Source organism: Setaria italica, chromosome IV, assembly GCF_000263155.2.
Source record: "Setaria italica strain Yugu1 chromosome IV, Setaria_italica_v2.0, whole genome shotgun sequence".
Lineage (NCBI taxonomy): Eukaryota > Viridiplantae > Streptophyta > Magnoliopsida > Poales > Poaceae > Setaria > Setaria italica.
Window position 1 is genome coordinate 21652345 of NC_028453.1, and position 72089 is coordinate 21724433.

The 72089-nt window shown below is 51.1% G+C and overlaps 1 long non-coding RNA gene and 1 pseudogene across 1 annotated transcript; both read left to right on the top strand.

Moving 5' to 3' along the window:
• The first annotated feature begins 15199 nt into the window (after window positions 1-15199).
• Window positions 15200-16399, top strand: LOC111256992 (annotated as a pseudogene).
• Window positions 16400-45666: 29267 nt separating this feature from the next.
• Window positions 45667-46476, top strand: LOC111256932. Its single transcript, XR_002677188.1, has 3 exons — window positions 45667-46108; window positions 46172-46284; window positions 46354-46476. It is a non-coding gene; the product is annotated as an uncharacterized LOC111256932 (long non-coding RNA).
• Window positions 46477-72089: the final 25613 nt, after the last annotated feature.

Genomic DNA, 72089 nt, shown 5'->3' on the forward strand with positions numbered 1-72089 from the left:
GTCGGAACCGGGCGGATAGCTGAGCACTTAGGCGCGGTAAAACAAGACAGATGACTAAGGTCAAGGGCTCTGATTAAGATTGACTCGGGAGATTAGGGGTCGTTCGTCACAGCCTACCCCTCTAAAAAAGAATCTCATCCCGAGATTCGGACATCAAAAAGCGAGGTGACGTTTTTACCTCCTTGACGGGATAGAAAACCTGGAAAGCGCTTGTTCAGATATTCGTCCGTTTCCCATGTTGCTTCATCTTCGGTGTGGTTTCTCCAGAGTATCTTGTACATCTTTACCACTTGGCGTCAGGTGTGCCTTTCCTTCTGGTCAAGAACTCGATCTGGGTACTCGGCGTAGGTCAGGTCAGGCTCTACTTGAAGCTGTTCTTGCTCTAAGATTTCTGCTGGAACTCGGACATATTTCTTCAGTTGAGACACATGGAAAACATCGTGTATGGCCGATAGCTATTCTGGGAGTTGGATCCGATAAGCAACGGGTCCACATATCTCCACAATCTCATAAGGGCCAATATAACGGGGAGCTAACTTGCCTTTTACTCCAAACCGTTGCAAGGGTTGGGGAGACTCGAAGGTACACATGATCACCAAGGTCGAACTGCAGGGGTCTTCTCCGCCGGTCGGAGTAACTCTTCTATCGAGATTGGGCCGCCTTGAGATTAGCTTGAATTACCTTTACTTGCTCTTCGGCTTCTGCCACTAAGTCAGGGCCATAGACCTGTTTTTCTCCTGGTTGGGACCAGTTCAAGGGTGTCCTGCATCTCCGGCCATACAGGGCTTAGAACGGTGCCATCTTCAAACTGGCCTGGTAGCTGTTATTGTAGGAGAATTCTGCTAAGGGTAAACACTTGTCCCAATTCTTGTCATAGTGGATAACACAAGCTCTTAACATGTCTTCAAGAATCTGGTTGACTCTCTCGGTTTGGCCATCGATTTGAGGATGATAGGTTGAGCTTCGGATGAGCTTGGTGCCCATAGATGCTTGTAGTTGCTCCCAAAAATGTGCCACAAACTGAACTCCTCGATCAGAGACGATGGTCTTGGGTACGCCATGTAGGGAAACTATACGGTCGAGGTACAACTCTGCATACTGCTTGACGGTGTAGGTGGTACGAACAGGAAGGAAGTGGGCGGTCTTGGTCAAACGATCCACTATAACCCAGATGGAATCATATCGTTGCGTTGTAAGGGGTAATCCAACTATGAAATCCATGCTGATGTCTTCCCATTTCCAAGAGGGAATATGTAGTGGCTACAAGGTACCTGCTACCTTTAAATGACTGGCTTTGACACGTTGACAGGTGTCACATTTTGAAACATACCGAGCTATCTCTGGTTTCATTCCACTCCACCAAATGGTTTGACGGAGATCATGGTACATCTTATTGCTGCCAGGATGGATTGAGAACTTGGAGAGATGAGCTTCATCTAGGATTTGCTTTCTCAGCTCGGGGTCGGCTGGTACTACTAGTCGGTTTCCATAATGCACACCTCCCGTTTGGTCCTGCCGGAATTGCTTATATCCCTCATCCTTTATTGAGATCTTACTGATGATCCGTTTTATTTCTTCATCCTTTACTTGTGCTGACCGAATTTGGTCTTCCAAAACTGAGTCAAGGATGATGTGACCAAGGGTTCATTGAGAAACAATCTCCAAACCGAGTCTTCCCATCTCGTGGCACAGAGTCTTGGTGAAGGCTGCTGACAACAAGCAGTTGCAATGGTGTTTGCGACTGAGGGCATCGGCTACCACATTGGCTTTGCCGGGATGATAGTGCACTTCCAATTCATAATCCTTTATCAACTCCAACCATCTTCTCTGGCGCATGTTGAGGTCGGCTTGAGTGAAGATGTACTTGAGGCTCTTGTGGTCGGTGTAGATGTTGAAGTGAGCTCCCATTAGGTAGTGTCTCCATATCTTCAAGGCATGTATCACGGCTGCCAACTCAAGGTCATGGGTTGGGTAGCTTAGCTCATGAGGTCGTAACGCCCGTGAGGCATAGGCAATGACTCGATTGTCTTGCATAAGAACACATCCGAGTCCAGTGCCAGAGGCGTCACAGTATACGTCATACGGCCTAGAGGGGTCGGGCTGAGCCAAAACTGGGGCTGTGGTCAGCAAGTGCTTCAGGGTCTTGAAGGCCTCTTCACACTTGGTGTCCCACACAAATTTGACCTCTTTCTTCAACAACTCGGTCATTGGCTTAGCTATCTTGGAGAAATCCGGTATGAAACGCCAATAGTAACCTGCCAGTCCAAGGAAACTTCTGATCTGGTGTACTGAGGCAGGAGGCTTCCACTCCATGGCTTCCTGCACCTTACTGGGATCCACGGCGATACCATCCTTGGAGATAGTGTGTCCCAAAAACTTAACACTATCTAACCAGAACTCACACTTGGAGAACTTGGCATAAAGCTGGTGGTCTCTTAGCCGTTGGAGAACTACACGAAGATGGTCGGCATGTTCTTCTTTGCTCTTCGAGTACACTAGGATATCATCAATGAACACCACTACAAACTTGTCCAGCTCGGGCATGAACACCGAGTTCATGAGGTACATGAAATAGGCGGGTGCATTGGTGAGTCCAAAGGACATGACTAGGTACTCGTACAGTCCATATCTGGTGGAAAAAGCTGTCTTGGGTATGTCGCAGGGTCAGATCTTGATTTGGTGATAACCAGAACGAAGATCGATCTTGGAGAACACCTTTGCCCCGGCTAACTGATCAAACAAGACATCAATGCGTGGCAGTGGGTACTTGTTCTTGACTGTCACAGCATTGAGGGGTCGGTAATCCACACACATACGTAGACTGTCATCCTTCTTCTTCACAAACAGGGCAGGGCAACCCCAAGATGAGGTGCTGGGTCGAATGAAGCCTTTTTCCAACAGATCATGCAACTGGGTCTTCAACTCGGCTAACTCAGCGGGTGGCATCCGATAGGGTCTCTTAGATATGGGGGCTGTGTCAGGAATCAACTCTATGAAAAACTCCACTTCTCTATCAGGTGGCATACCCGGCAGGTCTTCTGGAAACACGTCAGGGTACTCACAGATAACAGGGAGGTCTTCTAGACGGGCTCCCGATAGAGGGTAGGCACAAGGAAGTGCAGACTCAGGATGGGTCAAGGATATGGTAGAACTGCCATGGGAGGGTGAGCTGATGCAGAGGGATCGGGCTGCTGTAGCTAGAACCACCTGATGTCGGGCCATCCAATCCATACCAAGGATGACATCTATGCCTTCTAGGTCAAGGATGATAAGGTTTTCCTTGAAGAGGGTGGGGCCTAGCTGGAGGGGTACAAGAGTAACAATCTGATCCGACGTTATCCTTCCTCCAGGAGTGGCGATCACATAGGGTTCCTTAGTGTGACCGACATCTAACCCACATCTTTCCCTAGCCTTACTCCCGATAAAGCTATGAGAGGCTCCCGAATCAAACAACACAACAACAGCTTGATTTAAAATAAGGAAAGTACCCGTCATTATTGGCGCACCTTCGGGGAGCTCGGTCAAGCTGGTGTAGTTGAGTCAGCCTTGTCGGACTTGCACCTTGGGCCTTCTTCCTCGGGCTGCCATGGGGTTTGGACCTTGCTGTTGATTCTTGTTTCTGGGGCAGTCCTTTGCAAAATGCCCTTCGTTGCCGCAAGTAAAACAACGGTTACTAGCTGCCGGGCGAGGTGGCGTTGGCAGGGTCGGCCGGGGCACTTGCGGTTGGAAGCCTGGGAAGCGAGGCGCTGTTACTGGCGGGGGTCGGGCGATCCATCTTCCTGACTGCTGGGGTCGGCCAGGGGCTTGTGGAGGAACCATCCGGATCCTTCGAGTAGGCGGACTCGGAAATGCCACAGAGGCTTTCCTCTTCTGGTCGGCCTTGAGAGCTTGCATGCAGTTCTCTTGAGAGATGGCCAGATTGACCAACTCATTGTAGGTGTCCACCTTTATGGGGTTCAACCTTTCCCTGAGCTCCAAGCTCAGTCCTCGATGGAATCTGTCCCGCTTCTTCTCGTCTGTGTCCGCATGATAGCCGGCATAACGGCACAGGTCATTGAAGGCTTGAGCGTAATGCAGCACATCTCGGGTTCCTTGGGTGAGGGCCAGAAACTCGTTGAGCTTGCGCTCCAAGACACCTTCTGGAATGTGATGCGCCTTGAACGCCGTCTTGAACTCGTTCCAACTGACCACGTGGCCAGCCGGCAGCATGGCATGGTAGTGATCCCACCAAAGCCGTGCGGAGCCACGCAGCTGCTGAGCTGCAAATTGAGCCTTGTTGTTGTCGGGGCATGGAGCGGTGAGAAGCTCGAACTTGGATTCGATCGTACGAACCCAGGCGTCAGCATCGAGCGGTTCTTGTGTCTTTTGGAACAAAGGGGGCTGTGTCCCCAGAAAGTCCTCATACCGAGCGATATGCGGCTGCTGCTGAGCTCTTCCACCATGTGGCTGTTGCTGTTGCCCTTGCACCAGATGCCTTAGTAGCTCAGTTTGAGTTGCTAGGATTGCCTCCAGTGGAGATGAAGGCGGGGGCGGGGGAAGATCTTGTCGCTGATCGCTACTGCCGGGTACAGAACCAGACCTAGTGCGATGCGCCATCTGCAAGAGTTAACGCTCCATTAAATTAATAACCTTAGGTGTACTCCAACAAATGGAACGTATAAATTAAATCCTTTAGTGCGACTCTTGCCAATGGTGCAACACACGTCCTCATAGGGAAAAACACACTTTTCCCATTCTCAGAGTAGATAACACTTATCCTGACCTGGTACTCAACTTTGGGCAAAACATGTCATATACAACTCGAGCCAAGGGGTCGGACAACGGTCCAAACTTAAAAAGGGTCGGACGAGGCGGAAACTGCCTCAAAGGTCGGCGCACTCGGCCTCACAAACTGGGGTCGGCCAACTGAACAGGCCCCCCGAAAACATTATATGGCGCAACTCACTTAACCTAGCATCCACACCATACACAGATGAAAAAGCCAGGCACCATCATCAACTTTATATACAACGGTGTTTCAACACAGGGAGCACTCAACTCTAGGCTAACCTATTACAACTTTTCCAAAATCTAGGCTGCCGAGGAGTACAACAAAAGAATGGTTCCCTGAGAACCCTTAATCTACCAATGGACACTATGAGTAGGAGAAGGGGCGCCATCTTCCTCGATATCCATGCTGGACGCTCCCTCGTCTTCCTCAGGGTCCTCTTGAGCTTCGAGCTGCATGTTGAGGGCATGCATATCATCGAGCTCAGCTTGATGCTCCTCCAAATGGGCATTGGCAACTGCCAACTCCATTTCCACCTCCATCTTCTCCTCCGAGAGCTCTATCATGCCGTCCACGAGGTCGACGACTTCTCCTTCAAGCTCGGAGATCCGATCTTGCATGTCGTGGATCTGGATACCCCGTTGAATCAACTGGTAGGTTTGGCCTACCATATCTCTTCGTGCTGCTTGGAGGTACCCGTGAACATCTGCTGCTGTCCGGGCGAAGAGGGTCATGGCTCTCCCCTGAAGCTCTACCAGCCGGTAAATAGCTGCCATGCACCTGATATTGGTGGAGATGGTGACCATGGCGCATGTGGTGGCTAGCACTTCGATGTTCCCGACGCGGTCAAGCCATGCCGGGTCCAGCCGGTTCCTGACGGGGAAGAGGCCGATCGGGTCGAGCGTGATCTCCACGGGATGCAGCTGACAGAACTGGGTGAGCAACTGGAGGGCAGCAGACTCCCATGTATCCTCAGGAGCGAGGCCATAGGCTATTATGCCGAAAGAGGGCCAGTCGGGCCGTGCAGGGGGAGGAGGTACCAACGCCTGCACTTGGCACATCTGGATGCCCTGCTCCAGATATAACCGTCCGTCATACAAGGGTGGGGACTGGTACCCAAACCATTTCAACGTATCCCACAGAATCGCAGGGAATCCCTCAAAATGTAGACACGTCGACTGGAAGGTACCGTCCGCTCCAAAAAGAACATGTCCGGGAACAGCCATCTGGAACCAAGAACCAAAACCACGTGAGATAGACTCCAAGGGTCAGGGGTCGGATAGAGAAGCATTCGGTTTTAACCGAGAGCAACTAAAAGAAACTAGAAATCCTTAGATCCAAAAGAACTCTTCCGAACAAGGTTGCTGTTGAGAGGGAAACATTACAGATTTTTAGGTATGACGCATGCACGGCCTACCTTACACTTAACCAAAAACAACTGCCCGAACTCGGGTCTTACGCGGTCAGTGCTGGTGACAAGGCAACAAATACGTCTCTCCCTATAATAACTAGTCGGTTCTAACAACGTCTCCTAAACGAACGCGGTTAGGGTACCTGCAGAAAACACCAACACACGAACCTTCCGTGCCCGCACCCACGAAAGCGTTCCCAAACATTACCGCTCACTATAGGAACGGCACCCATGCGTTTTAGGCTGCATGGACAGCACTCAACCGTGGAAATAGGTTCCCTTTGAATGGAACCATATAACCCTTCGCATACTCGTGATGCGGAATCGGCACACGTATGACAAACGTGGCGAACCAACCGTGCTGATAGGTTCGTTGGAATCGAACCGTACCAACCTTCGTATGGAGCACATACGGAATCTGCGCACGTGTGATAGACGTGGGCGAAAACAACCACGAAGATAGGGTCCTTTGAATAGAACTCCCTATCAACCTTCGCATGCTCGCGATGCGGAACTCGGCACACGTATGACAGACGTGGCGAAGTGCTAGAAGGGTTAGCAAAATAACCAAGTAATTATTAGTCACCTAAAACAAGCCCAAAATCCCCTAGGGCCTCTCGCACTAAAGCCATCCTTAACGATCGTACGAGAATTTTCAAAGGTTTCTTGCAACTTTTATCTTTTCAAAGAAGTGGTTAGGGCTTGTTGTGTTCTCTGTATTGCTAAACCTCGCTCTGATACCAGCTGTGGCGGATCCACTTCGAATTAGCTTGATTAAACAGGGTTAAGCCGCCTAACATGCGACACTCCTGCCCTAACCAAGTTAACACGAAGTGCCGTTGGATTTCATCCGATTTAACCACTTGAACAGGATCGAGTTTAGCAACTCACACGAAGGTGAGTGGTTCCAGAGAATACAATGGGTCCACTGAGTTAGACAAATTTACCTATTTAGTTCGACCATAAAATCCAACATCAGAGTTTTACAAGATTCAAAAGAAACAACAGAGAAAAACACTAGCGGAAGACTTCGTCGGGGTCGAACATCCCTGGTGAGGCCAACTGAGACATCACTGGTTCCTCTCCTTGCCGTCCGAGGAAGGATCCCACTCGACCGTCCAGCCTGGCGGAAGCTGGGGCGGCCAGGCGCCAGCAAGAGAGAGGTCGGGCGCAGCAACCTCACCTGAAAAACAGGAGCCACAACAAGGCTGAGCTACTAAGCTCAACAAGACTTAACCGATGGGAGTAAAACTACTCCTCCATCTAGACATGCAGGGCTTTTTGGCTGAGGGGTTTGTTTGCCAAAAGCACTAAGTAACCCTATTTTCAAGTTTTAGCTCCGGTTCTAGGTTCATTTACAAGTCTAGGTTGTGCAACCTATTCTAAGCATTCATAGAACCAAACAAGAGGTATAGATATATCAACAAACATGTCATCATCAGATTCCTCATTTACTCAGGGTGACATAGCGATCAAGCAATCTCAAACTGTGAGAGGCAGACGAATCGATTCGAGTTCTTTAACCATGCATGGTGAACCTAGCCTCACGACATCCGCGCACCCGGAGGTCACTTCCTGTGTCGGCCTTCCCCATCAATCCCCTAACCCGTGTCGGGCCCATTTTCTTTGGTGCAAGGTTCCACAGACCCGGCCTCTGCCGTCCTGTGACCACGCTTGCCACCACGTGCGACAACCAGCAGGGGAAACTCCATTCCAAGAACAATGGGGCGACCGCTCACGTCTAGGTTCAATCAGGTACTAGGCTTCCTCATTCCATACTAAGTATGAGGCTAGTACTTTCAAACACTTGATCACGAACACCACCACTGTCGGGCCTTAGTAAGATTTCATAGACAGACGGGGCAACCATCCATCCACCAAAGAGTTACCAAAACCCTGCCCCGTCCATCGTCCTTATAGTTGTAACAGAAAGATAGACATCCAACTCCTACAACTCGCGAGTGACAGAAGATCACTCGACTTTTATCGTCTCCTAGTTAAGCAAGGCGACTACTCGGTCCAACAGCTAGTGCTCAGATCATGGGGACAACTAAGTCATGCATCTAGGGTTTCACACAACTCCTACACGTAAATGCACAAGCATGTTACAGAAGGCATGCGCAAGTCTGGTAAAACACGCAAGGTTTTCATGCAACCGGGGCTTGGCTTCAAGCAAGGAGGGAGAAAACTGCTCGACTTTGGGGGCGACTTCGGCTTCAGCAGGCAGGAACTCAACTACAGCTTCTTCTTCCGGCGCCGGGTGTAACTCGTAGAAGCCGTCGGCGAGGTGCAGCTCTACACAAATGCAATGCAAGAGTTAGCATAGACAGTTATTTCAACAGCAACACTGGCTCGCCTGCGTCCAGAAACTTGCGACAAAGAGCAGGAGGGTGGGGAGGTTCAAGAGAGCTGGTGAAGATCAAGAGGTAAGGGTCGGAAAGGAACTTATGATCTGATCCTTGAACTAGAGGATGTGGGAAAACTAGGGATCCTCAGACACAAGCGCTGAAGGGTTCCTAATTTTTACACATACATCCTCGGGTTGAAGAAAAAGATCACAGCCGAGCCCTCGGGCGAGGCGGATAAGGGTCGGCGGAACAAATAGGGTCGGGCGAGATGGAACCGAGGTCGGGCGGATAGGAGGGCTCGGGCGAGGCGGACTGGGGTCGGCAACTCACCTTCTTCCTGAAAGGAAAGCTTGGGGGTCAGGAAGAAGCAGACTTGGGCGGAGGAACTGAAGCTTGAACAATGGCTAAGACCGGGAAAGCTACGGCGGCGGCGGCGCTTCTTGCTGATCACAAGAGAGCTTTTACGCAGCACGGAGGAGCAAGCTGCTGGGTGACTTGGAGAAAACTGAGAGAAATCTGAGAGCAGAGCTCCTCAGGACTTGGTGTGCGGCTCTAGGAGCTTGAGCAGGGAGCGAGAGAATGGCTGAAGGCAACAATGGCGGAGGGAACTCCGGCGGCTGGTGCATTCCTTTTATAGCTGCTGGAACAGAGGAAAGGAAGCGGCGCGGGAGAGAGAGAAGGGAAGCGGCACGAAGGCCGGGGAGAGGCAATGGAGTGCTCTGCCGGAGCGGCGATTGAGCGAGGAGGGCGGTGGTGCAGGACTCTGGGGGTGACACCAGCGATCATTGCGTTCTGCCGTCAGGGCGGCGTAGGAGCGGGTAGACCGGTGGTTGAGATTTGGCGGAGAGCGGGCATCGCCGTGCGGAAGATTTGATAGAAGCGACCGGTTTAACGGCGCTAGAATCGAGGGCGCACAGGTGAGAAGACAGGCAGCCGCGGGCGCGCGGGCGAGCGCGGAGCAACAGATTGTCGGGCGACTTCTGACAGGACGGGGGAAAGGAGCTGTCGCGGCCGCGGTCGGGGTTGGCGATGGAGGAATCGTCGGGTAGCGGAGACCAGGCGGCGCGACTGTGGTTGAAGTGACGGAAAAGACGGGCGACATCGGGCTCTGGGGCCGGGATCTGGCGGTGTGATGATGGGCGCGAGAGGCGAGGTTCTGCAGAAAGGTTGCAGAGGGCTTCCGTTGCCATTGGGGAAGGGGGCGCGAGAACCCACTTGGTCGCTTGCCAGAGACAAAACTGAGCGGCGGGCGTCGGAGAAGACGAGCCACGCGGCAGGAAGACTCTGAAGCGGGCATGCAACTCGAGTGCGCCTGTCGCGGAGGATCTGGGGAAAAGATCTCGCGGATCCACCGGTGGATAGAATGGACGGTTGAGGATGCTTAGCAGGATCCGACGGTGGGCTGTGCTTGCCGGGGTCGGGAGAGGGACGAAACGGGGAGGGGTCGGGTCTTCTGGGGTCGGAACCGGGTGGAGAGCTGAGCACTTAGGCGCGGTAAAACAAGACAGATGACTAAGGTCAAGGGCTCTGATTAAGATTGACTCGGGAGATTAGGGGTCGGTCGTCACAGCGCCTGGCAGCAAGGATGTGATGTCCTCTCTCCAGGAGCCATCATCAGAACGGTAGTATCCACCGTCCTCCCCAACGGACACCGGGATAACGACGAAACGCCTTCATCATAACCCGACGCCTACGAATGCTGAAGAAGCTATCTGTAGGGAGCGACGACAGTTGGCACACGGCCGCCTCCCCCTCCGGCATGCACGCCGTCGCTCGTCAGGGGCCGGCGGAGGCGCCGAGCGTCTAGGAACTTGTTCCTCCCTTCCTGCCGTATTTTTTACCATACTACGCTCACACTTTACGGTCCTCTTCGCCCGATCCCAGCTGTAACTCCGGCCACTCCCCTTGCGATATAAAAGGAGGAACCCAGGGCCGGAGGAGGGGATCGGCTTCTCCTCCCACAAATCACAGCACACTAGTACGCTCCCTGAGAGCATAACCACAAAGTGACTTGGGACCAGTCCCTCTCTCGTCGATCTGTAACCCCTACTACAGAACCCCGCGTGGGCAATACGAGCATCCACGATACTGGACGTAGGGCTTCCTTTGCCCGAACCAGTCTAATCCGTGTCTCCCATGCCACCACCTGAGGCCTTACGCGCATAAAAGAAATTTACTAGTCTAAGTCTTGATCCGCCAATCTTGACAACGACAGTTGGCGCGCTAGGTAGGGGACCTTTGCGCGTACATTCCCAGCCTCAGATGGCTAATTGCGATGGTAGCTTTGCTCCGGGCTCCCTGATCCGATTTGGGAGCCTGGACTTCCTCGCCACCGGGGAAGGGATCAAGCTGATCCCTGTCCTTGTCCTGCCCGCTCGCCCGGCTGCCCCCGGCCCCGCCGCCGGGGCAGCGGCGAGCGGCCGCCCGCATACCGGAAGGACCTCACCAGGAGGACGGCCCTTCAGGCTACGTAACGCCACGGGGGCTTACGGACGCCTCCTAGGGCGGACCATGACCGCGTCGCCCGCGAGCAACGAGCTCGTAGGCGCGACGAGGACGATCTCCGACACAGGCTCCAGTAGCGGGAGCCCCCACCCCTCGCGCGAGTGCCTCGTGGTTGACGCGCACTCCGAGGGATCCAACGGCAACGATGCTGAGGGGAGACAAAGGGCTCCCCCCTCGCGTGCCGCGGCCATGACCAGAGCCTTACCAAGGGCACCGGAGTGCTCTCAGCAACCAGAGGCGCGCGCGGGCGCCCGCCAAGAAGTCGAGCACCCCCACCACGAGGGTGGAGCACGACAACGGGCGCGCGACGTCCAGTAATGCATCTGCCCGGATGAAGAGCATCCACAGCTCTTCGCCCGTGCCAGCCAAAACATCGCAGCAGCGGCGGTGTTGCTCCGACAGCTCCCCGAACCAGCGACGCCCAAGGAGCGAATGGCACGCCAAGAGATGCACAACCTGCTCGAATGCACCGCCGTCCAGTAGGCGGAAAGCTCCGCGTCCCGGTGATGCGGGCAGAACACTAGCAGGGCAACGCCCGACGCGCCCCCAGAAAGGCGGGGGGAATCTGTCCATCAACCCCCTCCTGCGGCGAATCAGGCCGCGTCCGCCCGACGGACTCCACCACCCGCGGGAGGCGAGGCTCGATCCGTCCACCAGCGCGTCGGCCTCGTCCGCGACGCTCGCGACACCCTGAATGCGCGGAGACGCTCCCGCACGGACAGGGAGGACGGGGTAGATCGAGGCTACCACGTCCATCGTGGCGGGCGCTACGACAGCGGGGAAGACCGCAGCCCGAGCCCCGACCCGGCTGGGCCCCGGGCCTTCTCTGCGCGCATCCTGAACGCGCCTTTTCCGCCGCGCTTCAGGCAACCCACGAGTATAGTTAAATACTCAAGGGAGACGAATCCTGGAGTGTGGCTCAGCAATTACCAGCTTGCATGTCAAGCCGGTGGGGCGGATGATGACCTGTTTATCATCCGCAACCTACCCCTCTTCCTAGCCGACTCAACGCGAGCTTGGCTAGAACATATCCCTTCGGGACGGGTTCGCAACTGGAATGACCTGAAGGAGGTTTTCATAGGGAACTTCCAGGGCACGTACATGCGCCCTGGCAATTCCTGGGACCTCCGGAGCTGTCGCCAGGGGGCGGGACGAGTCCCTCCGGGATTATATCCGGCGCTTCTCTAGGAAGCGCACCGAGCTCTCCAACGTCGCGGACGCCGATGTCATAGGAGCTTTCCTAGCGGGAACCTCCTGCCGGCCCCTCGTCCACGAGCTGGGGCACTGAGGCCCGCGAACCATGGAGGAGCTCCTCAATATCGCCACTAGCTACGCCTCGGGCGAAGAGGCCGTTGGAGCAATCTTCGACCGCTCCAAAGGCAAGGCGAAACGGGAGGAGGATGCTGGCGAAGGCACCTCCAACCGCCAGCAGAAGAAGAAGGGCAAGCTACGGCGCGAGGCCCCCCTCGTGGCCACAGCCGAGCGTAAGCGAGGGCCGCCGCCCCCCGAGGGCGCTCCCGGCTTCTTCGACAAGTTGCTTGAGGGACCGTGCCTGAACCACGAGTTCCCCGTGAAGCATGCCTACAAAGACTGCAACCTCATGAAGAGATACTTCGTGGGCAATCCGGTGAAAGGCGACTGGAAGTGGAAGCCCAATGAGGAAAAGAAGGGCGACGAAGAGAAGGAAGACGGCTTCCCCAAGGTGGACGGCTACTTCATGATCTTTGGCGGCTCCGCGGCATACGATACCAAGCGCCAGCAGAAGCTGGAGCGCCGGGAGGTCTACGCGGCCGAGCCAGCAACTCCGGCCTTCCTGGACTGGTCAGGGCCGGCCATCACCTTCGGCATCCGGGGCGTTACCCTCTCGTCGTCGACCCCATTGTCGGCACGACGCGCCTCACCAAGGTGCTCATGGATGGAGGCAGCGGCCTCAACATCCTCTACGCTGAGACCCTCGACGCTATGGGGATCGACCGTTCCCGCCTCCGTCCCAGCAAGGTGCCTTTCCATGGCGTCGTGCCAGGGAAGCAGGCGATGCCTCTCGGGCAAATTGACCTGCCCGTTACGTTCGGGACCCCTTCCAACTACAGGAAGGAGGTCCTCACCTTCGAGGTGGTGGGGTTCCACGGAACCTACCATGCCATCTTGGGACGGCCATGCTACGCAAAGTTCATGGCTATCCCCAACTACACCTACCTCAAGCTCAAGCTGTCGGGGCCCAACAAGGTCATCATTATCGGCACGACCTTTCAGAAGGCGTACGAGTGCGATGTAGAGTGCTGTGAGTACGCCGCGGCCATCACCGTCATGAGCGACTCGGCAGTCCAGCTTGCGGAGGCCACCGAGGTCCGGCCCGACTCAAAGCAGCCGAACATCTCCTTCGAGCCCGCTGAAGGTATCAAGGAGGTCCCCCTCGATCCCGGCTGTTCCAACGGAGGAGTCGTGCGGATCAGCGCGGCCCTATCCCCCAAATAGGAAAGCGCGCTCGTCGACTTCCTCCGTGCGAACAGCGACGTCTTCGCGTGGAAGCCATCGGACATGCCAGGCATTCCGAGGGAAGTCACCGAGCACTCCTTGAACATCAGGGCCGGCTCCAAGCCAGTGAAGCAAGGATTGCGCCGTTTCGACGAGGAAAGGCGCAAGGCCATCGGCGAAGAGCTCCAGAAGCTTCTGGCGGCCGGGTTCATCAAGGAAGTGCGCCACCCCGAGTGGTTAGCAAATCCTGTCCTTGTACCAAAAAAGAATGGGAAATGGAGGATGTGTATCGATTATACCGGTCTCAACAAAGCGTGTCCAAAGGACCCGTTTCCTTTGCCACGCATAGATCAAATAGTCGACTCAACCGCCGGGTGCGAGACCCTCAGCTTCCTCGACGCATATTCCGGCTACCATCAGATCGCGATGAAAGAGGCCGACCAGCTCGCTACCTCCTTCATCACCCCCTTTGGCCCCTACTGCTACATTAAGATGCCATTCGGTCTCAAAAACGCGGGGGCTACTTTCCAGCGATGCATGCTGAAGTGCTTCGGAGACCTCATTGGGCGGACCGTTGAGGCCTACGTCGACGACATCGTGGTTAAATCCAGGAGGGGTGATTAGCTCGTTCCCGACCTTGAACTAGCCTTCGAAAGGCTGAGGGATAAGCGTATTAAGCTCAATCCCGAGAAATGTGTGTTCGGAGTCCCAAGGGGCATGCTATTAGGCTTCATCGTCTCCGTGCGCGGCATCGAAGCAAACCCGGAGAAGATAGCAGCCATTAGTGACATGGGGCCGATCCGGAACATAAAGGGAGTTCAGCGCGTCATGGGATGCTTGGCAGCTCTAAGCCGCTTCATCTCGCGCCTCGGCGAGCGAGGGCTTCCTCTCTATCGGCTCCTGAAGAAGACTGACCGTTTCGAATGGACTAGCGAGGCCCAGGAGGCACTTGACCGACTCAAGGATCTCCTGACGAAGGCCCCGATCCTAGTCCCACCTATCGACGGCGAGTCCCTCCTGCTCTACGTCGCGGCGACCACCCAGGTGGTTAGCGCGGCCCTGGTGGTGGAACGAGAAGAGGAGGGACACGCTCTCAAGGTGCAACGCCCGGTATATTTCATCAGCGAAGTCTTGTCCAAATCCAAGACACGTTACCCACAGATCCAGAAGCTCATCTACGCCATCCTTATCACGAAGAGGAAGCTGCGCCACTACTTCACCTCCCACCCGGTAACAGTCGTTTCATCATTCCCGTTAGGCGAAGTAATCCGGAACCCAAATGCTACAGGGAGAATCGCGAAGTGGGCGCTTGAGCTCATGGACCAGGGTATCACCTACGTCCCCCGCACCGCCATCAAGTCCCAGGCACTCGCCGACTTCGCGGCAGAGTGGACGGAGGTTCAAACGCCATCGGCACCAGAGAAGCAGGAGTATTGGACAATGTACTTCGACGGGTCACTGATGAGGGCCCGCGCCGGAGCGGGTCTCGTTTTCGTCTCTCCCTTGGGCGTGCGCATCAGGTACATGATCCGCCTCTATTTTCCTGCATCTAATAATGTCGCCGAGTACGAAGCCCTCCTCAACGGACTCCGCATCGCCATCGAGCTGGGTATCCATTGGCTGGACGTCCGGGGCGATTCCCAGTTAGTCGTCGAACAAGTCATGAAGGAGTGGAGCTGCCACGACCCCAAAATGGCAGCCTACTGCAACGAGGTCCGTAAGCTCGAAGACAAGTTCGATGGGCTAGAGCTCAACCACGTCGCAAGGCGCTTCAACGAAGCCGCCGACGAGCTGGCGAAGGCGGCATCCGGCCGAATGCCCGTCCCTGATGGCGTCTTCGTTAGCGACCAGTTGAAGCCCTCAATCCGTTACCCAAAGCTGGCAGGGGTCGGCGAAGCACCCCCGGCCCTAGGATCAGGATCCGAGTCAGGGGAGGTCGGCAGCGCGCCACCTGTCCAAGACCCGAGCACCAGTCCCGAGGGGGTCGACACCGCTTTGCCCGACTCGGCCCCGGGAGCCGATCCGTCCGACCCTGGGGTCATGGAAATCATGGCAGACCCCGCGGCGGGGGCCAACCCCCCGATCGACTGGAGAGCCCCATACCTCGACTACCTCATCCGCGACACGCTCCCGGCAGACAAAACGGAGGCCCGTAGGATCGCGCGCCGCGCCAAATCCTTCGCCATCATTGACCAGGAGCTCTACAAGAAAAGCCACACTAGAATCCTCCAGCGCTGCATCTCGATCGAACAGGGAAAGGCGCTGATCCAGGATATCCACGCCGGAGCCTGTGGTCACCACGCCGCGCCGAGGACCCTCGTTGGCAACGCCTTCCGACAAGGTTTTTACTGGCCGACCGCGGTCGCTGACGCTACCCAGGTAGTCCGCACCTGTGAAGGATGCCAATTCTTTGCCCGCCAGACTCACCTGCCCACGCAGGCATTACAGACCATCCCCATCACGTGGCCGTTTGCGGTCTGGGGGCTGGATCTCTTCGGACCCTTCAAGAAGGCGCCCGGGGGCTTCACCCATCTGCTCATTGCTGTCGACAAGTTCTCCAAATGGATCAAGGCAAGACCAGTGGCGCAAATCAGGTCCGAGCAGGCGGTACAGTTCTTCACCGACATCATCCACCGCTTCGGGATCCCAAATTCCATCATCACCAACAACGGCACACAGTTCACTGGGAAGAGATTCCTCCAGTTCTGCGACGACCACCACATCCGAGTGGATTGGGCGGCCGTGGCACACCCCCACACGAACGGGCAAGTCGAGTGAGCCAATGGCATGATACTCCAGGGTCTCAAGCCACGGATCTTCGACCGCCTTAAAAAGTTCAGCGGACGGTGGGTTGCGGAGCTTCCCGCAGTCCTTTGGAGCCTGAGGACGACCCCCAGCCGGGCGACGGGCTTCACCCCATTCTTCATGATCTACAGGTCAGAGGCCATTTTGCCCACCGATCTAGAGTACGGGTCGCCGAGGGTCAAGGCATACGACGAATAGGGAAACCAGGCATCACTCGAGGACGCACAAGATCAACTCGATGAGGCGCGAGACGTAGCCCTACTACACTCGGCTAAATACCAGCAGGCCCTACGGCGTTACCACAGCCACAAGGTACAAGGCTGAGCCTTCAACGTCGGTGACTTGGTGCTCCGCCTCGTCCAGGACAATAGGGGTCAGCACAAGTTGACTCCTCCATGGGAAGGCCCGTTCATCATCGTACAAGTACTACGGCCAGGCACCTACAAGCTGGCAACTCCCGACGGGCAGGTCTTCAGCAACGCCTGGAACATAGAACAGCTAAGGCGCTTTTACCCATAGCTTTTATTTCCAAGTTCTGCATAAACTTGTCTTCAATTCTGGTAATTCCTTTAAATTCAGGGGTATCCGACCCTGGCCTCGTTCCAGGGCCGCATACCCCTCGGGGGCTACCAGTTTTGCTCTTCTGCGAAAAAAGAAACCCCGAGCCATCTCGGTTCAAGCTTTTTCCTTTAAACTCAGGGGTATCCGACCCTGGCCTCGCTCCAGGACCGCATACCCCTCGGGGGCTATCAGGGGTTCCGACCCCAGCCCCTTGGCACCATCTAAAAGAAACATTTTTTCTTTTCAAACTGAACCCCCCCCCTTTTCTAGACTTTTGGGCGCAAAAAAGAGAAGAATGCGCGAACGGTGCTCAGGCAAAGTTTGATCGGACTGCGAAAAAACCTACGCCCCAGCGGCTACGGCACCTTCGCTCATCAAAACTTACTGACGCACCCGACAACGCATTCTAAACTTTCAAGACCAAAGGAACAGCAAAGGGGATCGGGATCTTTCGCACAACGAAGTCATAAACAAGCCCGTATGGCCATCGCAAAATAAGTTCGAAACTGACATAATTACATTTTTGGGCACAAGCCCGGTACAGTTAGCTGGACGGGGGGTCGGCGGGAGGGATGACCTCATCTTCCAGGAGCTTCACGAGGGCCTCCGCTGGTGCGAGCACCGCTGCATCGATCTCGTCCAGCTCGGCTTCGGAGTAATCGGCGGCATACCCCTCGCTCATCCCGGCAAAGTTAATGCCGGAATAATGGGAGCCGAAGACCCCGAAAGCTCACCGCACGCCAACGTGAAGCGCGTCCACGGCGATCTCGCGACGCTGATGGCGTACCCCGAGGACACGAGCCGGTAGAGAGCTCGACCCCTCCTCCGGAACCATGCCAAAGTCGTCACAGACAACGCAGACCGCATCTTGCAGGGCGCTGAGCTCACCGCGCTCCGCGTCGAGCAAGCCCTGTAGCTTGGCGATCTCACCTACAGGGATCATCCGGAAAAGCCCTCCATGTTAAAAAACAAACCGCGACACCATGAGAACGCGGGGATGGAAAGCAGACTCACTGTCGGCCCAGGCCTTCAGCTCGCGCTCCTGGTTAGCTCCTCGAGACATGGCGGTCTGGAGTCCCTGCTCGGCCTCCTCTTTCTTAGCCCGCTCGGCGTCCCGGTCTTGCAGAGCCTGGTGCCGCTCGCGACGGACGCGCTCGACGGTCTTCTGGAGGGCTTCATACTCCCCCCTCAACTGGGCAAGCTCCTCAGCGTTGTGGCGGGCCCTCTCAGCAGCTGCCTGGGACTCCTCCTGGTCGAGATGAGCCTTCTCAATGACGGCCTGAAGCTTGGCCTCCGATCGCCGTGCCTCATCCAACGCCGCCCCCTCACGCCTCTGCAGGTCACGAATGACCCCCTGGGCGGCAGTGACTTGCAGGGACAGGTCCCTGGTGCGCTCCCTCTCCGCGTTGAAGCGCTCCCAGAGACCCCGCTCGAGCCGGAGGAAATCAGATTTCCCCCGACTGCACTCTTGGAGGGCCTGCAAAGCAACGTGCCATCAGGGGAAAAAGCAAATGAGAAGGTGCTGATCACCAACAGTAGGGGCAACATACCTGGTTGCCAGGGAGGACGGTGTTACCCAGAACCCTCAACGCCGAAGACAGAGCCGCCTGGGCGTGGACAAGGCCGCCCTGCACCGCATGCCACTTGTGCCACTCCGCGGCGTCGTCCAGCTTGAAGAGATGCCTCGGCAGGTCCTCGCGGGATGACCAGCGGAGGACGGACCCTCTCCACGCCTTGGGAATGGTGGGAGCTGAGGCTGAGGTAGGAGCCGACCCTGACGCTGCCGTCGAGGTCGGCACCATTGCACTAGAAGCCGCCGGGTTTACCGACGGCCCCGGTACCTGCACGCTCGTCGCTAGGGCCGCCGGCGGTACCCCCGCGGCTACCTCGCCCCCCGTCACAACCAGCTGGGGAGGCTCCTCCGTTCCTGGCGGAGTCCCTCTAGTAGGCCCCTCCGCCTCCGCCGCCGGAGCCACTTCCACGGGGGTAATCAGAGCAGAGGTCCCTGCCTCCGTCGGCATTGCCTCCACCACCGCGCCTTCGGGGGCAGGCGTTCCCTCCGCTGCCGATCCCGCCACAGCTGCGGGGGCATCCGTCCCACCTTCCGTCACCGCCGTCTCCTCCGCCTCGTCGGCGTCAAGGTCGATCACCTCCCCGGCCTGAGAACCCGGGGGGATCGCACCCTGCGCTGCGGGGGCGACCAGGGGAACCGAAGGCAGAGTGGGGTCCGCTCCCCCTCCCATGACCATCGCCGCCATCGATCCGCCAGCCGCCATCACAGGGGCCGCCTCTGCGGAGGGGTCCGCGGCCTCACTAGGGACCCCGCCGCTCGCCGCGGGCGGAACCGCGGGCCGCCCCCGGAGGAGGACGACAACCGCAGCACCTTCTTAAGCGCCAGCTGTAGGGCAAGGCCACGAGGAGCGGCGCTGCACATCGACGAACAGACGTCAGCAGAAACGAACGTGAGAAGAGGAGAGGAACGAGGTGCAAGGAAGGCCAACTTACGTCCTTGAAGCACAAGAGCAGCGCGCGCGCTTCGACTCGGAGCCCGACGCCGACCCCGGGGCATCCGGCAACGGCCGCTTGTCGCCGCTTCGTTGCTCTCCAGTCACGGGTACGGCAGTGGAGGCAGTCTCCGCGGACCTCCTAGGAGCGCCCTAAGCGGACTCCTGGGGAGCACCCCGCGCCGGCTCCAAAGCGGCGGCGGGGGCAGGCTCCGAGGACCCCCGAGGGGCTGTCACACCCTGAAATTTCCGAATTTCAGGACGTGAATAAAAAGAATAAATAAACAATAATTTTCTCATAATTTTAAAATTTTCCCAACATTTAATTTTCTTTTACAGGAAATTTAGTATAGGAAAAATAATTGTTTGCTTTTATAAATTAATAATGTTATTCTATGTCTGTGCATTCATGTCGTTGCATCTTGGTGTTTCTTGAGTGCAAAATTTTGAAAAATGCGTTTAGACGTTGCCCAGACCCTTGTGAGGATTTTCCATCTTTTTCTGGAATTTGTTCTCCTTTTCCTAGAGCTAAATCTAATTTTTGGAAGGCTCTATAATCCTTTTCACGGGCTCCAAGTATTTTATTTGGATTCTTTGTGTCCCAATCCATCTCTGAGATTTATTTCAGATTTTTCAGAATTTTCTAGGTATTTTTCTCGCTTTAGAAATGAGTCCGGCTATTTCTGGAATTGTTTTCGCGCAGATAAATAAATTCAGAAATTCCAAAAAACAAAAAGTCAACTCGAAAATATCTTTTTCCGAGTGTGGTGTATATATATATCACCGCGTTCGTCTCGACGCGAGGATTTCAGATCTGAAAACCTTTTTACGAGTTGCATCTCCTAACTCCGTAGATCTGAAGTCAAAGTTCGGTCTTCGTCAAACTCCGGCGAGCTTTTCCGGCGAAACCGTGGAATTCCGGCGAAAACCGACACCACCATGGAGTTCCTCTCTTCGAGCTCTACGCCATGGTGTGGTGGATTGCATGAATCCGATGTCGGCTCCGTCGTCTTCCCCAACTCCGGCGAGCTTTTCCGCCGCCATTGTTCGTCTCTTGCCGAAGGTGAGCACACCATCTTGTTCGCCTCGTCGATATCGTTCCATTTTGCCGTTCATGCGCGAGATCGGACTTCGTTTCCGGCTTTCCCATCTTCCTCTCTCTTTCTTCTGTTCCTGTGCACAACCGTAACATGGCTGCCGCCTGGTTCACTGCCTGCTAGCTGCCTGCTCGCTACGCTGCTGCCTGTACGCCGCCGGAGCCGCCGGCCGCGCCACCCTGCCGGCGCCGTCACCTGCCGCTCGCGCGAGCTGCCTCGGCCTCGGCCGTCGCCGCGGCAGAACCGGGCCGACCAGGAGCTGCGCCATGCTCCTGGAGGGAGGAAGAAGATGAAGCGCTGTTTTTCGGTTTAGCCTTTGGAGAACTTTGTAATTTTTCCTCTTTCCTTTGTGTCTTGGCAAACTAGCAGATAACCCCCTGGATCTATTAGTTTCCCTAGATCTGGTCCAGCCCCTGCGGTTTTGCAAATCTAACCCTGTCCTTTAACCTTTTCACGAGCACTATTCCTTGTGTCTTGCCCATTTTCCTTGCTAACCCTCCAAGTCTACGGTTAATTACGTTTAGACCCTTGCAACCTTGTTTAACCCATAGAATCTACGTTTTAATTCCGTTTTTGTCCGTTCAAGTTGCGTTAGATTCATAATGATGTAAATTACACGTTAGTGGTAATGTTTTCCTTCACACATGTTTTTGAAAATAAAATTTATATTAAAATTTATTAATGCCTGACAAACGAGTTCTTCTCTAAATAAAATCTATTTAGTGTTAAACATCGTTTTTCATAATAATTGTTAATTTGATTAATACCTACTTCATACCCTCTTCTAAATAAAATCCAATTAGGTTATATATCGGTTTTTCATAAACTAAAGTTAATTGGATTAATGCCTATATAAATAATTCTTCCAATTAAAAGCCACTTAGAGTTATACCTCGGCGTTTCATAAATTAAATTCAATTTGATTAATGTTTATTCAATTTGTTTTCTAAATAAAATATGTATAGGTTATATCTCGAGTTTTCATAATTAAATATTAATTTGGCTAATATAAATATAAATGTGTTTTTAATTTAATCTACTTAGTTGAACTCGAGATGTAAAGCTATACGCTTAGATGTCTACATGTATCTTATTTTTAAATTAAATGTTTAATTTGCATAAATTGTACTCAAATATTTATAAATAAAATTGGACTAAGCTTTATACCGTCTTTTCTTATGAAAATATAAATATGACTTGATTAATTCTAACTAAGGATATTTCTCTGAAATATCTTTACGTTGCTTTTCTTAACTAAAATAAATAAAGCTTGTAGCTCTTATCTTTCTTTTATAATTCAAAACTCTCGATAGCTTTATCTTTTCAACCATAGTTCCATTTTAAGTGTTCCTTACGTTCGCGTAATCCTAGAATCGAGCCATGTTCTTTTATTGCGCTCTTTTAAAGCTTTCCTTTTGTTTTGGTGTACTGCTCTTAGTTGTATTTGTTTGTTTACTTGTATGATTGTGCCGGTGATTGCTTCGAGTAGAAGGATCGCTGTTCGAAAGCTTTGAAGATTAAGAGTTTCAAGTGAGCAAGAGCCGAAGAGAAGTAAGAGTAACTTTTCGTTGGAGAAAGGCAAGTGTGTCCTTATGCTTTTGTCCTAATAACTTTGTTTAATCACTATTGCATATGCTTGCATTAAATTTGTTGGGTCCTATTAAGGTTTGCCTAGTTTTTATGATTATTCCTTGCCAACCTGGGTTTACCTTTCTGTTGGGTAGCTATACTTAGCTGCTATACTTGGGTTATGGTGGTTCTAATGAACAAAGATGATGAACCTATTTTATTTATGCTATACCTTTCTTTAATTCAAGATCATTATGTTAATTGGAACATGGAGAACCACCCAGGAAAACAGTGCTACCACAAGACTAAATGGCTCTGGTCTTGGCTGATTAATTAGAAACCTTAGTCTGGGGTGACCTTACTTGTGATGAGGCAAGAGGGGGGACTGAGTCGTTGCATTTTACCTGGGATGGGTGGTGCACGCCAGACACCGAAACCTTAGCGGGTTACCACTGACTAATGAATCTTTGTAAAGGCCTCGTAGCGTCCCTATGCAATCACACCTCGGAAGTGTGGTATTGTGCCTGATCAGCACAAGCGTGGTTGGGTCTAAAGTTCTTTTGAGCTTTTACGCGACTTGTGGGTAAAGATGTGCAACCTCTGCAGAGTGTAAAACTGATCGATCAGCCGTGCTCACGGTTAAGAGCGGCCTGGACCCTCACATGAGTAATATACTTGAAGATGGATTTAAATTGTGGTTTATGCTATGGTTATGGTTGTGCCATATGCTTATGGCTTATGGTTATGTTTCTGCCATGTGCTTATGGCTTATGTTTATGTTTATATTAATTGTGGGTTGGTATATACTTATACCTTAGTAATCAGGTGTTAATAAAATTTGACCAACTAAAAATGCTTAATGCAGTCAACCAGTCAGCCTTTCCTTGTTTAAGCCTTGCATTCATATTCTCCTCACACTTGCTGAGTACGACAAGTGCTCACCCTTGCTATAAACAACATTGCTCAGAAGAAGAAGCTGCTATGAAGTTGTTCCGAAGATGATGCTGAGTTCAAGGCGTACGCAACCCCCAGTCGATTGCCTGTGAAGTTTGGAGCCTCCGTTTCCATAATTAAGCTGTATATCTCTGATGGTTTCGTAAGTCTTTGTATCTTTTTATGTGATACTGTTGCTGTTATTCACTAATGATGTCACTATATGTATGAAACTTGATCCTGGCATACATATAGGTAGCACTTGGTTTTGTCCTTAAAACCGGGTGTGACAGGGGCGCTCCGTGCCGGCTCCGGGAAGGAGCCCCATGTCGACCCCTGGGGGGCACCCCTCGCCGACCCCTGGGGAGCGTCCCGCGCCCGCTCCTGGGAGGCGCCCCGCGCTGGCCCCTGAGGGCCGTTCCGCGTCGACTCCTGGGGGGCGCCCCGCGCCGGCTCCGAAGCAGCGGCGGGGGCAGGCTCCGAAGACCCCCGAGGGGCGCTCCGTGTCGACCCCTGGTGGGCACCGCTTGCTCACCCCTGGGGGGCGTCCTGCGCCCGCTCCTGGGAAACGCCCCGCGCCGGCCCTTGGGGGGCGTCCCGCGTCGACTCCTGGGGGACGCGCTGTACTAGCCCCTGGGGCGCAGCCCCAGGGCCTGGTGGAGCCGAAGCCCGGGCGGGCGCTTCCTCCGCCTCACCTCCCGTGGCCGTCCGCGGGGGTGCCTCTCGAATGACGAGAGCGCCCGAACGGAAGGAGGAAATCAGTTCCTCCTCTTCATCATCTTCCTCATCTTCATCCTCTTCTGTTGGGATACGAGGTAGGCTACACTAGCGCAAATCAAAATTTCTACCGCGTATAACCAGGAAGAACTGCCGTATAAGGATCATGGGATTACCACTCGACGCACTACTGGTGCGGAAGATGTAGATATGCGTCGGTGCAGTGAAGACGATCACGTAGTCGTACGTAGTCGATCACGTCCAGCAGCTCCTCAGCAGCTCGTCCACGTGCAGCAAGATCGCCTCCGGTGCCGCGGCTCGTCGTCGGCTCGTCGTGGCTCGTCGGCGGCTCGTCGATGGCTCGTCCAAGTGCTGCAGGCGCAACACCTCCAAGGTATCCACACGTGCAGGGAGGAAGCGTCGCAAGCCGGATTGCTAGATCCGTGAGTTGCAACAGGCGAGGGCGTGGGAGGCGCGGCAGGTGTGTTTCGCCAAAAAGGTGTAAACCCTAGGGCGCCCCCACCCCTCTATTTATAGAGGTTCCTGATGGGCCTCTGGATCCGAGGCCCATTAGTACTCCTAAACCTAATCCAACTCGGATCAGATCCGAATTGGGCTTCCAGCCCCTTAAGTGTGTGACCCTATGGGTTCGGATACGTATAGACATGGCCCGAGTACTCCTACTCGGCCCAATAGTCGGTAGCGGCCTCTAGCAAGACGTGCCAACTCCTATACGCATACGAAGATCATATCAGACAAACCATCACAACATAATATACATGCTATTCCCTTTGCCTCACGATATTTGGTCTAGCTCCAAGCCGACCGCTCTTTCTCGATCCTGTGATTCGGAATCCCTTTGTAGGTTAACTCTTAACCGTACGTAGCATGGCCATGCATTTTCGGATCTGATCACTCGAGGGGCCCAGAGATATCACTCTCAATCAGAGAGGGGCAAATCCCATCTTGATTGACCATGTCTCATAGCATGCTTCTTGACAAACCCGAAAGCTACCTTTATAACTACCCTGTTACGGCGTAGCGTTTGATAGCCCCTAAGTAGGTCGATCCACATCTAGAATACATGCGACAATCTCAGGTCTAAGGACAAAGCATATATGTTGTTTTAAAGAGAGAACTACTTCTCGTGTTGGGTCAGTCCTAACACATGTCTCCACATGTGTCCACATTATTAGTTCAACATCTCCATGTCCATGACTTGTGAAACATAGTCATCAACTAATACATGTGCTAGTCTAATATTCATGTGTGTCCTCACATGAACTCCGACTAGGGACAACTTTAGAATAACCATACAAGTAAAGAGTTTCACATACAATTCACATAATTGCAAATCAATTCAAGTAGCCTTTAATGGATATTCAATGAACACAATATACAAATCATGGATACAAATGGAATATCATCATCTCTATGATTGCCTCTAGGGCATACCTCCAACAGTCTCCCACTTGCACTAGAGTCAATCTAGAAGGTACCTAATACCCATAGCTCTTACATGCGCATCATGCTTAGCCTGCGGGAGTGGTTTTGTCAACGGATCAGAAATGTTCAGATCCGTGTGTATTTTGCATATCTTGATCTCACCCCGGTTAACGAAGTCTCGAATGAGATGAAATCGCCGCATTACGTGTTTGTTCTTCTGGTGGTTCCTTGGCTCCTTTGCTTGCGCAATTGCCCCATTATTATCACAGTAGAGATTCAATGGGCTGGACGCATTCGGGAACACACCAAGCTCAATGAGGAAATTCCTTATCCAAACACCTTCCTTCGCGGCTTCCGAAGCCGCGATGTACTCGGCTTCTGTCGTAGAATCGGCCACCGTCTCCTACTTGGAACTCTTCCAACTAACAGCACCACCATTTAGCGTGAACACAAATCCTTATTGTGACTTTGAATCATCTCTGTCGGTTTGGAAACTAGCATCGGTGTAACCTGTTACAACGAGCTCCTCCTGACCTCCATAGACGAGGAACATATCTTTAGTCCTTCTCAAGTACTTAAGAATGTTTTTCACCGCTGTCCAGTGACTCTCACCTGGATCAGATTGGTGTCTGCTTGTCATACTTAGCGCATATGAAACATCTGGGGGAGTACTTATCATTGCATACATGATAGATCCAATAGCCGAGGCATATGACACTCTACTCATGCGATCCCGCTCATCAGCAGTCGAAGGACACTGAGTCTTGCTGAGATGTATGCCATGTGACATAGGCAAGAACCCTTTCTTTGCCTCTTCCATGCTGAACCGCTTCAACACTTTGTCAATGTAAGTATCTTAATACCGAGAATATATGCCGCTTCCCCTAAGTCCTTCATCGAAAAACTATTTTTCAGTGAAGTCTTTACGGACTCAAGCATAGGAATGTTATTTCCAATCAGTAATATGTCATCCACATATAAGATTAGAAATACTACAGAGCTCCCACTAACCTTCTTGTAAACACAAGACTCTTCTTCGTTCTTGGTGAAGTCAAACCCTTTGACTACTTCATCAAAACGAATATTCCAACTCCTAGATGCTTGCTTAAATCCATAAATGGATCTCTGAAGCTTGCATACCTTTCCAGCATTTTTCGGATCGACAAAACCCTCGGGCTGTATCATATACACGTCCTCAGCTAGGTTTCCATTCAGGAAAGCTGTCTTGACATTCATCTGCCATATCTCATAATCGAAATATGCAGCTATAGCTAGAATAATCCGAATGGACTTAAGCATCACTACGGGCGAGAAGGTCTCGTCGTAGTCAACTCCTTGAACTTGTCGAAAACCTTTTGCGACAAGTCGTGCTTTATAGATGTGAACATTTCCATCCATGTCCTTTTTCTTCTTATAGATCCACTTGCACTCTATGGCTTTAACACCATCAGGCGGGTCAACCAAGTTCCAAACTTGATTGTCTCCCATGGACTCTATTTCGGATTGCATGGCACTCTGCCATTTTTCGGAGTCTGGGTCCATCATTGCTTCTGCATATGTCGCAGGCTCATCATTGTCCAACAATAATATTTCTCGCATTTCGCGAAGCCTTGCTGACCTTCGTGGTTGTGGCGGTGCTTCTCTTGCCATGGGTATCTCAACTTGTTCTGCTACGTTAGCATCACTCATTGATTCTTGCCCGATTGGCTCATCTTGAACTTCTTCAAGATGCACTGTCTTTCCAGTCTTTTCTCCTTTGAGAAACTCTTTCTCTAGGAAAACCCCGTTCCGAGCGACAAACACTTTGCCTTCTGATCGGTTGTAGAAATAATATCCCAAAGTTTCCTTTGGATATCCCACGAAAATGCACTTATCCGACTTGGGTGTGATCTTGTCCGACTGAAGTCGCTTGACAAACACTTCACATCCCCAAATCTTTAGAAAAGACAAACTAGGAACCTTTCCAGTCCACATCTCATATGGTGTCTTAACTACGGATTTAGATGGTACCCTATTAAGTGTGAAAGCTGCTGTTTCTAGAGCGTATCCCCAAAATGACAACGGTAGGTCCGACTGGCTCATCATTGATCGAACCATGTCTAACAAAGTTCGATTACATCGCTCGGACACACCGTTTCTCTGAGGTGTTCCAGGCGGCGTAAGTTGTGGAACAATTCCGCAACTCTTTAGATGATTGCTAAACTCGTGGCTCAAATACTCGCCTCCACGATCAGATCGTAAGGCCTTAATTTTCTTGCCACGCTGATTTTCAACTTCATTCTGAAATTCCTTGAACTTTTCAAAGGTCTCAGACTTGTGCCTCATCAAGTAGACATAGCCATATCTACTAAAATCATCAGTGAAAGTTATGAAGTATTGGAATCCTCCTCTAGCCGTCGTGCTCATTGGTCCGCATACATCACTATGTACGAGTTCCAACAAGTCTACTACTCTCTCAGGAAATCCTGTGAAAGGCGTCTTGGTCATCTTGCCTAGCAAGCAAGCCTCACATGTCTCGTATGATTCAAAATCAAACGAAGTTAGAAGTCCATCAGAATGGAGCTTCTTCATGCGCTTATCACTTATATGACCCAAACGACAATGCCACAAGTAGGTAGGACTCAAATCATTAGGCCGAGGCCTTTTAGCACTTACATTACAGACAGGTGAACCATCAAGATTTAAAACAAATAATCCATTCACAATGGGTGCAAAAGCCATAAACATATTATTCTTAGAGATCACACAACCATTGTTTTCACTCGCAAATGAATAACCATCCTTCATCAAGCATGAAGGAGACAAAATGTTTCGACTTAAACTAGGAACAAAATAACAATTATTCAACTCCATAATAAATCCTGACGGGAGGTGGAGTTGCATCGTCCCGACGGTCAAAGCAGCAACTCTTGCATTATTGCCCACGCGGAAATCAACTTCTCCTCTTTCCACGCTTCTACTTCTTATCATTCCCTGCATCGAATTGCAAATATGAGCAACCGATCCGGTATCAAATACCCAAGAAATAATAACTGTATCAGCAAGAAATATGTTGTCTATAACATTAACAACAAGCGTACCTGAGGTAGAAGTACTCTTACTTCCGCCGTTCTTCAACGAAGCTAGGTACTGCTTGCAGTTTCTCTTCCAGTGACCAAGTTCATGACAGTAAAAGCACTCTTTATCTGGAGCAGGTCCAGCTTTAGCCTTGGGCGCTGGGTTTGGCTTGGACACTCCAGCCTTGCCCTTCTTCTTCCAAGAATTGCCCTTCTTCTTAAAGGTAGGCTTGTTCTGTACAGCCATCACATGGCTGGTACTAGCGCTTTTCTTAATGTCAGCCTCTGCTGTTTTAAGCATGCCACACAGCTCATTCAGACCCTTCTCCGTCCCATGCATATGGTAGTTTGAGATGAAGTTCCCATATGGTAGTGGGTTGTCTAGAACATCTTCCTTTTTCTCAGCCCTGAGAACAATTCTCAGGTTACGGATCCAATCCGAGTAGTTTGTTCCATTCAACTTGTCCTTCTCAAGGACCGAACGCAAAGCAAACGATGTGGTGGTGTTGCTAGGTGCCATTTAATCTACAACAAAAGTAATGCGAAATACACTAAGACAAACGTATCCATGATAGAGCAAATTACATTAAACTGTTTTAACAGAATCTACTCCCACTAAAATCAATATCCCTCTATTTGAAACTTAGTGATTCAGGATCCACAACTAACAAGTCCACTAGTGAGCTTTAGCATCACCGCTAGCAAACGAGGTAGATCGGTAAGCAACTTTTGCTAATCATATCACATATGACTCCTGTTGTTGGGTGACATCTCCATGTCTCGGCGCCCAACCTTTATGCCCCAAGGTCCTTAACCGTTAAGATAACCTTGTTAAGCAAACCAACCCTTATGCGTGTAAGTGTCCGACACAAACCCGTCTAGTCAAGGAAAACTAGTGGCACCCTAATTTCATAGACCCACCACTAATTGTACAAGACATGGGACGGTGCAAGTTTTAGTTGGGAGGGTATACTAACTTAAACTTGGTGAGGGATCGTTCTACTTCTAACATCACAGTCATGCAGAAAGTAAAACATAAACAGAATGGCATTCACACAGTTGTGACACAGTATGGCCCGTTTTCATATGGTGATCTCCATCTCCATAGAACCTGTTCACCATGGTGATCTCCATCTCCATGTTCCATGTGCGCCATCCTCCTGGTGATGAGTCCTCCAAGAACTAGAGCATGCTATTACGCCTAATAGCTAGTAAAGAATCTAGTAATGAAGATTACATAGTTGCTTGGATCATCACAGATTGGTACGCAGACCATTAAATACAATAAAGTGACAACACATATGGCTCCTGCCGTGTTGCCGTACGTGTGACACGCAGGTCACGAATGAGTTACACACATGCATCACATACACAAGGGGGCCATACTGATCACAAGATACATACATACATCCTACAAAAAAGAGTTAGGCGTCCTAACGTTCCAAACTTCGGAGGCCCGAAACTCCATCTTCCAAGCCGAATTTGGGAAATCTAATTTCGCCGAAAACGGCAACGCCGTTGAATTTCATGTGTAACTTTTTGTGTAGATCAATTTTCGTATAGAAATCGCCCTGATCCGAGATCGTACCGAAAAGTTACGGCTGATTTACCGAAGCATGCGCATACGGCAAAATCCCGACCCCGGCAGTAGATCCTATCTACTATTGCACATCTAATGCGCCTGGCGTATGACCCTGGATCTCGATTCGACCAATCATATTGATCTTCGCTCACTGCAACTGGATTTACGTGTATCACTTAACTCCGATGGCGGAAACCGACCGGTAGGAGTATTTCGTTACACTACCATTGCAGCAAGGGCACGAAATCAGGACATAGATCAAACAGAGAACTCGCATATCTCCATATGCACACATCCCGAATCCAAAACTAAGCAGCTATGGCTCTTGATACCACTATTGGGATACGAGGTAGGCTACACTAGCGCAAATCAAAATTTCTACCGCGTATAACCAGGAAGAACTGCCGTATAAGGATCACGGGATTACCACTCGACGCACTACTGGTGCGGAAGATGTAGATATGCGTCGGTGCAGTGAAGACGATCACGTAGTCGTACGTAGTCGATCACGTCCAGCAGCTCCTCAGCAGCTCGTCCACGTGCAGCAAGATCGCCTCCGGTGCCGCGGCTCGTCGTCGGCTCGTCGTGGCTCGTCGGCGGCTCGTCGATGGCTCGTCCAAGTGCTGCAGGCGCAACACCTCCAAGGTATCCACACGTGCAGGGAGGAAGCGTCGCAAGCCGGATTGCTAGATCCGTGAGTTGCAACAGGCGAGGGCGTGGGAGGCGCGGCAGGTGTGTTTCGCCAAAAAGGTGTAAACCCTAGGGCGCCCCCACCCCTCTATTTATAGAGGTTCCTGATGGGCCTCTGGATCCGAGGCCCATTAGTACTCCTAAACCTAATCCAACTCGGATCAGATCCGAATTGGGCTTCCAGCCCCTTAAGTGTGTGACCCTATGGGTTCGGATACGTATAGACATGGCCCGAGTACTCCTACTCGGCCCAATAGTCGGTAGCGGCCTCTAGCAAGACGTGCCAACTCCTATACGCATACGAAGATCATATCAGACAAACCATCACAACATAATATACATGCTATTCCCTTTGCCTCACGATATTTGGTCTAGCTCCAAGCCGACCGCTCTTTCTCGATCCTGTGATTCGGAATCCCTTTGTAGGTTAACTCTTAACCGTACGTAGCATGGCCATGCATTTTCGGATCTGATCACTCGAGGGGCCCAGAGATATCACTCTCAATCAGAGAGGGGCAAATCCCATCTTGATTGACCATGTCTCATAGCATGCTTCTTGACAAACCCGAAAGCTACCTTTATAACTACCCTGTTACGGCGTAGCGTTTGATAGCCCCTAAGTAGGTCGATCCACATCTAGAATACATGCGACAATCTCAGGTCTAAGGACAAAGCATATATGTTGTTTTAAAGAGAGAACTACTTCTCGTGTTGGGTCAGTCCTAACACATGTCTCCACATGTGTCCACATTATTAGTTCAACATCTCCATGTCCATGACTTGTGAAACATAGTCATCAACTAATACATGTGCTAGTCTAATATTCATGTGTGTCCTCACATGAACTCCGACTAGGGACAACTTTAGAATAACCATACAAGTAAAGAGTTTCACATACAATTCACATAATTGCAAATCAATTCAAGTAGCCTTTAATGGATATTCAATGAACACAATATACAAATCATGGATACAAATGGAATATCATCATCTCTATGATTGCCTCTAGGGCATACCTCCAACATCTTCATCATCATCGTCATCATCGTCGTCGTCGTCTGACACGACCGGCCTCCTCCACCGCTGTTGGAACTCCTTGGCGGCCTTCTTCCTCTTCTTCGCCGTCTCCTTGTCCTTACGGCGCTTCTGCGCCTCAGCAAGGAGACGATTGCGTGTCCGCCGCTCAGCGTCCTCCGGCACCGGCGGGAGCGAGTCCACGACCCGAGTTAGCGGACCCTACAAACGTAAAGCAGCTCCGCGTCAGAGTGATAATCGCAAGATACCAAGAAAAGGAGGACGACGCCCCAACTCCTTACCATATCTATGAAGCCCGCATCCGGGCGCATCGGCGGGTGCCCTTGAATCGGGTACTCAACGTCCTTGTCCTCCAGCACCTCCCGAATCCGTTGCCGGATCTCGGAAGCGGCGAGCGCACCGGTCGCCAAGGCGGTGCCCTCGGTCGGCGCGTCAGGGGTCATGGCGGCAAGCGGCCGGATCCGGAGCATCAGTGGCGCCACCCGTCGGGCGTGGTACGCTCCGATGACCCTGGTGCCTGTGAGCCCGCCCCTCTTCAGCCGCTCGATGGCCTGCAGCAGGTCGAAGAACCGCTTCTTCTCCTTCTCCACCGGCCCGTATGCCCACACCTCCGGCGCCGCGTCGATGGTACGGCCAGTGAAAGCCGGCAGGGGGGAGTCCGGGTAGTTCTTCACATAGAACCACTGGTTGTGCCACCCCTTGTGGGACGCCGAGGTCTTCATCGTCATGTACTCCTTGGAGCGGGTATGACGAAGGTGGATCCCGGCGCACCCGATCAGCACCGGAGGCGACCGCTGCTGGCTCCCCCACTTCTCCGTCTTCTGGTACAAGCTCACTGTGAAAAAGTACTTCCACAGCGAGAAGTTGGGCTCGATGCTTAGGAACCCCTCGCACAGGGCGACGAACGCCGCGATGTGCTGAATCCGTTGGGATTAAGGTGCTGGAGCTCGAGCCCGTAGTAGTGGAGGAGCCCCCGGAAGAAGCGGCTCGGGGGAGAGGCGAACCCCCGCTCATCAAAGTGACCGAAGGAGATGACATAGCCAGAGGGAGGCTCCGGCACCCGCTCCGAGCCCGGCAGCAACCACTCAGCTGCCTCCGTCTTCTCGCGGAGGAGGCCTTTTCACACCAGGCCCTCGGCACGCGAGGAGGTGAAATGGGAGATCCCCCAAGAACCCATCGCCGGAGGAGGAGGAAGATCGACGGAGACGGGAAGAAAGGGCGCGGCTTGGAGCGAAGGAAACGAAGCAGGCCCGGATGAGCAAAGCGCGAAGCTAGAGGGCAAAAAGGCTCAAATGCAGAAAGGCGGGCAGAACCGGCGCAGCGGGCCCCCATTTTTATAGGAAAAGTACGGGAGAAGCCAAATCGACGCCCCCGCCGCCATAAATGCAGCGCCAGGTACGCCCCTGCCATGCCCGTTTCCTTTTCGAAAACCGCGCGCACGATCGGCCGCGAAAACATCCTATCCTCCTCGATTCGCGGGATGGCGCTTCCCATAACTCCACCTCCCGGATGGCACGCCCACGACGTCCCCCACGTTCGGTCCAGACGTCACGACCGCTCTGTTCCGGCCCAAGGTCCATCGAAGGTAAGAAAGGGATACGGGGCTGAAAACGCCCCTACGGCCCATTACAGTCCAGAGGTTCGAAGGCTGGCCCACCACGGGTTCGACAGCTGCCTCAGGATATCTCCCGAGCAAGGGGTGAGAAGGGACGGGTCCACTAGCGGCCAACACCTAGGCAAGCGAAAGCCAAGGGCGTCCCGACCTCACGTTCGAGTCCCGTCCGGTATAAAGTTCAAGGTTTTTCCACGGGGAAAGGCAATGAGCCCCCGGATCCGGCCGAACGGACCCGGGAACTATATGAACTGGCCAGCAGGAAATTGGAGTACGCCACCAGCTTGGCCCAAGCCGGACCCCCCCCGAACGGGGACCGGGACTCCACTCAAACCTACCCGTTCGCAGCTCAAAGCGAGCACCACGGTTCGTCCAACGAGGATAACGTGGCACGGCTCAACCCCTCCGTCCTAGCGAACGGACGCTTGAGGGGCAACGACCAAAAGTCGACCTGGCCTCCCGACCGGTCTCCCGCAAGGAGCAGGGGCTCAGGGGCTAGCATCGCAACCAACGGCCATGCATGTGGTCACAATTCCCAGGCTCCCCGGCCAAGCAGGGATGAAGCAAGCGCACCATAAATAAGATCCGCGGCGAAACGACGAAAGAAGCCTCCGGAGGAGCACTTTTGCTCCACCGCAGGCTCGGGGGCTACTGTTGGGGGGAAATATTAACAATCCCCTAAATGCCGCTTAATGGAGCAGACGCAAAGGCCCGGGCCCACCTAAGCCTAATCAAAACTCCGCCTCGCTCGACCGCGGCCTCAGGGTCGGGAACGCCCGACCTCCCTCCATGAGGCTTCCGCCTCGTCTGACTGCGGCCCCAGGGTCGGAGGCACCCGACCCCTCGCCACAAGGTTCCGCCTCGTCCGACCCCAAGCGCAGGGGTCGGGTTCGCCAGGGCCCCCAGGGCGGGCTTCCCCCTCCGATGCAGACCAGGTGGGCAAGATAAACAATCTTGTGGGCCCCCCCCCGTCGGCCTCGCCATAAATGCGCCGCAGGTCTGGCAGAGAGAAGGATGACCGCGCTCCTCACGCAACCCGCCACAAGTACCTATGCACGACCATATTGTACAAGCTACAGTGCTGGCGGCTCACTTCCATTCGCCGCAGGGTACTCATGGCCTGCACCGACCGGAGCGGAGGAGAGACTCGCCTGTCCTCGGGCCTCGTGCACCCTCGGGTCCCACGCGCCTGGCAGCAAGGATGTGACGTCCTCTCTCCAGGAGCCATCATCAGAATGGTAGTATCCACCGTCCTCCCCAACGGACACCGGGATAATGACGAAACGCCTTCATCATAACCCGACGCCTACGAATGCTGAAGAAGCTATCTGTAGGGAGCGAGGACAGTTGGCACATGGCCGCCTCCCCCTCCGGCATGCACGCCGGCGCTCGTCAGGGGCCGACGGAGGCACCGGGCGTCTAGGAACTTGTTCCTCCCTTCCTGCCGTATTTTTTACCATACTACGCTCACACTTTACGGTCCTCTTCGCCCGATCCCAGCTGTAACTCCGGCCACTCCCCTTGCGATATAAAAGGAGGAACCCAGGGCCGGAGGAGGGGATCGACTTCTCCTCCCACAAACCACAGCACACTAGTACGCTCCCTGAGAGCATAAGCATAAAGAGACTTGGGACCAGTCCCTCTCTCGTCGATCTGTAACCCCTACTACAGAACCCCGCGTGGGCAATACGAGCATCCACGATACTGGACGTAGGGCTTCCTTTGCCCGAACCAGTCTAATCCGTGTCTCCCACGCCACCACCTGAGGCCTTACACGCATAAAAGAAATTTACTAGTCTAAGTCTTGATCCGCCAATCTTGACAACGACAGTACGATATATTATGCTTGTACCTATTTTTTTTTAGGAATCACTTGCTTAAATAAAAAGTGTAATAAAAATGAGTATAAAAAGTATGCTAAGTCAAAATTCTATTGATTTTCTAGGAAATGTATAGAGATCCGTTACAGAGTAGATTTAGAAAATGTATATAAAATACAATCACATTTCACCGAAGCAATGCACGGGCCTCTTGCTAGTACATTAAAAAGCAAGCAAATTGGAAAGTGCATAAAATCATAGAAGGAGATACTTAGATCGTTAAAGACATGAACACATCTATTACTTCACCATGAATGATTATATATCATAAAATCACCACCGGGAACTGTAGGGATACGAGGAAGGCTACACTAGCGCAAATCAAAATTTCTACCACACATAACTAGGAAGAACTGTCGTATAAGGATCACGGGATTACCACTCGACGCACTACTGGTGCGGAAGATGTAGATATGCGTCGATGCAGTGAAGACGATCACGTAGTCGTACGTAGTCCATCAACGTAGTCGTATGTAGTCGATCACGTCAACGTTCAGCAGCTCCTCAGCAGCTCGTCCACGTGCAGCAAGATCGCCTCCCGTGCCGCGGCTCGTCGTCGGCTCGTCGCGGCTCGTCGGCGGCTCGTCCAAGTGCTGCAGGCGCAACACCTCCAAGGTATCCACACGTGCAGGGAGGAAGCATCGCAAGCCGGACTGCTAGATCCGCGAGTTGCAACAGGCGAGGGTGTGGGAGGCGCGGCAGGTATGTTTCGCCAAAAGGTGTGAACCCTAGGGCGCCCCCATCCCTCTATTTATAGAGGTTCCTAACGGGCCTCTGGGTCCGAGGCCCATTAGTACTTCTAAACCTAATCCAACTCAGATCAGATCTAAATTGGGCTTCCAGCCCCTTAAGTGTGTGATCCTATGGGTTCGGATACGTATAGACATGGCCTAAGTACTCCTACTCGGCCCAATAGTCGGTAGCGGCCTCTAGCAAGACGTGCCAACTCCTATACGCACACGAAGATCATATCAGACGAACCATCACAACATACTATACATGCTATTCCCTTTGCCTCACGATATTTGGTCTAGCTTCAAGCCGACCGCTCTTTCTCGATCCTGTGATTCGGAATCCCTTTGTAGGTTAACTCTTAACCGTACGTAGCATGGCCATGCATTTTCGGATCCCATCACTCGAGGGGCCCAGAGATATCACTCTCAATCAGAGAGGGGCAAATCCCATCTTGATTGACCATGTCTCACAGCATGCTTCTTGACAAACCCGAAAGCTAACTTTATAACTACCCTATTACGGCGTAGCGTTTGATAGCCCTAAGTAGGTCGATCCACATCTAGAATACATGCGACAATCTCAGGTCTAAGGACAAAACGTATATGTTGTTTAAAGAGAGAACTACTTCTCGTGTTGGGTCAGTCCTAGCACATGTCTCCACATGTGTCCACATTATTAGTTCAACATCTCCATGTCTATGACTTGTGAAACATAGTCATCAACTAATACATGTGCTAGTCTAATATTCATGTGTGTCCTCACATGAACTCCGACTAGGGACAACTTTAGAATAACCATACAAGTAAAGAGTTTCACATACAATTCACATAATTGCAAATCAATTCAAGTAGCCTTCAATGGATATTCAATGAACACAACATACAAATCATGGATACAAATGGAATATCATCATCTCTATGATTGCCTCTAGGGCATACCTCCAACAGTCTCCCACTTGCACTAGAGTCAATCTAGAAGGTATCTAATACACATAGCTCTTACATGCGCATCAAGCTTAGCCTGCGGGAGTGGTTTTGTCAACGGATCAGAAATGTTCAGATCCGTGTGTATTTTGCATATCTTGATCTCACCCCGGTTAATGAAGTCTCGAATGAGATGAAATCACCGCATTACGTGTTTGTTCTTCTGGTGGTTCCTTGGCTCCTTTGCTTGCGCAATTGCCCCATTGTTATCACAGTGGAGATTCAATGGGCTGGACGCATTCGGAAACACACCAAGCTCAATGAGGAAATTCCTTATCCAAACACCTTCCTTCGCAGCTTCCGAAGCCGCGATTTACTCGGCTTCTGTCGTAGAATCGGCCACCGTCTCCTGCTTGGAACTCTTCCAACTAACAGCACCACCATTCAGCGTGAACACAAATCCTGATTGTGACTTTGAATCATCTCTGTCGATTTGGAAACTTGCATCGGTGTAACCAGTTACAACGAGCTCCTCCTCACCTCCATAGACGAGGAACATATCTTTAGTCCTTCTCAAGTACTTAAGAATGTTTTTCACCACTGTCTAGTGACTGTCACCTGGATCAGATTGGTGTCTGCTTGTCATAGTTAGCACATATGAAACATCTGGGCGAGTACTTATCATTGCATACATGATAGATCCAATAGCCGAGGCATATGGCACTCTACTCATGCAATCCCGCTCATCAGCAGTCGAAGGACACTGAGTCTTGCTGAGATGTATGCCATGTGACATAGGCAAGAACCCTTTCTTTGCCTCTTCCATGCTGAACTGCTTCAACACCTTGTCAATGTAAGTATCTTAGCTTAAACCTATAAGCCTTCTCGATCTATCTCTATAGATCTTAATGCCCAGAATATATGCCGCTTCCCCTAAGTCCTTCATCGAAAAAACTATTTTTCAGTGAAGTCTTTACAGACTCAAGCATAGGAATGTTATTTCCAATCAGTAATATGTCATCCACATATAAGATTAGAAATACTACAGAGCTCCCACTAACCTTCTTGTAAACACAAGACTCTTCTTCGTTCTTGGTGAAGTCAAACCCTTTGACCACTTCATCAAAACGAATGTTCCAACTCCTAGATGCTTGCTTCAATCCATAAATGGATCTCTGAAGCTTGCATACCTTTCTAGCATTTTTCGGATCGACAAAACCCTCGGGCTGTATCATATACACGTCCTCAGCTAGGTTTCCATTCAAGAAAGCTGTCTTGACATCCATCTGCCATATCTCATAATCGAAATATGCAGCTATAGCTAGAATAATCCGAATGGACTTAAGCATCACTACGGGCAAGAAGGTCTCGTCGTAGTCAACTCCTTGAACTTGTCGAAAACCTTTTGCGACAAGTCGTGCTTTATAGATGTGAACATTACCATCCATGTCCTTTTTTCTTCTTATAGATCCACTTGCACTCTATGGCTTTAACACCATCAGGCGGGTCAACCAAGTTCCAAACTTGATTGTCTCCCATGGACTCTATTTCGGATTGCATGGCACTCTGCCAATTTTCGGAGTCTGGGTCCATCATTGCTTCTGCATATGTCGCAGGCTCATCATTGTCCAACAATAATATTTCCCGCATTTCGCGGAGCCTTGCCGACCTTCGTGGTTGTGACGGTGCTTCTCTTGCCATGGGTATCTCAACTTGTTCTGCTACGTTAGCATCACTCATTGATTCTTGCCCGATCGGCTCTTCTTGAACTTCTTCAAGATGCACTGTCTTTCCACTCTTTTCTCCTTTGAGAAACTCTTTCTCTAGGAAAACCCCGTTCCGAGCGACAAACACTTTGCCTTCTGATCGGTTGTAGAAATAATATCCCAAAGTTTCCTTTGGATATCCCATGAAAATGCACTTATCCGACTTGGGTGTGATCTTGTCCGACTGAAGTCGCTTGACAAACACTTCATATCCCCAAATCTTTAGAAAAGACAAACTAGGAACCTTTCCAGTCCATATCTCATATGGTGTCTTAACTACGGATTTAGATGGTACCCTATTAAGTGTGAAAGCTGCTGTTTCTAGAGCGTATCCCCAAAATGACAACGGTAGGTCCGACTGGCTCATCATTGATCGGACCATGTCTAACAAAGTTCGATTACGTCGCTCGGACACACCGTTTCTGTGAGGTGTCGCAGGCGGCGTAAGTTGTCGAACACTTCCGCAACTCTTTAGATGATTGCTAAACTCGTGGCTCAAATACTCGCCTCCACGATCAGATCGTAAGGCCTTAATTTTCTTGCCACGCTGATTTTCAACTTCATTCTGAAATTCCTTGAACTTTTCAAAGGTTTCAGACTTGTGCCTCATCAAGTAGACATAGCCATATCTACTAAAATCATCAGTGAAAGTTATGAAGTATTGGAATCCTCCTCTAGCCATCGTGCTCATTGGTCCGCATACATCACTATGTACGAGTTCTAACAAGTCTACTGCTCTCTCAGAAAATCCTGTGAAAGGCGTCTTGGTCATCTTGCCTAGCAAGCAAGCCTCACATGTCTCGTATGATTCAAAATCAAACGAAGTTAGAAGTCCATCAGAATGGAGCTTCTTCATGCGCTTATCACTTATATGACCCAAACGACAATGCCACAAGTAGGTAGGACTCAAATCATTAGGCCGAGGCCTTTTAGCACTTACATTACAGACAGGTGAACCATCAAGATTTAAAACAAATAATCCATTCACAATGGGTGCAAAAGCCATAAACATATTATTCTTAGAGATCACACAACCATTGTTTTCACTCGCAAATGAATAACCATCCTTCATCACGCATGAAGGAGACAAAATGTTTCGACTTAAACTAGGAACAAAATAACAATTATTCAACTCCATAATAAATCCTGACGGGAGGTGGAGTTGCATCGTCCCGACGGTCAAAGCAGCAACTCTTGCATTATTGCCCACGCGGAAATCAACTTCTCCTCTTTCCACGCTTCTACTTCTTATCATTCCCTGCATCGAATTGCAAATATGAGCAACTGATCCGGTATCAAATACCCAAGAAATAATAACTGTATCAGCGAGAAATATGTTGTCTATAACATTAACAACAAGCGTACCTGAGGTAGAAGTACTCTTACTTCCGCCATTTTTCAAGGAAGCTAGACGTGCCAACTACTATACGCACACGAAGATCATATCAGACGAACCATCACAACATACTATACATGCTATTCCCTTTGCCTCACGATATTTGGTCTAGCTTCAAGCCGACCGCTCTTTCTCGATCCTGTGATTCGGAATCCCTTTGTAGGTTAACTCTTAACCGTACGTAGCATGGCCATGCATTTTCGGATCCCATCACTCGAGGGGCCCAGAGATATCACTCTCAATCAGAGAGGGGCAAATCCCATCTTGATTGACCATGTCTCATAGCATGCTTCTTGACAAACCCGAAAGCTACCTTTATAACTACCCTGTTACGGCGTAGCGTTTGATAGCCCCTATGTAGGTCGATCCACATCTAGAATACATGCGACAATCTTAGGTCTAAGGACAAAGCGTATATGTTGTTTAAAGAGAGAACTACTTCTCGTGTTGGGTCAGTCCTAGCACATGTCTCCACATGTGTCCACATTATTAGTTCAACATCTCCATGTCTATGACTTGTGAAACATAGTCATCAACTAATACATGTGCTAGTCTAATATTCATGTGTGTCCTCACATGAACTCCGACTAGGGACAACTTTAGAATAACCATACAAGTAAAGAGTTTCACATACAATTCACATAATTGCAAATCAATTCAAGTAGCCTTCAATGGATATTCAATGAACACAACATACAAATCATGGATACAAATGGAATATCATCATCTCTATGATTGCCTCTAGGGCATACCTCCAACAGGAACCTACCGTGACTTTGATGGCTCCTAGCTCCAGAATTGCAGCGTGATTCTTCCTCGCAGGGTGATCACGCCGGCAAGGGCTCAGCCATGCTAACCCTTGACAATTACACAACCCTTAGATCTTCGAAGAGGTGTCCCTTAAGCTCCTTCTGCTTCTCTGCTGCTTCATGTCGAGTACCTCGTTTTCGATAGGGGGCTTGGTGGATTTTTTTGGTATTTATAGCCTGCAGAGTGCGTGGCGAAAATGGAAAGTGAGGGGGTGAAGAAAACCCCTAGGCCAATCAGCTTGGGTGGGTCCAAGCCGATCGGCCTGAGCCTTTCCTTTAGCCCCTCATGTTGTGCTTCGTCCCCAAGTCTTGTTGGCTCTGAAACCTTATTTTCACTTGCATGTGTGCCTGGCACGTCGATAGCTTCGAGATGAGATTGATCTTTGATAACTTTCCAAATCTCCGCTTGATCCTCTTTGATCCCGAATTGATCCTTGCCATATCTTTGTGACGACCGACCCCAAATCTCATGAGTTAATCTTAAATCCGAGTCCCTAATCCCCATCTCAGCTTTCCCGAGTTTAAGTACTCAACCTCCAGCCCCGGTTCCGACCCCTGAGATCCGACCCCTCTCCGCTGGTTCCCAGTTCTGACCCCGCCGACCCCAACTCAACCGCCGGATCCTTCTAAGTCTTCCCGCAACGCCTCTCTCTCAATCTGAGCAGTGGACCAACTGAGACTGACCGGTGGACCCACAAAATCTTTCTCCCAGATCTCCCGCGACAGACGCCCTCGAGTAGCATGCCCGCCTCAGAGCTTCTCCGCCGCGTGGCTCAACTTCTCCGACACCTACCACTCCGCCTCGTCGCCGGCCACGACTGGATGGATTCTCGTGCCCCTTTCCCCAATCACAGCGGAAGCTCCCCTGCTACCCCTTTCTGCCGTACCTCGCAGCCCGCGCCCATCATCACCCCGCCGGACCCCGACTGCAGAGCCCGATGCCTCCTGTCTTTTCCGTCGCTTCTCCACTGTCATGCTGCCCCAGATGCGCTACACGACGATTCCCTGATGAGGACACCACGAGTACATCTACACCAGCAGCACCTCAGGCGCCTCCAGTTGCTCCTCCACCTAAGGCGCCTACAGTTGCTCATCCAGTTGGGCCAATCACTCGAGCCCGTGCGAGAGAATTAAACTTCATCATGCTGTTAAGGAACGAAGGCCCATCGGAATAAGAAGATGGCCCAACAGGGCAGCCCAGGTGGGGTGCCTAGGGTTGGGCGCGCGTGACCCCTTCGGACTCCAGGGGCTGCGTCCCCTTTATTTAGTCCGAGTCCTTTTTGTTTACGACTTGAGTTTTGTTTTACATCTAGCTTTAGCTACTCTTGAACACGCGCAAATACGCGCTGTCCTTGTGTGATTCAGAACTCCACCTTCGAGTGATATTTAGATTGCTCGCCTCTTTTTCTTGTTCGTTCTTCGATTGCGGACAGGAATTGATCTTCGTGATCAGGCTGATCTCGCACCGGCGAGGTTGGTAACCATCGGGAGTTGGTTCAGTGATTGCATTGGCGCTTCGGGTTCGCTCGTCGTAGTCGGATCGTGAGGGTCTACTTCCACCAAGTCGAATTTATCTCCACTCACCGAAAGATCGGGCACTCCGACTCTATCATTCCCCCTCTGCCAACCCAGACCACGGCTGCGACAGCTCCTTTTCCGCCTTGTCAAAGCTACGCCCCCGACAGTCTGTAGCTTCGCACTCGCCCGCGCGACCGCAGCCCGCGTGTTTTCTCACCTGTGCGCCCTCGCTTCTAGCGCCATTCCCCCGGTCACTTCCATCAGATCCACTGCACGATGACGCCCGCCTCCGTCAAATTTCAACCACCGACAAAACCACGCCTGCGCCGTCCTGTCTTCGGTGCCCAATGACCGATGATGTCATCCCCGAAGTCCTGCTCCGCCGCCCGCTGCTCAATCTCCGCCCCGACAGAGCACTCGATCACTTCTTCCCGGTCTTCACGCCACTCCAACCCTCTCTCTCTTCCGCGCAGCTATAAAAGGGAATGCTAGAGCTCCGTCGGAGTCCCCTTCGCCATCGTTGCCTTGCTGTCGTTCCTCTGCTTCGCGCTCAAAGCGCTACAGCCTAAGTTCCTGAGAAACTCTCCTCTCCGCTTCACGCCCGTCCTTCCAATCCACCCAGCTGCTTGCTCCTCCGCGCTGCGCAAGAGCTTGCTTGTTCCCACAAGAAGCGCCGCCGCTACCGCCGGGCATCGCCTGCCCAAGCCTTAGTGCTCCAGTTCCTCCGCCTAAGTCTGCTCTTTTCCGACCCCAAGCTTCACTTGTGAACCGAAGGTAAGCTGCCGACCCTTGTCCGCCTCGTCCGACCCCTTCCATTCGTCTGACCCCTTGTCCGCCTCGTCCGACCCTATCTGTTTCGCCGACCCTTTCCCCGCCTCGCCCGAGGGCTCGGCTGTGTCTTTTTCCTTAACCCGAGGGTATATGTGTAAAAAAATGGGGACTTCTCTACGTTAAGTCTGAGGACCCCAGCATATCTATTCCTCTAGTCTAAGGGTCAGATCATAAGCTTCTTCCCATCCGACCCTTTTGCCTTGTTCTTCTCCAACTCAAGTGAACTTCCTCACTCTTTCCGTAGCTATGCTACAAAGTTTCTGAGCTAGAACTTGCAAGTGTTGCTGTTGAAATAACCGTCTAAATGCTGACCCCCTGCATTGCATTTCGTGTAGTGTTGCATCTCGCCGACGGGTTCTACGAGTTGCACCCGGCGCCAGAAGACGAAGCTGTAGCCGAGCTCCCGCTCCCAGAAGCCGAAGCCGCCCAAGCAGAAGAGCAGCTTCCTTCCTCCTTGTTTGAAGGCAAGCCCTGGAGCATGAACCCCAGTTTCTCAAACTTGCGCATGCCTTCTGTTCCTTGTTGGTGCATTTACGTATAGGAGTTGCTTGAAAACGTAGATGCATGACTTAGTTCCCTTGAGTTGAACACTAGTCTGTTGGGTCCGAGTAGTTGCTATGCTTAATAAGGAGCGGTAAAAGCCGAGTGATCTCCTGTCACTCATGAGTTGTAGGAGTTGGTTGTTTCCTTTCTGTTACAACTATAAGGACGATGGACGGAGCAGGGTTGTGGTTAACTCTTTGGTGGTCGGCTGATCGCGCCGTCTGTCTATGGAACTTGTTAAGGCCCGACAGTGGTGGTGTTCGTGATCAAGTGTTTGAAAGTACTAACCTCATACTTATTATGGGATGAGGAAGCTGAGTACCGGATTGAACCTAGACGTGAGCGGTCGCCCCATTGTCCTTGGAACGGAGTTCCCCTACGGCCGCACGTGGTGGCAAGTGTGGTCACAGAACGGCACAGGCCGGGTCTGTGGAACATTGCACCAAAGGAAATGGGCCCGACACGGGTTAGGGAATTGATGGGGAAGGCCGACACATAAAGCGACCCTCGGTGGTGCGCGGATGTCGTGAGGTTAGGTTCACCATGCAGGTTAAAGAACTCGAATCGATTCGTCTGCCTCTCACAGTTTGAGACTGCTTGATCGCTATGCTACACTGAGTAATAAAGGAATCTGATGATGACATGGTCTTGATGATGATATACACCCTTGGTTGGTTCTATGTCTGCTTAGAGTAAGTGCTCACTTAGACCGGTTAATGAACTTAGAATCTGAGCTAAAACTTGAAAATAAGGATCTACTTAGTGCTTCTTGGCAAACAAACCCCTCAGCCAAAGAGCCTTGCATGTCTAGAAGTGGTGGAGTAGTTACTCCCGGTCGGTTAAGTCTTGTTGAGCTTAGTAGCTCAGCCTTGTTGTGGCTTTTCTTTTTCAGGTGAAGTTGCTGACCCCGAGCCTTCTTCTGTTGGCACTTGGCCGCCCCAACTCCCTCCGGGTTGGACGGTCGAGTGGGATCCCTCCTCGGACGGCGAGGAGAGGGATCACTGACATCTTGGCTGGCCTCACCAAGGACGTCCGACCCCTGCGTTTAGCTTCCGCTTGTTTACTTTTTGTTGTTTTCTTCTGAACCTTGTAAAACTCTGATGTTTGTTTTATGGCCGAACTAAATGGTTAAGTTGTTTAAATCAGTGGACTTGTTGTATTCTCTGAAACCGCTCACCTTCGTGTGAGTTTGCTAACTCAGTCCTGTTCAAGTGGTTAAATCGGATGACCCTTAAGTGTGTGACCCTATGGGTTCGGATATGTATGGACATGGCCCGAGTACTCCTACTCGGCCCAATAGTCGGTAGCGGCCTCTAACAAGACGTGCAACCTCCCATACGCATACGAAGATCTTATCAGACGAACCGCCACAACATTATGTACATGATATTCCCTTTGCCTCACGATATTTGGTCTAGCTCCAAGCCTACCGCTCTTTTCTCGATCTTGTGATTCGGAATCCCTTTGTAGGTTAACTGTTAACCGTACGTAGCATGGCCATGCATTTTCGGATCTGATCATTCGAGGGGCCCAGAGATATCACTCTCAATCAGAGAGGGGCAAATCCCATCTTGATTGACCATGTCTCACAGCATGCTTCTTGACAAACCCGAAAGCTACCTTTTTAACTACCCTGTCACGGTGTAGCGTTTGATAGCCCCTAAGTAAGTCGATCCACATCTTGAGTACATGTGACAATCTCAGGTCTAAGGACAAAGCGTACATGTTGTGTAAAGAGAGAACTACTTCTCGTGTTGGGTCAGTCCTAGCACATGTCTTCACATGTGCCCACCTTATTAGTTTAACATCTCCATGTCTATGACTTGTGAAACATAGTTATCAACTAATACATGTGCTAGTTTAATAATCATGTGTGTTCTCACTAGGGACAACTTTAGAATAACCATACAAGTAAAGAGTTTCACATACAATTCACATAAATGCAAGTCAATTCAAGTAGCCTTTAATGGATATTCAAGGAACACAATATAAATTATGGATACAAATGGAATATCATCATCTCTATGATTGCCTCTAGGGCATACCTCCAACACTTTGTTATCCAATGTGATTGCTAGTGGTAAGTTCTGTTCCTGAATTTTTTGTTAGTCCGAGTTTGTTTGTAGTCTTGACCCTGTTGTTTCCAGGTCTTGGCGAGAAGACAGCACCAGCAGCTGCTCCTGTGGCACCGAGTACTCGACCGCCTGTCGTCGAGAAGAAGCGTGTGCGATTGCCACCACAATCAGCTCGATGAGTTGTTTGTCCTTTTTTGTACCTTCAAGCTTTCTTGAGGCTGTGAGATGACTTTATATTTTGATGTAGGGATGTGGAGGAGACTATCCCTGTGGAGGCAAGAGTAGAGTCGTGTCCCCCGACTACGCTTTCTGCCCCTTTGGAGGATTTGTTTGTTGAAGAAGTATCCGGAGTTGATGCTGGTCACCTTGGAGCTACCATGTCTATGCTTCAAGAGGTGATTCGTTCGGTGGAGGGCCCCTCGGCTGCTTCGGGTTCAGGAATATAACTTTGACGGCATCTACTGGCGGAGCTCTGGCTGTAGTGGACGTGGAGAAATCCAAAGAACCAACTGTTGCAGGTATGTAACCGGGGTCTTCGTATTGTAGTCGTGGTATTGAGTTGATTGATGCATGTGTCTTAGGTACCGCCATGGGTGCAGCTCCGCACGCTGTGAAGAGTACTAAGGGTCCAGTACTCGGACTTTCATCTAAGTCGGAGTTTCAGAGGGCCATTGATGTTTTTCGTAGCTTCCAGGTGTGTTTTCTTTGCTTTGTCTAACAGAGTTAATGATTAATGGACTTGACCGATTGCATTGCTTTGCAGGAGTTGTATGACCAGACACAAAGGAACACTCGGGCCCTTCAGGAATGAAACCATCAATTGGAGCAGGAGTGTGCCCGACTTACAGAATCCTTGAGGGTTCATGAAGCTGGAGCGAAATCCTTTGCTGTGGAGCGGTCAAATCATGAAGTCTTGCAGCAGAACTGGAGAGCCGCTACAAGTCTTTGAATAAAAAGTATCAAGGTGAGTACTTTGCATCTTCCGAGTATGTCCGACTGTAGTCGGTTGTGTTTGAACTTGGCCGTTTTTGCAGAGCTCAAGAGGAAAGAGGCTGCTGCGAGTAGCCAACTCCTTGACTAGAGAAACGCACACGACCGAGTGGCGGATGAAGCTGAACATCTTCGGGCTGCGCTGATGGAAGCACAAGCTGCCTACGAGCATTAGTGTGACAGGAAGATCTAGAATGGGGTGATGCTTGCTATGGCGATGGTGGCATGCAGGGATCATGCGCAGACCGTAGGAAGACTTCGAGGCGAGCTCCAAGAGCTAACTGATGCCGCTCAAGACTTGGTGAACGCTATTGCCCCCTTGGAAGAGGATACAGGGCCTCAATCACTAGTCGAGCGTTTGAAGGCTGCTCCGAGTAAGGTGGCCGGCCTCTGCAAGGCTGTTTGCAAACAAGTCATTGCTGTGGTCAAGTCATACTACCCGAGGGTAGATTTGGCGGCGGCTGGTGACGGCGTGGCTCACAACTGCACCGAAGAAGCTTATGCGCAGTACCTCGAGGAGGCGGAGCCAATCGCGTCTAAGATGTCTGAATTTGTATCACTAGAAGAGCCTTGAACTTTTATGTACTCTTGTGAGTGGCTGGGTACTTTGAACAATACTTTGTCTGATGAATGAACCCTTGTACATACTGCTGTTGTTTGAAGTGGTTGTCTTGACGTGGGTGAGTAGTAGTTTATTCCGTCTTGCCTGACCCAAGGTCCTAGGGTCGAATACGCCCGACCCTTTGAGGATGGAACTCCGCCTCGCCTGACCCTTGGTCCCAGGGTCGGATGTGCCCGACCTCTTGTTGTAAGGCTTCATATCGCCCGACCCCTGGCCTAGAGGGTCCGACTTATCCAAGCCCTCGAGAAAAGGATGTGTTTTGAGCGTAGGCCATGTTTGGCTGGAGTAGTTCTGAGTGTTGAGTAGTCGCGGTGTTTGTCGAGTACCCTGCTTTTTGAACTGGGGGTGCACGGGTGTACTGTACTTTTTTGTCCTTTGTGGAGTGAATGATTTCACGTGGGTACAGGCAGGGGTCGTCGGACTCATCGATCATGGGCGCATAGTAATTCCTGGGTGGTTGGTAGTTGCAGCACCTGGCTATAAATAGGCCACCTCTGGAGGTCGACTCGAATCAAGCTTCTGAGTAGCGATGGATTGCCTTCGGTTGCTGTTGTTTGAGTGTAGAGAGCCTTCAAAGAGTACACCGGTGCTAGAAGATTCCTCGTAGATTGAGGCCACCTTCCCTCCAATGACTCTAGCGCTCATAGGGATAGCCGCGATGCTAGAAGAATCCTCGTAGGAGGTTTCATCGTGCGCCTCATCTTGCAGCTCGTGATCCAGCGGAGTACGCGCTGGAACTCGCGGGTGATGGGTGATGAGTGTCGCGGTCTTTATCCCGCTCACTTAGAGGTGGAGGTGTGGCTGTAGGGTAGGTTGGCTCGGCAAGGCTAGCAAAAGAGCAGCCTTGGTTCCCTCTTGGCGCGGCGCGCGGGATTCATTGTTGCCGCTGTCAAGGCAGCGGCGGTGCAGGAGTACCTGGCATTGCCTTGTGTAGAGGACCTAGATATGGCTGCGTTTTGTGCAGCTTCCTTGCGTGTAGGTCCCTCCCGTTGTAATCGGCAGACCTGAGTGGCTTTGCGATATTGTAAAAGTCTGACGCTTAAATGCAGCCCGCCAGTAGGCAGTTGCTTGCAGTCCTCTTGTATTGTATTTTGAGTACCCGTACTCGTATGTAATCTTGATGTATCTTCGGTATCGAGTAAAGAATTACTCTACCGCTGAGGCTTTGTACCAGAGCTGGAATGCCTATTAGGTTGGTAGTCTTGAGTTGAGAGTAGTATATCTTGTAGTTGGTAGTCGAGCTGTTGGCTCGAGTAGTTGACGAGTTTTTGCTTGAAGTAATTACTCGAGTTCTGCTACGGGTAGTAACGACAAAGGTGTTCTATATTCCAGGAGTTTGGTACCGGTTCTCCTGAGAGTTCTTGTAGTCTGTAAGATCCGGGTCCCGTAACCTTGGATACAATGTAAGGACCTTCCCATGCTGAATTGAGTTTATGCAACCCTGACGTGTCTAAGTTAAAAGATCGTTCTTTGACGTTGCGGTCGTGATAACACCTTAACCTGTCAAGGTATCTGGCAGATTGCACTAGCGTTGCGCATCTTGCTTCTTATAGACTGTCTAGATCTGTTCGCCTTGTTTCTTCTTCCAGTTCTTCATCGTATTGTTCGACTGAAGGAGATTGCCACATGACGACTGCGGGTAGTATAGCTTCTGAGCCATATACAAGAAAATAGGGAGAGAGCCCAGTAGTCTTGCATGGTTGGGTTCGTAGTCCCCACAGAGCATTGGGTAATTCCTTGAGCCATTTGCCGAGGGAGATTGCAAGGCGAAGGCCATGTAGCAGTGCTTCGTACTCGACTTCATTGTTTGATGCCTCCCAGAAGATTTGCAGTACGTATTTGAGCTGATCTCCTCTCAAGGAGATGAGGAGTATGCCTGCACCGGCCCCTTCAAGTTTGAGGGACCCGTCGAAATACATTACCCAGTGTTCTGGCTGCTCGACTGGTGTTGTTACTTGATTTTCAGTCCATTCAGCCACAAAGTCGACCAAAGCTTGGGATTTGATAGCTGTCCTTGGCTTGAAGTCCAAGGTTAGAGCTTCAAGTTCAACTGCCCATTTGGAGATTCTACCCGTGGCATCTCTGTTGTGGAGAATTTCGTCGAGCGGGAAGTCAGAGATGACTGTGATGTTGTGTTCTTGGAAATAATGGCACAGTTTCCGGGAGGTGAGCAGTGTTCTTGGAAATAAGAGTTTTTGTATCAGTGAGTACCGAGTTTTGGAGTCCGAGAGTACTTCACTAATGAAGTACACAGGTCTTTGGACCTTGTAAGCGTGGCCTGGTTTGGACCGTTCAACTACTATTGCCGTGCTGACGACATGAGTAGTAGCTGATATGTATAGGAGCAAGTCTTCATTTGGAGATGGAGCCGTGAGTACAGGAGGCTTTGATAGAAAGTCTTTGAGTTGCGTCAGTGCCTTGTCTGCCTCTTCTATCCATTTGAACTTGTTCTGTCGTTTAAGAAGCTTGAAGAAGGGTAGTCCCTGCTCTCTAGTCTCGAGATGAACCGGTTCAGGGCTGCCATGCAGCCTATGAGTTTCTGCACATCCTTGATGCTAGCAGGTGCTTGCATGTTTGTGATGGCAGATATTTTCTCCGGGTTGGCCTCAATACCGCGATGGCTAATGATGAACCCGAGTAACTTGCCAGAAGGTACTGCGAAGATGCATTTAGTAGGATTGAGTTTCCATCAAAAAGCTCGTAGACTGGAGAAAGTTTCCTCTAGATCGGCGATGAGTTCCTCCTGATTTCTTGTTTTGACGACTACGTCGTTCACATAAGCTTCGACATTGCGGTGAAGTTGCTTTTCGAAGCACATCTGTATGGCTCGTTGATAGGTTGCCCCTGCGTTTTTTAGTCCGAAGGATATTGCTTGTAGCAGAAAGCCCCAAAAGGTGTGATGAAAGTTGTTTTAGCTTGATCTTCTTCTTTGAGGCTTATCTGATGATAGCCTGAGAAGCAGTCAAGAAAATATAGTAAAGCGCACCAAGCAGTGGAGTCGACCACTTGGTCGATCCTGGGTAGCCCGAAAGGGTCTTTAGGACAGTGCTTGTTGAGGTCGGTGTAGTCGACGCACATCCTCCACTCATTGTTTTTCTTACGAACGAGTACGGGATTTGCTAGCTAGTCAGAGTGAAAGACTTCTTTGATGAACCCTGCCGCGAGTAGCTTGGCTAGCTCTTTTTTGATTGCTTCTTGTTTGTCTTGAGCGAACCTGCAGAGTCGCTGCCATTTTGGAGTAGCTTTGGGATCAACATTTAGAGAGTGCTCGATCAATTCCTTGGGCACATCGGGCATGTCAGCTGGTTTCCAAGCGAAGATATCGTGGTTAGCCCGAAGGAAACTGACGAGCGCGGATTCCTATTTAGGATCTAGACCTGTTCCAATCAGGGCTGTCTTGGAGGAGTCACTCGTCTGGAGATTGACTGCTTTGAAATCTTGCTCGCTTGCGGGTTTCACCTTTGTGGACCCCGACTTGTTTTCCGGGATTTCGAGTTCGGTTGGATGGAGTTTCTTTAAAGCTGTGAAGACTTGTTGCATGGGACTAGGTGCTTGAGAAGTCGCGGCGATCTCTACGGCCTCCGTGTCGCATTCGTAGGATCGCCATAAATCTCCCCGTAGCATTAGTTCTCCCTTGGGCCCTGGCATTTTGAGTACCAAGTAAACGTAATGTGGTACGGCCATGAACTTGGTGAGTGCTGGTCTTCCGAGTATGGCGTGGTAAGATGTCTCGAAGTCGGCGACTTCAAATCTGATGTACTCGGTGCGATAGTGTTCCTTAGTTCCGAAGGTGACTGGAAGGACAACTTGTCCTAGCGATATAGCTGCATTTCCAGGTACGATGCCATAGAAGGGTGAATCTATTGGGGTGAGCATTTCTATGATGTCGAGGCACATTTTCCTCAGAGTCTTGGCGAAAATGACGTTGAGGCCACTTTCGCCATCAATGAGTACCTTTGTCAGTTTCGAGCCTGCCACGACAGGATCGAGTACTAGGGGGAACCGGCCTGGTTCTGAGAACTTGGTCCATTGGTCCTTTCTAGTGAAGGTTATGGGCACTTCTGACCATTTTAGCGGTGTTGGATCTGTTGGTTCGATGGCCATGATCTCCCTGAGCACGAGTTTGCTGGCACACTTGGATGCGGTGCCTGAGATTCCGCCAAAAATGATATTGACTGTCTTGGAGGCGGTCTAAAGTTGCCTTCCTCTTCTTCGTCGTTGTGGACTTTGTTCTTGCCCTTGTCCTTTTTCATGCTGTATTCTTCAGGGGGTGGTGGTGCGGGTAAGTCTTGCATGACTTGGCACATGTTGTAGTAGTCTATCGCCGAGTGTTTGCTAGTCGGGTGCCATGGGCACTGCTTTTTGAGTAGTTCGGTGAAGGTTGGCCCTTCATCGTTTTTACGGGATCCCTTTTTCCCGGAGTTGATCATTGCAGCAATGGTGTTGTCGGGCTTCCTTTTGCGATTCTGATTACTCGAAAAGTTATTTCGAGTATCATTGTGTCAAGTTCTGTCCTGGTCGTTGTTGTTGTTGTCGCGTCCACGGTTGCGATGGGAGCCAAACCGTTCTCGCTCTTTGTCTTCTTCATCTGCCCACTGTTGTACCATGACTTTAAGGTCTTTGACATTACTTGGTCGCCATCGACCGAAGTCTTAGTATGTCCGTCTATCGTAGAGTCTGTTTTGGAAACACTCGATGATGTCTGTTTCTGAAATGTCCACTATAGTCGCAAGTAGTCGCGCAAGGTTTCACCTTCCTTTTGCTTAATTTGGCTCAAGTCGATCTTGTTACCTGGTCTAGCCATGGAGCCGGTGTAGTTGTTGGTGAAAGCTTTTGTCAAATCTACCCAAGAGTCGATTGACTTAGGTTTGAGAGACTCGAGCCATGTCAGCGGTGCGAGTTCCATGCATATGGGAAAGTGGATGACTTTGGTGTCGTTATTGCCCCCGACTGCTTGGACTGCTAGCGAGTAGCATTGTAGCCATTGAATTGGGTCTTGCTTGCCATCATACTTGGTGATTCCTGTTGGCTTGAACTTCTCGGGTAGTCTTGTCTTCATTACCCTATTTGTGAAAGTAGGAAAGTGGTTGTAGTTGTCGAATTCTTGCTCACGTCGACTGTTGAGTATTTCTCGTAGATCACTGAAGTTTGACACTTCGTGGTTCTTCCGAGTAGGGCGAATACTTTTTATGGAGTTAGTGCAGCTGACTTCTCCGACGTCCTTCTGGCGTATAGGGGCATTTTGTTTACTTGGGCCTTGGCTGTGTTGCCGAGGTTGGTTAACGACTTCATTGTCGTTTCTTTGAGCATCGTTGTTGTTGGTTGCGGCACCTCTGCTGCCTTCTTGATGATCTATGATGCGAGGAACATATGGGATTGGTGATTCTTTGTCGAGTAGCTTGTAAGCTTGCTCTACGAGTTGTGTGATTAGTCCGTTGCCGCACTGCACGAGTTGAACTGTGGCCTTGTTGTCTCCGTCTCGGGGTATGAGTGTTGTTAAAAGATTGATGGAAGCGATTGCTGCAAGTGGAGCGGTATGTTCCTGAGCCTGAACTGCGTCAAATGCTCTTTAAAGGTTTGTGATGGAAATATCTGTAGCCATCGACTGCCATCGCTCAGCTCAAGTAGCAATCCGCATCCTTCTTTGGTTTCTTTGATCGGAGGTTTCATTTGGTGGGGCGTCAGCTATAGACTCGTCTTCTGAAATATTGTCGAGTTGTGCTAATCGCCTGGGGGTTCTGTTCTGGCTAGTACCCGGGTTGTTGTTTTGAGTAATAACAAAGACTTCTCTGTCTGGGTAGTAGCTTCCAAAGCTTGATGTTGCAATCTCTGTGGAACTTTCCTCGTGGTTGAAAGTGAGTGGGACACCTTCCTGGTACGGGAGGTTGTCTATGTGAGCGACAAGGCGTGACTCGTAGTCGCGGGCAAGGGATGGTCACATTCCTGGCAAGTGAACGAATTTGCCTTGTGATGTTGTAGTTATTACCAGACCTTGGGCTAGTCCGGATAATGGTACCTCTAGAAGATAGGCTGAGTCGGAGTCATCATCTTCGTTGTTCCCGAGTTCGAGTTAAATTCGAGTGAGGAAACTCTGGTGGGCTTCGGCTGCGTTGTGGAGTCCGTTTGGAAATCGTTTTGGAGTTGAAGTTGATTTGAGGAGTGATTGGGACCGACTAGTCCGAACCAAAGTCGAGTCCGACTCGTAGTCGAATTCGAGGTTGTTGACTTTGAAATCTTGGTTTTTTTGACCAAATCCTCCAATTTCTTCTCCTGGGCATTGACGATCTTGCGCCGGAACGATCCGGTGCCATCCGCGATGCAGAGCCAGGATCCAAAAATGAAGGTTGCGCCCGCTTCGATAGCGAAGATGGGCTTGATGACGACCATTGCCATTCAGTTCGTGCTGAGAAACTCGACGAGTTCCCCTACCTAGCACGCCAGCTGTCGGTGTTTTAGACCAGCAACCCGCCTAGGGGGTACCCTAGGTGGTCTTTTGTACAGTAATGGCCGTTGAGAATCAAGGAATCAATGGTGACGCAAGGAACCCAATTTAGACAGGTTCGGGCCGCTAGATCGCGTAATACCCTACGTCCTGTGTGTTTGTTTGTATTGATCTTAGATGCACTTGGAGTTGTTCTGTTTGAGGGGGGTCCCAGCCCGCCCTTATATACACGGGAAGACAGGGTTACAAGTCCGAGTTCTAATCGAGTACAATCACAGAGTTCTACTCGGCATGGCCCGAGTAGTTTTCCATATGCATACTTGACTAGTCCGAGTGGGATAAGCCTATACCCTTGTCCTAATCACATTCGAGTACGTCCCTTAGTGGGCCGTCCAAGGTCTACTCGTGGGCCTGGGGTGCATGCCTGACAGAGGGTGGCTTTTGTAGATGATTTCCAATAGGAAAAAATAGTTCCTGCACACAAGACAAGCACACCCAAGTAGATTGAAGCGAAAGCACAAGTAAATTTCTAGAAATCAACAAGTGAGCAAACCAAAATGAAGACACGAGGATTTGTTTATCCGAAGTTCAGATTCAACCCAATGAATCCTATGTCTCCATTGAGGAGTCTATTGAAATACGACTCTATTTCAACTCCCTTCCAACAAGCCAAGTCTCTTTCAACCACTTTCCTCATCTCCACTAGTTGATCTTTTTCCTTGCGGAGGCAAGATCACAGCCCTCACAAACTTGCCGCTACTCACCACACCTTGGGAGCTAGCCAGCGACACCTAGCCGTCTATGAGGCACACCTCCAAGAGTAACAAATGCTTCAGAGGCTTTCTCAACAGGAACCACAAGTGCTCAAGCTATGGATTGCTCTTTTCAACTCACTAATGCTCACACAAGATCACTCTCTCAACCAACTCAAAGATTTCTCAAGAATGACTCAAGTCTCACAAAGAGAGGTTGGGGAGAGCTCTTCTGGTCACTAGATGGTGTTCAAGTCATGTGGAACCAACAGCCCTTCAAGGAGGAGGCTAAGGGGTATATATAACCCCACAAACTAGAAACTAGCCATTGGGGCAGGTCAAACCGGTCTAGTTTGATTGCCCCCATGTGGCGGAACCGCCCAAATTAACATGGCTAAAGCACACTTAAGTCGTCTAACATGCAATCATGTACTTTAAATAAGTCAACTTGGTCGTCCGTCGGATTTCATCCGATAAACCACTTAGCTCAGGATTGAGAAAGCAAGACTCACACGAAGGCGAGTGGTTATAGCGATTACAACAGTCCATCCAGATTAAGCAAGTGCATCGAATTATTACAACATCAAGTTTGAAATTCAAACGTAGTTTGCAGAGTTTTCAAGCAGCAGAAATAAATAAGCGGAAGCTAAATGTCATGCAGGATATCATGAAGAAGCCAATCATGATATCAATGATCCCTGTCCTCATCGTTCGAGGAGGGATCCCACTCGACCGTCCAACCCGGAGGAAGTTGGGTAGGTCAAGTACCACTTGCAATGAGCTCAGAGGTATTAACATCACCTGAAAAGATGTGCCACAAGCAAGGCTGAGCAACTATGCTCAACAAGACTTAACTGACGGGTGGTAACTATATCCACCAACACTTAGACATGCAAGCGTTTTAGCTCTGGGGTTGTTTTTGCCAAAAGCGACTAGAGTAGGTCCTTACTTTCAATATTTTAGCCATAAGTTCTACTGTTGTTACCATTCTAAGTTAGCAACTATACTAAACAAGCAGAGTTTTTCAAGCAATTAATTACAAGTAACAACATTAAGTCATCATCATATTCCCTTCTTACTCAGTGTAGCATAGCGATCAAGTAGTCCCAAACTGTGAGAGGCAAACGAATCGATCGAATTTCTTAACCATGCATGGCGACCTAATCCCACAACATCCATGCACCATGAGTGGTTGCTTCATTTGTCAGTCATCCCAATCAATTCCCAGACCCGAGTCGGGCCCACTTCCCTTGGTACAAGGCTCCATAGACCCGGTCTCTGCCGTACTATGACCGCACTTGTCACCACATACGGCTACAAGGGAACTCCATTCCAGAGACAGTGGGGTGATCCGCTCACATCCCGGTTCAATCAGGTACTAGGTTTTCCCATCCCATACTAGGTATGAGATTATTACTTTCAAACACTTGATCATGAACACCATCACATCTTGACCTTAGTCCAATTTCATGTAGATAGACGGGGCAATCCATCGACCATCAAAAACAGTTCACAGAGCCCTGCCTCACCCGTCGTCCTTATAGTTGCAGCGAAAGAAAGGGAATTCAACTCCTATAACTTGCTAGTGACAGGCAACCACTCAATTTTTACCAAGTCATATTAAGCATTGGAACTACTCGACTTAATATACTAGTGTTCATATCAAAGGTACTAAGTTCATGCATCTACGGTTTCATTCAGCTCCTAGAACGTAAATGCGCAACAAAGCAATCGATTGTATTGCAAGTATTTAAAGATAGGAAATCATGCTCCGGGGCTTGCCTTCGCATGGGGAGTTAACGAACTGGTCCTCGGCTTGCTCTGTACGGGCTCAACTCCGGTGTGGTGCAGATCCACTATGGCTTCTCCTTCCGATGCCAGGTGCGGCTCATACGTTCCGTCAGCAAAGTTCACTTCTACACGAAATGCAAATGCATCAAGTTCAAACTTCCATGCTTTCTCATATAGGATGCAAAACATGAACTATTACTGAAGTGTAAATTAAATTACGACCACATTCACCTAAACAAGGTTCTAAACTTTCATTATCTTCATGAGGTAAGGTGTGTTGTGGTAAACTCAGGGTTGATTTGATGGTGATTGTGTACATATATATAACTTAAGTTTTTTAAACTTTAGATCAGAAAGTTAACCTATTTCTGAATGTTTTTCTGTACCTCTTCCGAAAATTACCATTATTCTTACTTAATGTTTCTTTCTTCCATTTAGTTAGGTCCATCTTCCAAATTTTATTTTAGTCTTCAAGCAGTGGGGTATGACATTGCTAATTTAGCAATAGCTCAGACATAATATCATTAGGTTTCTGTAAAAATTTGAAGTGCATTGGATTAGTACAAAAATAATTAAAATTATTTCATCATCCCAAGGTGACAAGTTCTTAATCATTTTTAACTCGACTTGTTCAGAGAGTCTGTTGCTAAAATTTTAACGGAGTGTTACAAAGATGCAATAGAGCCTTTGGTGAATTTTTCAGGATTTTTTAATGAATGACATCTATATTCCATGCATTCCTCTGACTTATCTTTCTCTCAAAAGGAAGGTGGGTTCCATGAACCTTCAGATAGGGTTTTATATTTTTCTTGTGAACTAAACTTCACAAGTAATTCACTCCATGTGGTTTCACATTTTTCTCACCTCTGGATGAATTATTATGAAAAAAATAAAAGCATCCTTAGATTTCAATTATAAAACTAAAACGTAGACTTAAACATCTGAGCTAGGCTCCAAGTTATTTTTTATAAGCTCCCATTCTCTGAAACAAACACTTGAGAGTTGGATTCATCATTTTAGCATTTTTCTTTAATTTACTATGATTTAAATAGCTTAAACAAGCATTAAAACATATAACATTAATTCTAGCAGAGAGATGTGCCAAAAGTATTTTTATCAGAAACTACTGAGTCTGGCAAGATTGATTTGACATTTTTCCAATTTTTCTACAATTTATGGTGCATTTTCAAAGTTCAACATATTTTCTGCCGAAAACAAAACAAAAACTAAGGTAAACTTATAATCTAGCCCTTACGTCTAGGGGTTAAACGTGCAGGGGTCCTTGGTTTCTGTGCTAAGGCCCCTGAAAAAAGGAAAAATACACAAGGGTGCCTCTGGCAGCGCACACGGTGGCGGTCTGATCAAATTCCGACGATGCACCGGCCAATCCCGGGCAAGAAGTTGCGGGGGAGGCGTGGGAGCTCACCGAGAGTCGATTGGCGGCGGTTGGGGGCGCGAAGGAGGCTCGGTGGGGGTGGAATGGCGTAGGGATAGGGAGCTCGGGCGGTGGCGAAGTCCGGCGGCATGCCGGCGTCGTTGGCGTTTTGAGAGCCCAACAAGCGGCTCGGGAAGCTTTGCATGGGCATGACGGAGCTAGCGGTGGTGGCGGCGAGGAGCGGGGAGCTGCGAAGGTGGGAGCTCCGCGGAGAGGTGGCTCGGCTGCACGTGGTCGAGACAGAGCAAGGGCGTGGCGAGCTTGCGGGCGGGAAGAAGAGCGCAGGCGGGACTAGAGAGCCATATATAGGCAAGGTGAAGCTCCAGGGCCAGCGGATAGGACTGGAGGGGAGCTACGCGTGCTACTACGGCCATTAATGGCGGTGGCGCCATTGGCGCAGAGGAGGGAGGGGTGGTGTGGCAGGCGAGGGCGCTACAGGAGAGGTGTGCAGGCGTGGGGCGAAGCGAGCGTGCACGGCAATAACGGCTTTGCCGAGACACGTCACTGGTGAGGTGGGGAGGAGCTGTCTGTGACGACCGACCCAAATCTCCCAGGTCAATCTTAATCCTGGCCCCTGATCATCTGTCTAGTATGCCGCGCCTGAAAGTTCAATCTTCCGATCGGTCCCGACCCCTGAGACCCGACCCCTCCCCGCCTTGCTTCGGTTCCGACCCCGCCAAAACCAGCCCACCGTCGGATCCTTCTAAGTCTTTCTCAAACATCCGTTCTATCTGACAAGTGGACCCGCGAGAACTTTTTCCCCCAGATCTTCCGCGGCAGGCGCACTCGAGTTGCATGCCCGCTTCAGAGTCCTCCCGCCGCGTGGCTCATCTTCTCCGACGCCCGCTGCTCAGCTTTGTCTCTGGCTCGCGACCGAATGGATTCTCGCGCCCCCTTCCCCAATGGCAGCGGAAGCCCCCTCTGCAACCTTTCTGCAGCGCGTCGCCTCCCGCGCCCATCATCACACCGCCAGATCCTGGCTGCAGAGCCCGATGTCGCCCATCTTTTTCGTCACTTCGAACACAGTCGCGCCGCCTGGTCTTCGCTACCCGACGATTCCTCCTTCGCCAACCCCGACCACGGCAGCGACAGCTCTTTTCCCCGCCCTGTTAGACGCCGCCCGACAATCTGTTGCTCCGCGCTCGCCCGCGCGCCCGCGGCTGCCTGTCTTCTCGCCTGTGCGCCCTCGATTCTAGCACCGTTAACCCGGTCGCATCCATCAAATCCACCGCACGGCGACGCCCGCCTCCGCCAAATCTCAACCACCGGCATGATCGCTCCTGCGCCGCCCTGACGCCAGAACCCAGTGACCGCTAGCGTCATCCCCGAAGTCCTGCACCACCGCCCTAGTCGCTCAATCGCCGCCCCGGCAGAGCACTCCATTGCTTCTCCCCGGCCTTGGCGCCGCTCCCCTTCTCGCTCTTGCGCCGCTTCCCTTTCCCCGTCCCGGCCGCTATAAAAGGGAATGCGCAAGCCCGCCGGAGTTCCCTCCGCCATTGCTGCCTTCCGCCTTTTCTCTTGCTCCCTGCTCAAGCTCCTAGCGCCACACCTAAGTTCCTGAGGAACTCTCCTCTCAGCTCCCCTCTGTTTTCCTCAAGCCACCCCAGCCGCTTGCTCCTCCGTACTGCGTAAAAGCTCACTTGTGATCCACAAGAAGCACCGCCGCCGCCGGAGCACTACCGGACTTAGCCGTTGTTCAAAGCCTTAGTCCCTCCGCCCAAGTCTGCTTCTCCCGACCCCAAGCTTTCCTCGTAGGAAGAAGAAGGTAAGCTGCCGACCCCAGTCCGCTTCGCCCGACCCCTCTTATCCGCCCGACCCCGGTTCCGTCTCGCCCGACCCTATCTGTTCCGCCGACCCTTATCCACCTCGCCCGAGGGCTTGGCTGTGATCTTTTTCTTCAACCCGAGGGTGTATGTGTAAAACTTAGGAACCCTTCAGCGCTTACATCTGAAAATCCCTAGTATACCACATCCTCTAGTTCAAGGATCAGATCATAAGTTCCTTTGCAACCCTTACCTTTTGATCTCCACCAAGCTCCTTTGAATCCCCACCCTCCTGCTCTTTGTCGCGAGTTTCTAGGCTCAGGCGAGCAAGTGTTGCTGTTGAAATAACCGTCTATGCTAACTCTTGCATTGCATTCGTGTAGAGCTGCGCCTCGCCGACGGCTTCTACGAGTTACACCCAGCGCCAGAAGATGAAGCTGTAGCCGAGCTCCTGCCCCCAGAAGCCGAAGCCACCCCCGAAGTCGAGCAGTTCCCCTCCTCTTTGCTCGAAGGCAAGCCCCGGTTGCATGAAAACCCTGTGTTATTTTTCCAAACTTGCGCATGCCTTCCTTAAAACATGCTTGTGCATTTACGTATAGGAGTTGTTTGAAACCCTAGATGCATGACCTAGCTTCCTATGATCTGAACACTAGCTGTTGGACCGAGTAGCTGCTCGCTTAACTAGGAAACGGTAAAAGCCGAGTGATTCCCTGTCACTCGCGAGTTGTAGGAGTTGGATGTCTACCCTTCTGTTACAACTATAAGGGCGATGGACGGGGCAGGGTTTTTGGGTAACTTTTCTGTGGTCGGATGGTTGCCCCGTCTGTCTATGAAACTTGCTAAGGCCCGACAGTGGTGGTGTTCATGATCAAGTGTTTGAAAGTACTAACCTCATACTAAGTATGGGATGAGGAAGCCTAGTACCGGATTGAACCTAGACATGAGCGGTCGCCCCATTGTTCTTGGAATGGAGTTTCCCCTGCTGGTTGTCGCACGTGGTGGCAAGCGTGGTCACAGGACGGCAGAGGCCGGGTCTGTGGAACCTTGCACCAAAGGAAATGGGCCCGACACGGGTTAGGGGATTGATGGGGAAGGCCGACACAGGAAGCGACCTCCGGGTGCGCGGATGTCGTGAGGTTAGGTTCACCATGCATGGTTAAAGAACTCGAATCGATTCGTCTGCCTCTCACAGTTTGAGACTGCTTGATCGCTATGTCACCCTGAGTAAATGAGGAATCTGATGATGACATGGTTTTGTTGATATATACATACCTTGTTTGAGTTCTATGATTGCTTAGAATAGGTTGCGAAACCTAGATCGGTTAATGAACCTAGAACCGGAGCTAAAACTTGAAAATAGGGTGTTTACTTAGCGCTTTTGGCAAACAAACCCTCAGCAAAAAGGCCCTGCATGTCTAGAAGTGTGGAGTAGCTTCTCCTGTCGGTTAAGTCTTGTTGAGCTTAGTAGCTCAGCCTTGTTGTGGCTCCTGTTTTTCAGGTGAAGTTGCTGCTTCCGACCCTTCTCCTGCTGGCACTTGGCCGCCCCAGCTCCCTCCGGGTTGGACGGTCGAGTGGGATCCCTCCTCGGACGGTGAGGGAAGGGATCAGTGATGTCCCGGCTGGCCTCACCAGGACATCCGACCCCCGACGATTGCTTCCGCTAGTGTTTGTTTTACCTTCTGTTGTTTTCCGGAAACCCCTGTAAAACTCTGATGTTTTTCTTTATAACTAAACTAAGTGGTTAATGGTTGACTTGTGGACTTGTTGTACTCTCTGGAACCGCTCACCTTCGTGTGAGTCTGCTAAAATGGTCCTGTTCAAATGGTTAAATGGGAGGAAAATCCGACGGCACTTCGTGTTTACTCGGCTTAGGCATGAGCGTCGCATATCAGGCGGCTAAATCATGTTTAACCAGTAGATCCGAAGTGGATCCGACACAGCTGGTACCAGAGCGGTTTTAGCAGTACGGAGAACACAACAAGCCCTAACACTTCTTTGAAAAGATAAAAGTTGCAAGAAACCTTTTTAAAAATGTCGTACGATCGTTAAGGATGACTTAGTACGAGAGGCCCTAGGGGATTTTGGGGTTGTTTTAGGTGACTAATATTTTACTTGGTTATCTTGCTAACTCTTCTAGCACTTCGCCACGTCTATCATACGTGTGCCAAGTTCCACATCACGAGTATGCGAAGGTTGATAGGGAGTTCTATTCAAAGGACCCTATCATCGTGGTTGTTTTTGCCCACGTCTATCATACGTGCGCAGGTTCCGTATGTAATCCATACGAAGGTTGGTACGGTTCGATTCCAACGAACCTATCAGCACGGTTGATTCACCACGTCTATTATATGTGTGCTGATTCCGCATCACGAGTATGCGAAGGGTTATACGGTTCCATTCAAAGGGAACCTATTTCCACGGTTGAGTGCTGTCCATGCAGCCTTAAACGCATGGGTGCTGTTCCTATAGTGAGCGGTAATGTTTGGGAACGCTTTCGTGGGTGCTGGCACGAAAGGTTCGTGTGTTGGTGTTTTCTGCAGGTACACTAACCGCGTTCGTTTAAGAGACGTTGTTAGAACCGATTAACTATATTAGGGAGAGGCGTACTTGTTGCCTTGTCACCGGCACTGACCGTGTAAGACCCAGGTTTCGGGCAGTTGTTTTTGGTTAAGAGTAAGGTAGGCCGTGCATGCGTCATAACCAGAAATCTGTAAAGTTCTCTTCTCAAAAGCAACCTTGTTCGGAAGAGCTCTTTTTCGGTTCTAAGGATTTCTAGTTTCTTCCAGTTGCTCTCGGTTAAAGCTGAATGTTTCTCTATCCGACCCCTGACCCTTGGAATCTATCTCACGTGGTTTTAGTTTCTTGGTTCCAGATGGCCGTTCCCGGGCATATTTTATTTGGAGCGGATGGTACTTTCCAGTCGACATGTCTGCATTTCGAGGGTTTCCCCGCGATTCTGTGGGACACGTTGAAATGGTTTGGGTACGAGTCCCCACCATTATACCCCGGACGGCTGTATCTAGAGCAGGGTATCCAGACGTGCCATGTACAGGCGGTGGTACCTCCTCCCCCTGTGCGGCCCGACTGGCCCTCCTTCAGCATATCAGCCTACGGCCTTGCTCCGGAGGACACTTGGGAGTCTGCCGCTCTCCAGCTGCTCACCCAGTTTTGCTAGCTGCATCCCTTGGAGATCACGCTAGACCCTATCGGCCTGTTCCCTGCCAGGAACCGGCTGGACCCGGCGTGGCTCGACCGCGTCGGGAATATTGAGGTGCTAGCTACCACGTACGCCATGGTCACCATCTCCACCAATGTCAGATGCATGGCAGCTCTCTATTGGCTGATTGAGCTTCAAGGGAGAGCTATGACCCTCTTTGCCCGGACCGCAGTGGATGCTCACGGGTACCTCCAATCAGCTAGAAGAGACATGGTAGGCCAAACCTACCAGCTTATCCAGCGGGGTATTCAGATACACGACATGCAAGACCGGATCTCCGAGCTCGAAGGAGAAGTGGCCGACCTCGTGGACGGCATGATCGAGCTGTCGGAGGAGAAGATGGAGATAGAGATGGAGTTGGTAGTTGCCAATGCTCATTTGGAGGAGCATCAAGCTGAGCTCGACGATATGCATGCCCTCAACATGCAGCTCGAAGCTCAAGAGGACCCCGAGGAGGATGAGGGAGCGTCCAGTATGGACATCGAAGAAGATGACGCCCCTTCTCCTACTCATAGTGTCCATTTGTAGATTAAGAGTCTCAGGGACTCATTCTTTTGTTGTACTCCTCGGCAGCCTAAATTTTGGAGAGGATTGTAAAAGGTTAGCCTAGAGTCGAGTACTCTCTGTATTGGAACACCGCTGTGTATAAAGTCAATTCTGGTACCTGGCCTTTAACCTTTGCAAAGTGTTGGAATGCTAGGCTAAGTGAGTTACGCCGCGACCACACGCTGTTTTCTAGGAGTCTGTTCAGTTGGCCGACCCCTTTTAATGTGGATCGTTGCCGACCCCTTTTTCTCAGGAGGATCGCCTAGCCCGACCCCTTGGCTTGAGTTGGATTATAGGAGTCTGGGTAGGGTATGATTCGCCCGGAGTTGAGTACAAGGCTAAGATACACGCTAACAAACATGAGTATGGGAAAAGTGTATCTCCTCTATGAGGACGTGTGTTGCATTATCGGCAAGAGTTGCATTGGAAGATTTAACTTATACGTTCCATTTGTTGGAGTGCTTCTAAGATTATGAATTTAATGGAACGCTAACTCTTGCAGATGGCGCATCGCACCAGGTCTCGTTCTGTGCCCGGCAGTAGCGAGCAGCGACAAGATCTTCCCCCACCCCCGCCCTCATCTCCACTGGAGGCAATCCTAGCAACTCAAACTGAGCTGCTAAGGCATCTTGTACAAGGACAACAGCAGCAGCCCCATGGTGGAAGGGCTCAGCAGTAGCCGCATGTCGCTCGATATGAGGACTTTTTGGGGACACAGCCCCCTTTGTTTCAGAAGACACAAGAACCGCTCGACGCTAACGTCTGGGTTCGTACGATCGAATCCAAGTTCGAGCTTCTCACCGCCCCATGCCCCGACCACAACAAGCTCGGTTTGCAGATCAGCAGCTGCGTGGCTCCGCACGGCTCTGGTGGGACCACTACCATGCCATGCTGCCGGCTGGCCATGTGGTCAGCTGGAACGAGTTCAAGACAGCGTTCAAAGCGCATCACATCCCGGAAGGTCTCTTGGAGCGTAAGCTCAACGAGTTCCTAGCCCTTACCCAGGGAACCCGAGATGTGCTGCACTACGCTCAAGCTTTCAACGACCTGTGCCGTTATGCCAACTACCATGCGGACACGGATGAAAAGTGATGAGGACACCACGAGTACATCTACACCAGCAGCACCTCAGGCGCCTCCAGTTGCTCCTCCACCTCAGGCGCCTACAGTTGCTCATCCAGTTGGGCCAATCACTCGAGCCCGTGCGAGAGAATTAAACTTCATCATGCTGTTAAGGAACGAAGGCCTATCGGAATAAGAAGATGGCCCAACAGGGCAGCCCAGGTGGGGCGCCTAGGGTTGGGCGCCGTGACCCCTTCGGACTCCAGGGGCTGCGCCCCCTTTATTTAGTCCGAGTCCTTTTTGTTTACGACTTGAGTTTTTTTTTACATCTAGCTTTAGCTACTCTTGAACACGCGCAAATACGCACTGTCCTTGTGATTCAGAACTCCACCTTCGAGTGATATTTAGATTGCTCGCCTCTCTTTCTTGTTCGTTCTTCGATTGTGGACAGGAATCGATCTTCGTGATCAGGCTGATCTCGCACCGGCGAGGTTGGTAACCATCGGGAGTTGGTTTAGCGATTGCATTGGCGCTTCGGGTTCGCTCGTCGTAGTCGGATCGTGAGGGTCTACTTCCACCAAGTCAAATTTATCTCCACTCACCGAAAGATCGGGCACTCCGACTCTATCAAAAAGAAGCGGGACAGATTCCGCCAAGGACTGAGCTTGGAGCTCAGGGAAAGGTTGAACCCCATCAAGGTGGACACCTACAACGAGTTGGTCAATCTGGCCATCTCTCAAGAGGATTGCATGCAAACTCTCAAGGCCGACCAGAAGAGGAAAGCCTCCGTGGCATTTCTGAGCCAGCCGACCCGAAGGTTCCGGATGGTTCCTCCGCAAGCCCCAGGCCGACCCCAACAGTCAGGAAGGTGGATTGTCCGATCCCCACCAGCAGTAGCGCCCCGTTTTCCAGGCTTCCAACCGCAAGTGCCCCGGCCGACCCTGCCAACGCCACCTCGCCCGGCAGCCAGTAACCGTTGTTTTACCTGCGGCAATGAAGGACATTTTGCAAAGGACTGCCCCAGGAAGAAGAATCAACCGCAAGGTCAGAACCCCATGGCAGCCAGAGGAAGAAGGCCCATGGTGCAAGTCCGACAAGGCCGACTCAACTACACCAGCTTGACCGAGCTCCCCGAAGGTGCGCCAGTAATGACGGGTAGTTTCCTTGTTTTAAATCAAGCTGTTGTTGTGTTGTTTGATTCGGGAGCCTCTCATAGCTTTATCAGGAGTAAGGCTAGAGAAAGATGTGAGCTGGATGTCGATCACACTAAGGAATCTTATGTGATCGCCACTCCTGGAGGGAAGATAGCATCGAATCAGATCGTGACTCTTGTACCTCTCCAGCTAGGCCCAACCCTTTTCAAGGAAAACCTTATCATCCTTGACCTAAAAGGCATAGATGTCATCCTTGGTATGGATTGGATGGCCCGACATCATGTGATTCTAGATACAGCAGCCCGATCTCTCTACATCGGCTCACCCTTCCACAGCAGTTCTATCCTATCCTTGACACCTCCTAAGTCTGCACTTCCTTGTGCATACCCTCTATCGGGAGCCCGCCTAGAAAACCCCCCTGTTGTCTGTGAGTACCCTGACGTGTTCCCTGAAGACTTGCCTGGTATGCCACCTGATAGAGAAGTGGAGTTCTCCATAGAGTTGATCCCTGGCACCGCACCGATATCCAAGAGGCCCTATCGGATGCCACCCGCTGAGTTGGCCGAGTTGAAGACCCAGTTGCATGATCTGTTGGAAAAAGGCTTCATCCGACCCAGCACATCATCTTGGGGTTGCCCTCACCTGTTTGTGAAGAAGAAGGATGGCAGTCTACGCATGTGTGTGGACTACCGACCCCTCAATGCTGTGACCATCAAGAACAAGTACCCACTGCCACGCATTGATGTCTTGTTTGATCAGTTAGCTGGAGCAAAAGTGTTCTCCAAGATCGATCTTCATTCTGGTTATCACCAAATCAAGATCCGACCCTGCAACATACCCAAGACAGCTTTCTCCACAAGATATGGACTGTACGAGTACCTGGTCATGTCCTTTGGACTCACCAATGCACCCGCCTATTTCATGTACCTCATGAACTCGGTGTTCATGCCCGAGCTGGACAAGTTTGTAGTGGTGTTCATTGATGATATCCTAGTGTACTCGAAGAGCGAGGAAGCACATGCCGATCATCTTCATGTAGTTCTCCAACGACTGAGAGATCACCAACTCTATGCCAAGTTCTCCAAGTGTGAGTTTTGGTTAGATAGTGTCAAGTTTTTGGGACACACTATCTCCAAGGATGGTATAGCTGTCGACCCCAGTAAAGTATAGGAAGTTATGGAATGGAAGCCTCCTGCCTCAGTGCACCAGATCAGAAGTTTCCTTGGACTGGCAGGCTACTATCGGCGCTTCATACCGGATTTCTCTAAGATAGCTAAGCCCATGACCGAGTTGTTGAAGAAAGAGGTCAAATTCGTGTGGAACGACAAGTGTGAAGAAGCTTTCAAGACCCTGAAGCACCTGCTGACCACAGCCCTAGTTTTGGCTCAGTCCGACCCTTCTAGGCCGTTTGATGTGTATTGTGACGCCTCTAGCACTGGACTTGGGTGTGTTCTTATGCAAGACAACCGAGTCATTGACTATGCCTCACGGGCATTACGACCTCATGAGCTGAGCTACCCAACCCACGACCTTGAGCTAGCAGCAGTGATACATGCCTTAAAGATATGGAGACACTATCTGATGGGCACCCAATGCAACATCTATACCGACCACAAGAGCCTCAAGTACATCTTCACTCAAGCCGACCTCAACATGCGTCAGAGAAGATGGTTAGAGTTGATAAAGGACTATGACTTGGAAGTTTACTATCATCCCGGCAAAGCCAATGTGGTGGCCGATGCTCTTAGTCGCAAGCACCGTTGCAACTGCTTGTTGGTAACAGCTTTCACCGAGACTCTGTGTCATGAGATGGGAAAACTCAGTTTGGAGATTATTCCCCATGGAACCCTCGGCCACATCACCCTTAACTCAGTTCTGGAAGACCAAATCCGGTCAGCACAAGTAAAGGATGAAGAAATAAAGCGGATCATCAGGAAGATCTCAGTAAAGGATGAAGGATATAAGCAATTCCGGCAGGACGAAACTGGAGGTGTATATTATGGAAACCGACTGGTTGTACCAGCCGACCCCGACATTAAGAAGCGGATCTTAGATGAAGCTCATCTCTCCAAGTTCTCAATCCATCCTGGCAGCAATAAGATGTACCATGATCTCCGTCAAACTTTTTGGTAGAGTGGCATGAAGTCGGAAATAGCCCGGTATGTTTCAGAATGTGACACCTGTCAACGTGTCAAAGCCAGCCATCTGAAGGTAGCAGGTACCCTGCAGCCACTACCTATTCCCTCTTGGAATGGGAAGACATCAACATGGACTTCATAGTTGGATTGCCCCTTACATCACAGCGATATGATTCCATCTGGGTTATAGTGGACCGTTTGACCAAGACCGCACACTTCCTTCCTGTCCGCACCACCCACACAGTCAAGCAGTATGCGGAGTTGTACCTCGACCGCATAGTTTCCCTACACGGTGTACCCAAGACCATCATCTCTGATCGAGGAGTTCAGTTTGTGGCACGCTTTTGGGAACAGCTACAAGCATCCATGGGCACCAAGCTCATCCGTAGCTCAACATATCATCCTCAAACCGATGGCCAAACCGAGAGAGTCAACCAGATCCACGAAGACATGTTGAGAGCTTGTGTCATCCACTATGACAAGAGTTGGGACAAGTGCTTGCCCTTGGCAGAGTTCTCCTACAACAACAGCTACCAGGCCAGTTTGAAGATGGCACCGTTCGAAGCCCTGTATGGCCGGAGATGTCGGACACCCTTGAACTGGTCCCAAGCAGGAGAAAGACAGGTCTATGGCCCTGACTTAGTGGCAGAAGCCGAAGAGCAAGTAAGGGTAATTCAAGCCAATCTCAAGGCTGCCCAATCTCGGCAAAAGAGTTATTCCGACAGGCGAAGAAGGCCCCTACAGTTTGACCTTGGTGATCATGTGTATCTTCGAGTCTCCCCGACCAAAGGAGTACAACGGTTTGGAGTAAAAGGCAAGTTGGCTCCCCGTTACATTGGCCCTTATGAGATTGTGGAGATTTGTGGACCCGTTGCTTACCGGATCCAACTCCCAAAACAGCTATCGGCCATACACGATGTTTTCCATGTGTCTCAACTGAAGAAATGTGTCCAAGTTCCAGCAGAGATCTTAGAGCAAGCGCAGCTTCAGATAGAGCCCGACCTGACCTACGTCGAGTACCCAGACCGAGTTCTTGACCAGAAAGAAAGGCATACCCGACGCCAAGTGGTAAAAATGTACAAGATTCTCTGGAGAAACCACACCGAAGATGAAGCAACATGGGAAACGGACGAGTATCTGAACAAGCGCTTCCCAGGTTTTCTATCTCATCAAGGAGGTAAGAACGGCACACCCCCTTTTTGATACCTGAATCTCGAGATGAGATTCTTTTTAAGAGGGGTAGGCTGTGACAACCAACCCAAATCTCCCGGGTTAATCTTAATCCTGGCCCCTGATCATCTGTCTAGTTTGCCGCGCCTGAAAGTTCAATCTTCCGATCGGTCCCGACCCCTGAGACCCGACCCCTCCCTGCCTTGCTTCGGTTCCGACCCCACCAAAACCAGCCCACCGTCGGATCCTTCTAAGTCTTTCTCAAACATCCGTTCTATCTGACCAGTGGACCAGCGAGATCTTTTTCCCCCAGATCTTCTGCGGCAGGCGCACTCGAGTTGCATGCCCGCTTCAGAGTCCCCCCCGTCGTGTGGCTCATCTTCTCCGCCGCCCGCCGCTCAGCTTTGTCTGTGGCTCGCGACCGAATGGATTCTCGCACCCCCTTCCCCAATGGCAGCGGAAGCCCCCTCTGCAACCTTTCTGCAGCGCCTCGCCTCCCGCGCCCATCATCACACCGCCAGATCTCGGCTGCAGAGCCCGATGTCGCCCGTCTTTTCCGTCACTTCGAACACAGTCGCACCGCCTGGTCTTCGCTACCCGACGATTCCTCCTTCGCCAACCCCGACCACGGCAGCGACAGCTCTTTTCCCCGCCCTGTCAGACGCCGCCCGACAATCTGTTGCTCCGCGCTCGCCAGCGCACCCGCGGCTGCCTGTCTTCTCGCCTGTGCGCCCTCGATTCTAGCACCGTTAACCCGGTCGCGTCCATCAAATCCACCGCACGGCGACGCCCGCCTCCGCCAAATCTCAACCACCGGCATGATCGCTCCTGCGCCGCCCTGACGCCAGAACCCAGTGACCACTGGCGTCATCCCCGAAGTCCTGCACCACCGCCCTAGTCGCTCAATCGCCACCCCGGCAGAGCACTCCATTGCTTCTCCCCGGCCTTGGCGCCGCTCCCCTTCTCGCTCCTGCGCCGCTTCCCTTTCCCCGTCCCGGCCGCTATAAAAGGGAATGCGCAAGCCCGCCAGAGTTCCCTCCGCCATTGCTGCCTTCCGCCTTTTCTCTTGCTCCCTGCTCAAGCTCCTAGCGCCACACCTAAGTTCCTGAGGAACTCTCCTCTCAGCTCCCCTCCGTTTTCCTCAAGCCACCCCAGCCGCTTGCTCCTCCGTGCTGCGTAAAAGCTCACTTGTGATCCACAAGAAGCACCGCCGCCGTCGGAGCACTGCCGGACTTAGCCGTTGTTCAAAGCCTTAGTCCCTCCGCCCAAGTCTGCTTTTCCCGACCCCAAGCTTTCCTCGTAGGAAGAAGAAGGTAAGCTGCCGACCCCAGTCCGCTTTGCCCGACCCCTCTTATCCGCCCGACCCTATCTGTTCCGCCGACCCTTATCCACCTCGCCCGAGGGCTCGGCTGTGATCTTTTTCTTCAACCCGAGGGTGTATGTGTAAAACTTAGGAACCCTTCAGCGCTTACATCTGAGAATCCCTAGTATACCACATCCTCTAGTTCAAGGATCAGATCATAAGTTCCTTTGCAACCCTTACCTTTTGATCTCCACCAAGCTCCTTTGAATCCCCACCCTCCTGCTCTTTGTCGCGAGTTTCTGGGCTCAGGCGAGCAAGTGTTGCTGTTGAAATAACCGTCTATGCTAACTCTTGCATTGCATTCGTGTAGAGCTGCGCCTCGCCGACGGCTTCTACGAGTTACACCCAGTGCCAGAAGACGAAGCTGTAGCCGAGCTCCTGCCCCCAGAAGCCGCCCTCGAAGTCGAGGAGTTCCCCTCCTCTTTGCTCGAAGGCAAGCCCCGGTTGCATGAAAACCCTGTGTTGTTTTTCCAAACTTGCGCATGCCTTCCTTAAAACATGCTTGTGCATTTACGTATAGGAGTTGTTTGAAACCCTAGATGCATGACCTAGCTTCCTATGATCTGAACACTAGCTGTTGGACCGAGTAGCTGCTTGCTTAACTAGGAAACGGTAAAAGCCGAGTGATTCCCTGTCACTCGCGAGTTGTAGGAGTTGGATGTCTACCCTTCTGTTACAACTATAAGGACGATGGACAGGGCAGGGTTTTTGGGTAACTTTTTGGTGGTCGGATGGTTGTCGCGTCTGTCTATGAAACTTGCTAAGGCCCGACAGTGGTGGTGTTCGTGATCAAGTGTTTGAAAGTACTAACCTCATACTTAGTATGGGATGAGGAAGCCTAGTACCGGATTGAACCTAGACATGAGCGGTTGCCCTATTGTTCTTGGAACGGAGTTTCCCCTGCTGGTTGTCGCACGTGGTGGCAAGCGTGGTCACAGGATGGCAGAGGCCGGGTCTGTGGAACCTTGCACCAAAGGAAATGGGCCCGACACGGGTTAGGGGATTGATGGGGAAGGCCGACACAGGAAGCGACCTCCGGGTGCGCGGATGTCGTGAGGTTAGGTTCACCATGCATGGTTAAAGAACTCGAATCGATTCATCTGCCTCTCACAGTTTGAGACTGCTTGATCGCTATGTCACCCTGAGTAAATGAGGAATCTGATGATGACATGGTTTTGTTGATATATACATACCTTGTTTGAGTTCTATGATCGGTTAATGAACCTAGAACCGGAGCTAAAACTTGAAAATAGGGTGTTTACTTAGCACTTTTGGCAAACAAACCCTCAGCCAAAAGGCCCTGCATGTCTAGAAGTGTGGAGTAGCTTCTCCTGTCGGTTAAGTCTTGTTGAGCTTAGTAGCTCAGCCTTATTGTGGCTCCTGTTTTTCAGGTGAAGTTGCTGCTTCCGACCCTTCTCCTGCTGGCACTTGGCCGCCCCAGCTCCCTCCGGGTTGGACGGTCGAGTGGGATCCCTCCTCGGACGGCGAGGGAAGGGATCAGTGATGTCCCGGCTGGCCTCACCAGGACATCCGACCCCCGACGATTGCTTCCGCTAGTGTTTGTTTTACCTTTTGTTGTTTTTTGGAAACCCCTGTAAAACTCTGATGTTTTTCTTTATAGCTAAACTAAGTGGTTAATGGTTGACTTGTGGACTTGTTGTACTCTTTGGAACCGCTCACCTTCGTGTGAGTCTGCTAAAATGGTCCTGTTCAAGTGGTTAAATCGGAGGAAAATCCGACGGCACTTCGTGTTTACTCGGCTTAGGCATGAGCATCACATATCAGGCGGCTAAATCATGTTTAACCAGTAGATCCGAAGTGGATCCGCCACACTGTCACAGCCAGGGTGTCGGTTGGTGGAGGCGACGGCGTCACGGGGTGTGAGCGCACAGTGCCGTGGCAGGGCGCGCCCTCGGGCGAGACGAGGCGAGCCAGAGGGCAGGGCGACCGCGCACTCGACTGGAAGGCTGGCGCGTCGACCCAACTTGTAGCGACTGAGGATGGAGCGACGGAACGGTGCCGGTGAGCTTGCGCCACGGGGTGGGCGTCGAGCG